General features: G+C 32.5%; 1 protein-coding gene and 1 long non-coding RNA gene across 2 annotated transcripts; both read left to right on the top strand.

Annotated features, from left to right (window-relative positions):
* Positions 1-30,733: 30,733 nt before the first annotated feature.
* Positions 30,734-33,886, top strand: LOC139866990 (uncharacterized). Its single transcript, XR_011765717.1, has 3 exons — positions 30,734-30,947; positions 31,024-31,234; positions 33,305-33,886. It is a non-coding gene; the product is annotated as an uncharacterized lncRNA (long non-coding RNA).
* An 8,256-nt stretch (positions 33,887-42,142) lies between these two features.
* Positions 42,143-68,647, top strand: LOC139868888 (protein FAR1-RELATED SEQUENCE 5-like). Its single transcript, XM_071857226.1, has 5 exons — positions 42,143-42,191; positions 66,672-67,470; positions 67,552-67,810; positions 67,971-68,072; positions 68,306-68,647. Exons 1-5 carry the CDS (start codon positions 42,143-42,145, stop codon positions 68,645-68,647), a joined length of 1,551 nt encoding a protein of 516 aa, XP_071713327.1.
* Positions 68,648-72,089: the final 3,442 nt, after the last annotated feature.

The raw sequence follows: 72,089 nt of genomic DNA, 5'->3' as shown, positions 1-72,089 counted from the left end.
TATCAAATAATGATAATCTAAATTATCCTGTTTACACACGACCATTACATAATGGTTTACAATACAAATATGTTACAACAAAATAAGTTTCTTGAATGCAGTTTTTACACAATATCATACAAGCATGGACTCCAAATCTCGTCCTTATTTAAGTATGCGACAGCGGAAGCTCTTAATAATCACCTGAGAATAAACATGCTTAAAACGTCAACAAAAATGTTGGTGAGTTATAGGTTTAACCTATATATATATCAAATCATAATAATAGACCACAAGATTTCATATTTCAATACACATCCCATACATAGAGATAAAAATCATTCATATAGTGAACACCTGGTAACCGACATTAACAAGATGCATATATATATAAGAATATCCCCATCATTCCGGGACACCCTTCGGATATGATATAAATTTCGAAGTACTAAAGCATCCGGTACTTTGGATGGGGTTTGTTAGGCCCAATAGATCTATCTTTAGGATTCGCGTCAATTAGGGTGTCTGTTCCCTAATTCTTAGATTACCAGACTTAATAAAAAGGGCATATTCGATTTTGATAATTTAACCATAGAATGTAGTTTCACGTACTTGTGTCTATTTTGTAAATCATTTATAAAACCTGCATGTATTCTCATCCCAAAAATATTAGATTTTAAAAGTGGGACTATAACTCACTTCACAGATTTTTACTTCATCGGGAAGTAAGACTTGGCCACTGGTTGATTCACGAACCTATAACAATATATACATATATATCAAAGTATGTTCAAAATATATTTACAACACTTTTAATATATTTTGATGTTTTAAGTTTATTAAGTCAGCTGTCCTCGTTAGTAACCTACAACTAGTTGTCCACAGTTAGATGTACAGAAATAAATCGATAAATATTATCTTGATTCAATCCACGACCTAGTGTATACGTATCTCAGTATTGATCACAACTCAAACTATATATATTTTGGAATCAACCTCAACCCTGTATAGCTAACTCCAACATTCACATATAGAGTGTCTATGGTTGTTCCGAAATATATATAGATGTGTCGACATGATAGGTCGAAACATTGTATACGTGTCTATGGTATCTCAAGATTACATAATATACAATACAAGTTGATTAAGTTATGGTTGGAATAGATTTGTTACCAATTTTCACGTAGCTAAAATGAGAAAAATTATCCAATCTTGTTTTACCCATAACTTCTTCATTTTAAATCCATTTTGAGTGAATCAAATTGCTATGGTTTCATATTGAACTCTATTTTATGAATCTAAACAGAAAAAGTATAGGTTTATAGTCAGAAAAATAAGTTACAAGTCGTTTTTGTAAAGGTAATCATTTCAATCGAAAGAACGACGTCTAGATGACCATTTTAGAAAACATACTTCCACTTTGAGTTTAAACATAATTTTTGGATATAGTTTCATGTTCATAATAAAAATCATTTTCTCAGAATAACAACTTTTAAATCAAAGTTTATCATAGTTTTTAATTAATTAACCCAAAACAGCCCGCGGTGTTACTACGACGGCGTAAATCCGGTTTTACGGTGTTTTTCGTGTTTCCAGGTTTTAAATCATTAAGTTAGCATATCATATAGATATAGAACATGTGTTTAGTTGATTTTAAAAGTCAAGTTAGAAGGATTAACTTTTATTTGCGAACAAGTTTAGAATTAACTAAACTATGTTCTAGTGATTACAAGTTTAAACCTTCGAATAAGATAGCTTTATATGTATGAATCGAATGATGTTATGAACATCATTACTACCTTAAGTTCCTTGGATAAACCTACTGGAAAATAGAAAAATGGATCTAGCTTCAATGGATCCTTGGATGGCTCGAAGTTCTTGAAGCAAAATCATGACACGAAAACAAGTTCAAGTAAGATCATCACTTGAAATAAGATTGTTATAGTTATAGAAATTGAACCAAAGTTTGAATATGATTATTACCTTGTATTAGAATGATAACCTACTGTAAGAAACAAAGATTTCTTGAGGTTGGATGATCACCTTACAAGATTGGAAGTGAGCTAGCAAACTTGAAAGTATTCTTGATTTTATGAAACTAGAACTTTTGGAATTTATGAAGAACACTTAGAACTTGAAGATGGAACTTGAGAGAGATCAATTAGATGAAGAAAATTGAAGAATGAAAGTGTTTGTAGGTGTTTTTGGTCGTTGGTGTATGGATTAGATATAAAGGATATGTAATTTTGTTTTCATGTAAATAAGTCATGAATGATTACTCATATTTTTGTAATTTTATGAGATATTTCATGCTAGTTGCCAAATGATGGTTCCCACATGTGTTAGGTGAATCACATGGGCTGCTAAGAGCTGATCATTGGAGTGTATATACCAATAGTACATACATCTAAAAGCTGTGTATTGTACGAGTACGAATACGGGTGCATACGAGTAGAATTGTTGATGAAACTGAACGAGGATGTAATTGTAAGCATTTTTGTTAAGTAGAAGTATTTTGATAAGTGTCTTGAAGTCTTTCAAAAGTGTATGAATACATATTAAAACACTACATGTATATACATTTTAACTGAGTCGTTAAGTCATCGTTAGTCGTTACATGTAAATGTTGTTTTGAAACCTTTAGGTTAACGATCTTGTTGAATGTTGTTAACCCATTGTTTATTATAACAAATGAGATGTTAAATTTTTATATTTTCATGATATTATGATATATAATATATCTTAGTATGATATATATACAGTTAAATGCCGTTACAACGATAATCGTTACATATATGTCTCGTTTCGAAATCATTAAGTTAGTAGTCTTATTTTTACATATGTATTTCATTGTTAATACACTTAATAATATATTTACTTATCATTTAACATAATTAACCAGGTGTATCAATATCTTAATATGATTCATATGTACCAAGTAAGACGTTGTTATAACGATAATCGTTATATATATCGTTTTCGAGTTTCTTAAATTAATAGTCTCATTTTTATGTATATAACTCATTGTTAAAATACCTAATGAGATACATACTTATAATAAAATCATGTTAACTATATATATAACCATATATATGTCATCGTATAGTTTTTATAAGTTTTAACGTTCGTGAATCACCGGTCAACTTGGGTGGTCAATTGTCTATATGAAACCTATTTCAATTAATCAAGTCTTAACAAGTTTGATTGCTTAACATGTTGGAAAAACTTAATCATGTAAATAACAATTTCATTTAATATATATATATAAACATGGAAAAGTTCGGGTCACTACAGTACCTACCCGTTAAATAAATTTCGTCCCGAAATTTTAAGCAGTTGGAGGTGTTGACGTATCTTCTGGAAATAAATGCGGGTATTTCTTCTTCATCTGATCTTCACGCTCCCAGGTGAACTCGGGTCCTCTACAAGCATTCCATCGAACCTTAACAATTGGTATCTTGTTTTGCTTAAGTCTTTTAACCTCACGATTCATTATTTCGACGGGTTCTTCGATGAATTGAAGTTTTTCGTTGATTTGGATTTCATCTAACGGAATAGTGAGATCTTCTTTAGCAAAACATTTCTTCAAATTCGAGACGTGGAAAGTGTTATGTACAGCCGCGAGTTGTTGAGGTAACTCAAGTCGGTAAGCTACTGGTCTGACACGATCAATAATCTTGAATGGTCCAATATACCTTGGATTTAATTTCCCTCGTTTACCAAATCGAACAACGCCTTTCCAAGGTGCAACTTTAAGCATGACCATCTCTCCAATTTCAAATTCTATATCTTTTCTTTTAATGTCAGCGTAGCTCTTTTGTCGACTTTGGGCGGTTTTCAACCGTTGTTGAATTTGGATGATCTTCTCGGTAGTTTCTTGTATAATCTCCGGACCCGTAATCTGTCTATCCCCCACTTCACTCCAACAAATCGGAGACCTGCACTTTCTACCATAAAGTGCTTCAAACGGCGCCATCTCAATGCTTGAATGGTAGCTGTTGTTGTAGGAAAATTCTGCTAACGGTAGATGTCGATCCCAACTGTTTCCAAATTCAATAACACATGCTCGTAGCATGTCTTCAAGCGTTTGTATCGTCCTTTCGCTCTGCCCATCAGTTTGTGGATGATAGACAGTACTCATGTCTAGACGAGTTCCTAATGCTTGCTGTAATGTCTGCCAGAATCTTGAAATAAATCTGCCATCCCTATCAGAGATAATAGAGATTGGTATTCCATGTCTGGAGACGACTTCCTTCAAATACAGTCGTGCTAACTTCTCCATCTTGTCATCTTCTCTTATTGGCAGGAAGTGTGCTGATTTGGTGAGACGATCAACTATTACCCAAATAGTATCAAAACCACTTGCAGTCCTTGGCAATTTAGTGATAAAATCCATGGTAATGTTTTCCCATTTCCATTCCAGGATTTCGGGTTGTTGAAGTAGACCTGATGGTTTCTGATGCTCAGCTTTGACCTTAGAACACGTCAAACATTCTCCTACGTATTTAGCAACATCGGATTTCATACCTGGCCACCAAAAATGTTTCTTGAGATCCTTGTACATCTTCCCCGTTCCAGGATGTATTGAGTATCTGGTTTTATGAGCTTCTCTAAGTACCATTTCTCTCATATCTCCAAATTTTGGTACCCAAATCCTTTCAGCCCTATACCGGGTTCCGTCTTCCCGAATATTAAGATGCTTCTCCGATCCTTTGGGTATTTCATCCTTTAAATTTCCCTCTTTTAAAACTCCTTGTTGCGCCTCCTTTATTTGAGTAGTAAGGTTATTATGAATCATTATATTCATAGATTTTACTCGAATGGGTTCTCTATCCTTCCTGCTCAAGGCATCGGCTACCACATTTGCCTTCCCCGGGTGGTAACGAATCTCAAAGTCGTAATCATTCAATAATTCAATCCACCTACGCTGCCTCATATTCAGTTGTTTCTGATTAAATATGTGTTGAAGACTTTTGTGGTCGGTATATATAATACTTTTGACCCCATATAAGTAGTGCCTCCAAGTCTTTAATGCAAAAACAACCGAGGCTAATTCCAAATCATGCGTCGTATAATTTTGTTCGTAAATCTTCAATTGTCTAGACGCATAAGCAATCACCTTCGTTCGTTGCATTAACACACAACCGAGACCTTGCTTTGATGCGTCACAATAAATCACAAAATCATCATTCCCTTCAGGCAATGACAATATAGGTGTCGTAGTTAGCTTTTTCTTCAATAACTGAAACGCTTTCTCTTGTTCATCATTCCATTCAAATTTCTTCCCTTTATGCGTTAATGCAGTCAAGGGTTTTGCTATTCTGGAAAAGTCTTGGATGAACCTTCTGTAGTAACCAGCTAGTCCTAAAAACTGGCGTATGTGTTTCGGAGTTTTCGGGGTTTCCCACTTTTCAACAGTTTCTATCTTTGCCGGATCCACCTTAATACCTTCTTTGTTCACTATGTGACCGAGGAATTGAACTTCTTCCAACCAAAATGCACACTTTGAAAACTTAGCGTACAATTCTTCCTTCCTCAATACTTCTAACACCTTTCTCAAATGTTCACCGTGTTCTTGGTCATTCTTTGAGTAAATAAGTATGTCATCAATGAAAACAATGACAAACTTGTCAAGGTATGGTCCACACATTCGGTTCATAAGGTCCATGAACACAGCTGGTGCATTAGTTAAACCAAACGGCATGACCATAAACTCGTAATGACCGTAACGTGTTCTGAAAGCAGTCTTTGGAATATCATCTTCTTTCACCCGCATTTGATGATACCCGGAACGTAAGTCAATCTTTGAATAAACAGACGAGCCTTGTAGTTGATCAAATAAGTCGTCGATTCTCGGTAGTGGGTAGCGGTTCTTGATGGTAAGTTTGTTCAACTCTTGGTAGTCGATACACAACCTGAATGTACCATCTTTCTTCTTGACAAACAAAACAGGAGCTCCCCACGGTGATGTGCTTGGTCGAATGAAACCACGCTCTAAAAGTTCTTGTAATTGGCTTTGCAGTTCTTTCATCTCGCTGGGTGCGAGTCTGTAAGGAGCACGAGCTATTGGTGCAGCTCCTGGTACAAGATCTATTTGAAATTCAACGGATCGATGTGGGGTAATCCCGGTAATTCTTTCGGAAATACATCGGGAAATTCTTTTGCAATGGGAACATCATTGATGCTCTTTTCTTTAGTTTGTACTTTCTCGACGTGTGCTAGAACAGCATAGCAACCTTTTCTTATTAGTTCTTGTGCCTTCAAATTACTAATAAGATGTAGCTTCGTGTTGCCCTTTTCTCCGTACACCATTAAGGGTTTTCCTTTTTCTCGTATAATGCGAATTGCATTTTTGTAACAAACGATCTCTGCTTTCACTTCTTTCAACTAGTCCATACCGATTATCACATCAAAACTCCCTAACTCTACTGGTATCAAATCAATCTTAAATGTTTCGCTAACCAGTTTAATTTCTCGATTCCGACATATATTATCTGCTGAAATTAATTTACCATTTGCTAATTCGAGTAAAAATTTACTATCCAAAGGCGTCAATGGACAACTTAATTTAGCACAAAAATCTCTACTCATATAGCTTCTATCCGCACCCGAATCAAATAAAACGTAAGCAGATTTATTGTCAATAAGAAACGTACCCGTAACAAGCTCCGGGTCTTCCTGTGCCTCTGCCGCATTAATATTGAAAACTCTTCCGCGGCCTTGTCCATTCGTGTTCTCCTGGTTCGGGCAATTTCTAATAATGTGGCCCGGTTTTCCACATTTATAACAAACTACATTGGCATAACTTGCTCCGACATTACTTGCTCCGCCATTACTCATTCTGATACCATTTGTTCCTTTCGTTCTGTTAACCCCTGGTCCGTAGACCTCACACTTCGCCGCGCTATGACCATTTCTTTTACACTTGTTGCAAAATTTGGTGCAGAACCCCGAGTGATACTTTTCACACCTTTGGCATAGCTGCTTCTGATTGTTGTTGTTGTTGCGGTTATTATTGTTGTTAGGATGATTGTTGTAGTTGCTGCTGTTGTTGTTGTTGTTGTTGTTGTTGTTGTTGTTGTTGTTGGGCCGTTTGTTGTAGTTGCGATTGATGTTGCGATTGTTGGGATAATTGTTGCGATTATTGTTGTAATTACTGTTGTTGTTGTATTGGTGATTCTTATCACCGTTTTCCTCCCACTTTCTTTTGACTTGCTTTACATTAGCCTCTTCAGCAGTCTGTTCTTTAATTCTTTCTTCAATCTGGTTCACTAGTTTGTGAGCCATTCTACATGCCTGTTGTATGGAGGCGGGCTCGTGTGAACTTATATCTTCTTGGATTCTTTCCGGTAATCCTTTCACAAACGCGTCGATCTTCTCTTCCTTATCTTCGAATGCTCCCGGACACAATAGGCACAATTCTGTGAATCGTCTTTCGTACGTGGTAATATCAAATCCTTGGGTTCGTAACCCTCTAAGTTCTGTCTTGAGCTTATTGACCTCGGTTCTGGGACGGTACTTCTCGTTCATCAAGTGCTTGAATGCTGACCACGGTAGTGCGTACGCATCGTCTTGTCCCACTTGCTCTAGATAGGTATTCCACCATGTTAACGCAGAACCTGTGAAGGTATGCGTAGCGTACTTCACTTTGTCCTCTTCAGTACACTTACTTATGGCAAACACCGATTCGACCTTCTCGGTCCACCATTTCAATCCGATCGGTCCTTCGGTTCCATCAAATTCCAAAGGTTTGCAGGCAGTGAATTCTTTGTAGGTGCATCCTACACGATTTCCTGTACTGCTAGATCCAAGGTTATTGTTGGTATGTAGCGCAGCCTGTACTGCGGCTATGTTTGAAGCTAGAAAAGTACGGAATTCCTCTTCATTCATATTCACGGTGTGTCGAGTAGTCGGTGCCATTTCCTTCAAAATAGTCAAATGGAACAAGTTAATCATACAGAATATTAAGAGTAGTTAATAGTATTTCGTAGCATAATATGAACTCATTTATAAAAACTTTTTCTTCATATTAGCGTTTTATAAGTTTAAATTCGGGTAGTACCTACCCGTTAAGTTCATACTTAGTAGCTAATATACAATTTAACTACTACAATTTTATATGAAAAACTGATTATAATAATATTTCGCGTTCAAACTTTTACACAATATTTTACAAACTTACAATACCGCTTATTTTACATATAGCATGAAATATAGCACACAATAAATTTGATACAAGATGGTTGTGAAGATAATTCTAGCTAGTACACAAGTCGTTCAGCAAAGGCAATAAAGACACGTAATTCATACGTCCAGAAACAAGTCATGCATTCTGGTTTTACTAGGATTACTTCCCATCCTTGGTCTTGTGGAACATAACCGTTATGGCCGTTGATAAGACAGCGTGTTGTAACGTCGTCAAAGGGACGAGGGTTACGTAATGTCCAACAGTCCCGTAACAATCTAAAAACCTCATTTCTTACCCCAATTACCAACTCCGTCACTTGTGGGAACGTTTTGTTTAATAGTTGTAGCCCGATGTTCTTGTTCTCACTTTCGCGAGAAGCGAACATTACTAATCCGTAAGCATAACATGCTTCTTTATGTTGCATGTTAGCTGCTTTTTCTAAATCACGAAGTCCAATATTCGGATATATTGAGTCAAAATAATTTCTTAACCCATTGCGTAAAATAGCATTTGGGTTCCCCGCAATATATGCGTCAAAGTAAACACATCGTAACTTATGGATTTCCCAATGTGATATCCCCCATCTTTCGAACGAAAGCCTTTTATAAACCAAGGAATTCTTGGAACGTTCTTCGAATGTCTTACAAACTGATCTCGCCTTAAATAGTTGTGCCGAAGAATTCTGACCGACTCTAGACAAGATTTCATCAATCATGTCTCCGGGTAGGTCTCTTAAAATTTTGGGTTGTCTATCCATTTTGTGTTTTTATACTGTAAAATAGACAAGAGTTAGATTCATAAAAAAAAAATACTTATTAATACAAGCAATTTTTACATATATCATAAAGCATAAGCACACTATATTACATATATTACACCACACGAATACAACTATCTTATTCCGACTCGCTTGTTTCTTCTTCTTCAGTTTTGGATCGTTTTGCCAAGTTTCTAGGGATATATGATGTTCCCCTAATACGAGCCGTCGTTTTCCACATTGGTTTAGAAAAACCTGGTGGTTTAGAGGTTCCCGGGTCATTGTTACAACTTAAGGACTTCGGGGGTTGACGATACATATAAAGTTCATCGGGGTTGGAATTAGATTTCTCTATTTTTATACCCTTTCCCTTATTATTTTCTTTTGCCTTTTTAAATTCAGTTGGGGTAATTTCTATAACATCATCGGAATTCTCGTCGGAATCCGATTCATCGGAGAATTGGTAATCCTCCCAATATTTTGCTTCCTTGGCGGAAACAAGATTGACCATAATTAACCTTGGTCGGTTGGTTGAGGATTTTCTTTTACTTAACCGTTTTATTATTTCCCCCACCGGTTCTATTTCTTCATCCGGTTCCGATTCTTCTTCCGGTTTCGATTCTTCTTCCGGTTCCGACTCTTCTTCCAGTTCTTCTTCGGGAACTTGTGAATCAGTCCACGAATCATTCCAATTTACATTTGACTCTTCATTATTATTAGGTGAGTCAATGGGACTTGTTCTAGAGGTAGACATCTATCACATAATATCAAACGCGTTAAGAGATTAATATATCACCTAATATTCACATGTTAAAAATATATAGTTTCCAAAAAAATTTGTTAAGCAATCATTTTTCAAGTAAACACGGTCGAAGTCCAGACTCACTAATGCATCCTAACAAACTCGATAAGACACATTAATGCAAAATTCTGGTTCTCTAAGACCAACGCTCGGATACCAACTGAAATGTCCCGTTCTTATTGATTAAAAACGTTCCATATTAATTGATTTCGTTGCGAGGTTTTGACCTCTATATGAGACGTTTTTCAAAGACTGCATTCATTTTTAAAACAAACCATAACCTTTATTTTTTAAATAAAGGTTTAAAAAGCTTTACGTAGATTATCAAATAATGATAATCTAAAATATCATGTTTACACACGACCATTACATAATGGTTTACAATACAAATATGTTACATCGAAATCAGTTTCTTGAATGCAGTTTTTACACAATATCATACAAACATGGACTCCAAATCTTGTCCTTATTTTAGTATGCAACAGCGGAAGCTCTTAGTATTCACCTGAGAATAAACATGCTTTAAACGTCAACAAAAATGTTGGTGAGTTATAGGTTTAACCTATATATATCAAATCATAATAATAGACCACAAGATTTCATATTTCAATACACATCCCATACATAGAGATAAAAATCATTCATATGGTGAACACCTGGTAACCGACATTAACAAGATGCATATATAAGAATATCCCCATCATTCCGGGACACCCTTCGGATATGATATAAATTTCGGAGTACTAAAGCATCCGGTACTTTGGATGAGGTTTGTTAGGCCCAATAGATCTATCTTTAGGATTCGCGTCAATTAGGGTGTCTGTTCCCTAATTCTTAGATTACCAGACTTAATAAAAAGGGGCATATTCGATTTCGATAATTCAACCATAGAATGTAGTTTCACGTACTTGTGTCTATTTTGTAAATCATTTATAAAACCTGCATGTATTCTCATCCCAAAAGTATTAGATTTTAAAAGTGGGACTATAACTCACTTTCACAGATTTTTACTTCGTCGAGAAGTAAGACTTGGCCACTGGTTGATTCACAAACCTATAACAATATATACATATATATCAAAGTATGTTCAAAATATATTTACAAAATTTTTAATACATTTTGATGTTTTAAGTTTATTAAGTCAGCTGTCCTCGTTAGTAACCTACAACTAGTTGTCCACAGTTAGATGTATAGAAATAAATCGATAAATATTATCTTTAATCAATCCACGACCCAGTGTATATGTATCTCAGTATTGATCACAACTCAAACTATATATATTTTGGAATCAACCTCAACCCTGTATAGCTAACTCCAACATTCACATATAGAGTGTCTATGGTTGTTCCGAAATATATATAGATGTGTCGACATGATAGGTCGAAACATTGTATACGTGTCTATGGTATCTCAAGATTACATAATATACAATATAAGTTGATTAAGTTATGGTTGGAATAGATTTGTTACCAATTTTCACGTAGCTAAAATGAGAAAAATTATCCAATCTTGTTTTACCCATAACTTCTTCATTTTAAATCCGTTTTGAGTGAATAAAATTGCTATGGTTTCATATTGAACTCTATTTTATGAATCTAAACATAAAAAGTATAGGTTTATAGTCAGAAAAATAAGTTACAAGTCGTTTTTGTAAAGGTAGTCATTTCAGTCGAAAGAACGACGTCTATATGACCATTTTAGAAAACATACTTCCACTTTGAGTTTAACCATAATTTTTGGATATAGTTTCATGTTCATAATAAATATCATTTTCCCAGAATAACAACTTTTAAATCAAAGTTTATCATAGTTTTTAATTAACTAACCCAAAACAGCCCGCGGTGTTACTACGACGGCGTAAATCCGGTTTTACGGTGTTTTTTGTGTTTCCAGGTTTTAAATCATTAAGTTAGCATATCATATAGATATAGAACATGTGTTTAGTTTATTTTAAAAGTCAAGTTAGAAGGATTAACTTTTGTTTGCGAACAAGTTTAGAATTAACTAAACTATGTTCTAGGGATTACAAGTTTAAACCTTCGAATAAGATAGCTTTATATGTATGAATCGAATGATGTTATGAACATCATTACTACCTTAAGTTCCTTGGATAAACCTACTGGAAAAGAAAAAAATGGATCTAGCTTCAACGGATCCTTGGATGGCTCGAAGTTCTTGAAGCAGAATCATGACACGAAAACAAGTTCAAGTAAGATCATCACTTGAAATAAGATTGTTATAGTTATAGAAATTGAACCAAAGTTTGAATATGATTATTACCTTGTATTAGAATGATAACCTACTGTAAGAAACAAAGATTTCTTGAGTTTGGATGATCACCTTACAAGATTGAAAGTGAGCTAGCAAACTTGAAAGTATTCTTGATTTTATGTAACTAGAACTTGTAGAATATATGAAGAACACTTAGAACTTGAAGATAGAACTTGAGAGAGATTAATTAGATGAAGAAAATTGAAGAATGAAAGTGTTTGTAGGTGTTTTTGGTCGTTGGTGTATGGATTAGATACAAAGGATATGTAATTTTGTTTTCATGTAAATAAGTCATGAATGATTACTCATATTTTTGTAATTTTATGAGATATTTCATGCTAGTTGCCAAATGATGGTTCCCACATGTGTTAGGTGACTCACATGGGCTGCTAAGAGCTGATCATTGGAGTGTATATACCAATAGTACATACATCTAAAAGCTGTGTATTGTACGAGTACGAATACGGGTGCATACGAGTAGAATTGTTGATGAAACTGAACGAGGATGTAATTGTAAGCATTTTTGTTAAGTAGAAGTATTTTGATAAGTGTATTGAAGTCTTTCAAAAGTGTATAAATACATATTAAAACACTACATGTATATACATTTTAACTGAGTCGTTAAGTCATCGTTAGTCGTTACATGTAAGTGTTGTTTTGAAACCTTTAGGTTAACGATCTTGTTAAATGTTGTTAACCCAATGTTTATAATATCAAATTAGATTTTAAATTATTATATTATCATGATATTATCATGTATGAATATCTCTTAATATGATATATATACATTAAATGTCTTTACAACGATAATCGTTACATATATGTCTCGTTTAAAAATCATTAAGTTAGTAGTCTTGTTTTTACATATGTAGTTCATTGTTAATATACTTAATGATATGTTTACTTATCATAGTATCATCTTAACTATATATATATATATCCATATATATGTCATCATATAGTTTTTACAAGTTTTAACGTTCGTGAATCACCGGTCAACTTGGGTGGTCAATTGTCTATATGAAACATATTTCAATTAATCAAGTCTTAACAAGTTTGATTGCTTAACATGTTGGAAACATTTAATCATGTAAATATCAATCTCAATTAATATATATAAACATGGAAAAGTACGGGTCACTACACATACTTGGGCTTTATGATTGAACATGGGCTTATAAGCCCACCCTACACCCTTAAGTGGACTAGTTAGCCCATCACCACATGTAAGTATCACTTTTATATGGAACTAGATGAGTTAACTTTGCTAAGAATCTTGTTACTTGTTCTTCCCATGTAAACACCTCCATTAACCAACTTTGTAAGACTTTACCATGCATGGACTAGTGAGTAAACTCCTCCTCCCTCCCCCACATGAAACCGTCAGCTCTCACTAGTATTGAGGGTGTTTTTGTTTCAATTTTTCTTATTACTTCACTAGCATCTTACCCTCATTCTCTCATTCCAAAACACACACACATACTTGCTTTCATTTTTCTCTCTAACTCTTGTAAGTAACTTGAAGCTTTTTCTCCTCTTCTCCTCTTGTAAAAACCGTGGCCATGAACACCCCTTTAATCATCATCAATTGCTTGTTGTTACTTGTTCATTGTTAATGTTACTTACTTGTTGTTGTTGTTGTTGTTGTTGTTGTTTACTTACTATTTTCTAAGAAGCAAACTTGTTAGTTTGATTCTTCATTTATCTTGTTCTTACAAGACATACAAGAACAAAACTCTTTAGTTTATGTTCTACATATAATGCTTTAAAAAGATTTAAGTTCATGAGTTGTGAAATCATTACTTGTAAGTCATGTTTGTAAACTTAAAGTTTACATTCTTAAAGATCAAACTTTGGTTTGAATCTTTAAAGTATGAACAACCTATGAACTAGTTACTTATTTACTTAGCTTGTTTCTTTATATTATGCACTTTAATTTCATGTTTGTTGGTTTTAATGGTCAAGTGTTACAAGTTAACTTTGATCTCATACTTTCTTGAACTAAAATTAACTTTAAAAGTTTAAGAACATGTAAGTAAGCTTTCTTTAATTATAACTTGGTACACTTATGTTAGATCTAGACTTTTGGGTCTAGGATCTTCAAGATATAACTAAGAACTATATTCTACAACTTAAGATCTTGATTAGTTAGTTTACTTTCAAATTTGTAGTTCAATATTACTTTTACATTTCATGTATGTGTTGAATCTAAGACTTTGATGTAACTTTGGTTCATCAAAACACTTGCAACACTTAAGTGAGTTGTGTTTCATGTCTTAGACTTACACTTGGGTTATTATGGTCAAACCTTGGTGAAAAAGATGCAAACACATCAACGAGTTGTACACTTGAAGCTATATGCATCAAGGATGAGAACCATGATAAGCATCGAGCACCAAGAACCACCGGAACCTACTGACCCTACTGTTTTACTGTTTCTGTGTCTGATAAGTACAACCTGGGCTACTGTAATTATGAATTTCAGATATCTCTGTTCGATTAGATAACTTTTCATATAGGACTCGTCTTAATCCGAGTTACGGTTTAGGATTTATGGCCCTCCGATCGTCACTATGTCCTTTTAACGTTGTGCTGAAAATTCTGACCTACTCGCACTTAGACCGTCGCCACGGTCAAACGAAGACGATTTTGCTTCTGGGATTTTTACCACAACTAAAGGACTCATATATGGAGCTATGGCCACTGGCCTCACCTTATTTCAGTAGGTATAGAGGCCGTGGTGACTGACCGAAGTCATATTTTGTTTTAAACTCTTTTCATGAACGAAACTTACTTTGCACCTTTCGTTTGATGATGAATGATGATGACCTTTAAGACCTAATTTACATACTTTTAAATCTTTTGGGATGATTTACTGACTTAGTACTATTTGAATTAGGTTGAGGACTTCCCGGACCTACACACTTGCTTATTTCCCGCGTCATACTTTACCGCTACTTGATCATTGTGAGTTATAGCTTCCCTTTTTACTTTAACTATTTTGGGAACTGAGAATACATGCGCATTTTACGTTTTACATACTAGGCACGAGTACTTAAACTTATATATGTGTGGGTTATACAACGGCATAAACATTCCCTTTAGCTCGGTAACGTTTAGTCATTGGTTTTTGAACCGGTGAACGCGAATCTTAGATATGGATCCATAGGGTTTGACATCCCCACTCGGGCTAGTTGCGCTAGCATTTAACGAGTGTTTAATACTTCGTAAACATACGCACTTGCTAAGTGTACTTTCAGGGGGTATAAACGTTAAGTTAGTTACCAAGTGCCCACGGTTAAACATATACTTTATCATGCTATTTTGAAACGCTCTTTGTAGCACTGAAATCTCGTGGCCTACCTTACATACTGTTATACTTAAACTATAGCTCACCAACCTTTGTGTTGACGTTTTTAAGCATGTTTTTATCAGGTGCTTAAGGTTATTGGCTTTCGCTGTGTACTAGTCTTGCCGTAGACACCCGATGCTCTAGTGTTATCACCGCATGAACTACTTTATCTTGCATTCAAACTTAATTACATTTGGAACTATGTTTTGTAATGACCTAAGGGTCGCATAAATTTATTCATGCTTGCTATTCGTAGAAGCATACTGTTGGTGTAAAACATTTGATGTCGATTATGACATCATCTTTCCATCGTGAATGCAACTTCTTTTATTACAGCATTTAGTACTTAACCTTGTAATGATCCTGTTGTTGATGATTCGTACACGATGGTTTTGTACGGGGCATCACACATAATCATAATCATAATCATAATCATAATCATAATCATAATCATACTCATGATCACGTCCAACTATCTAACATCATCACCACTTTCGTTATACTATCCGAATTAGAATAGAATCAGAAACAGAACACCCGCAATCACACAAGTTGGTGGTATTGGGCCACTTAATGGGTCGGTTATAAAAGAATTGAAGATGGGCTTAAGAAAGTTTATCGGGCTGTAAATAAAATATGATGAAAGTTGCATTAGCGATATTTATTTTCCTTTTCTTTTCTTAACCGATGGCAACAAGAACTTCCATGTTGCAGTTAAGGTGTTGGAGGTTTTTGATTAAATAAGAAACAAAAACGTATACTATGGCTGTGCAGGTGGTGGCGATGGATATTGGGTTAGAAACAGAAACCATAACATCATCATCTTTATTCGACCGTATACCAGGAAGCATCCTATTTGACTTCATAACATAGATCATCATCTTCGAAATCATTGTATCAACACACACGACAGGAAAGAAAAAGCATTCGAAGTTCATGGTGGTGATATTTGTCGAGAAACAAAAATACGTAAATGGGTGGTGGTGGTTTCAAAGATGGTGGGTTGAGGTGGTTATGTAGATAGAAAGGATGGTGATCAAAGTGGGTTCGAATAGAGGTGGTCGGGTTGTTCGTGGGTTTCACATGGTGGTTCATGAAGGAGAGAACAAGAAACAACCTTGGGTTTTGGTTTGGTGGTTGCCTGAAACGATCGAAGGTTACAAGGTGGTGAATGGTGGTGTCGTGGTGATTGGTTAGAAGAGGAGACAAGGTGGTGTAGAGTGGTGGATTAGTGTCTGATGGAGTTGTGGTGTTCGACAAAAAGAAATATAAACCAGACGCGTACCTTAGTATCAACATGGGTGGTGTACTACTTAAGAAGTAAAGCGGTGTTCATGGTGGCAATATGGACACGTTTGATCTAATACCGACCTTGGGTCGAACAAGAAACAAGGGACATAAGAAACCTTAATCAAACCATAGGTGTGATATGGTTGGGTGAGTCTCGAGCATTAGCAGGTTTGTAGAACAAAAGAGGAATAGTAAAACATAAGTAGTTTAAAGGGTGCTCGATGGAAACAAATATGATGATGGTGATCGAGTGGTAAGTTGTAGTATGGTGAGGTGGTTGTATGATGGTGGTTGGGTTAGAGTGTCGCCGGATGTACAAGAGAGTGTGAGGGAGGTAAATGGAGATGGTTGATATATAACTCCTCTGTTACTACACAGTTTCATAAATCAATTCACGGATCAAATAGGTATCCAAGTTGTCTATGCAATTCCAAAAGTGAAGAAGCATTATAGAAAAGTTTAATATAATATATAATATGCCTATATAAATTTTAAAACGTGATTAAACAATAGTAATATGAAAATATCTACCGACAGTTTATTAGGGATATTATTTCGTGTCCATTGCTAAAGAGTTAAAATATAAAATTGTTCCTAAAAATCCTAAAATTTTAAATTAAGACCATTTATTTATTCTGGTCATTAACTGTTTGAAACCTGATCAAAAAGGTGCATCTAATATTTATTCTCTGTTCAAAATAATATGTACGGATTACTAAAATTTAAACTAAAAAGGTAAAAATATTTATATCAAACCTAAAATCTTTGTAATCAATTTACAGTATAACTTTTATCTTAATCCTTCATATATATGTAATAGATCTATATGAACACTAACGAAATGCTAACCGAATATTACAATTTGTTACTATATAAGCTCGAAATCATTTATTTTCCATATACTATATGTATATATAAATACATTTTAATATAAGGTTTTATTATATAACTAAATATATATTAATATTTCTCATTACATCGTATATTATTTTATTTTACATATTTATTTCCAACAATTTAATCATATATTAATTCAAATAATATATATATATATATATATATATATATATATATATATATATATATATATATATATATATATATATATATCTATTTACAATTGTTCGTGAATCATCGATAGCAGTCGAAGGTCAATTGAATATATGAAACAGTTCAAAAATTTTGAGACTCAGGATAACAGACTTTGCTTATCGTGCCAAAAATATTAAATCGTATCGAGAGTTTGATTTAAAATTAGTCAAAATTTTCTGGGTCAATTGAATAATTATAATTATTAATTTTATTTATATTCAAATATGGATTCTCTTTATGAAATTATTTACGTTGCATATGTATGCAAAAATACATGTCTCTATATATTTGAAAAAACAACGACAAGTTTTTTAGTCGAACGGGTCATTAAAATAAATGACTTTAGCATTTACATTCACTTAATAACTAAAAGATGGGTCATTAAATTGTTTTGTTTAAACAAACCCGTGATTCCACAGGTCATTTCACTAGTACATATATATACAAGAAAGTATAGGGCTTAGGTGGCAGCTTCTTATCGATCCATGATAACGTGTCAATTTTACAATTAATCTAATTATGATTATATATATATATATATATATATATATATATATATATATATATATATATATATAGTGAAAGGATCCTGGAAGAACTCTGCATAGCAGAGAACCAAACGAACCCTCACCTGCCGATTCTACCAATTTTATCAGACATCAAAATCAACAAAATTGAAAGTTAAAATAGATGAAACAAGATCTTAAGGCTGCAATTATCAACTTCCTTTAAGGATTATACTCCAAATCATCATCGAATTCCTCAATTTCATGATGAACAGTGAACGAATGGATGAAGATGAACTGCAACTTTGATTTTTATAATTCAGTTGTTTTCAGACCTTGAATCCTTCACAAAATCTTCTAGTCGCTGCTAATGAAACAAGGTAACATCAATTTCAAACATTAATTCGATTGCTTTAAGAATCTGCACATTCGATTGACTAGGTGAATTTTGTAGATGAACTCACGAATTCGAGCTCAAATCTAGGTGTTAGAATCTGAAACTTTGCACATAGATTCACGAGATGAAACCTAATAAATCTACGTTTTTAATTTTTGCTATAGGTTTGATTTTGAGAGATTCAATTTCTTACGAAGAACAGAGTGTGCCTGCACCCAAAAATAAGCTCAATCTGCACGCAGATTGACTCCATCTGCACGCAGATTGACTCCATCTGCACCCAGATTGACTCCATCTGCACCCAGATTGACTCGATCTGCACGCAGATTGACTCAATCTGCACGCAGATTGAAGGTCGAGCTGTTGGTTCTCTCGGTTCTCTACCACCTATGGTTCTCTCTGGATACTCACCCTATATATATATATATATATATATATATATATATATATATATATATATATATATATATATATATATATATATATATGTATGTATGTTATAATTCAGTAGGCTTATAACTACCTTTAGTGGTTTGATGTTATAATTCAGTAGGCTTATAACTACCTTTAGTGATTTGATTCTTGATTAAGAATACTAATAAAATTATAAGAGGAGCAAAGAGAGTATATGAGAAGAGTATATATTATAAAGTCATCATACTGCAACATTACATGGTTCATATTTATAGTACAACATTTACTGTTCAATTATCATGCTATATGCATCAAGTTGGATTGGATTTGTTGAAATTGTCGGCCACCATTTTTGGCATTATCATAACACTCCTCCTTGGATGACAATTTACTTTAAATAGATATCAACTAGTACTGCCTCATTAAAAACCTTGCCAAAGAAAAACTCAGTGGGATAAAAACTTTAGCCAAGGGAAAAAGAGTGCAGCATAGAGTTGACTCCCCCTCAAGTAGACATCGCTGAACTGTTACATCTTTTGAACATGCCTCATGCCAATATTGTGAACGTATGTTCTGAAAATAGCAGTTGAGAGTGCTTTGGTGAAAAGATCAGCAGAGTTTTTGCTAGATTGAACATATTTCATTTCAATCTGGTTGTCCTTAATGAGATCTTGAGTGTATGAGAAGAATCTAGGAGGTATGTGTTTTGTTCGGTCACTTTTGATATACCTTTCTTTCATATGTGCTATGCAAGCTACATTGTCTTCATAGATAGTTGTTGGACTTTTATCGCGTTCTAGTCCACAAGAATCAGTAATGAGTTATGTCATTGATCTCAACCAAAAATAATCCCGAGTAGCTTCATGTAATGCAATCACTTCGGCATGATTTGATGATGTTGCAACAAGTGTTTATTTTTTAGAACGCCATGATATTTCGGTACCTCCATTTAGGAAAACATATCTAGTTTGAGATTTAGCTTTATGTATATCAGATAAATAACCTGCATATGTATAACCAACCAAATCTTGTTTTGAATCATTAGAGTAAAATAATCATAAATTAGTAGTTCCTCAAGGGTATGAAACATGTGTTTGATCCTATTCCAGTGTCTTTTTGGAAGGAATTGAGATGAACCTTGTTAACAAATTAACTGCAAAAGAAATGTCAGTTCTTGTATAATTTGTAAGATACATAAGAGCCCCAATTCACTAAGATATGAAACTTCTGATCCAATAAGATCTTCATGATCTTCACATGGACGAAATGGATCAGCTTCAACATTGAGTGATCTAACAACCATAGGAGTACTTAATGGTTTTGCCTTGTTCATATTGAAACGTTTCAAAATCTTTTCAGTATATGTTGTTTGATGTACAAGTAAACCATTAGGCATATGCTCAATTTGTAAACCAAGGCAATACTTGATTTTTTCGAGATCTTTCATTTCAAATTCTTTCTTTAGAAGTTGAATGGCTTCATGGATCTCTTTATTTGTACATATGATGTTAAGATCATCGATATAAACAGCTATGATCACATATCCAGATGTTATTTTTTTTTAATGAATACACATGGGCAAATAAGATTATTTGTATACCCTTTGCTTATCAAGTAATCACTTAATCATTTATACCATTGTATAACCCATATAAAATTCTTTGTGATTTAATGGAATATATTTCCTTGTGTTTTGCATTAGATGCTTCTGATACCTTAAACCCTTCAAGTATCTTCATATATATCACTATCAAATGATCCATATAGATAAGCAGTAACAACATCCATTAGAAGTATTTTTAAATTTTTAGAAACTGCCAGGCTCATTAAGTATCTAAAAGTAATTGCATCTATAACAGGAGAATAAGTTTTCCTCATAATCCATTCATGGTCTTTGAGAGAAATCTTGAGTTACAAGTCTAGCTTTATCTTGTAACTTCATTTTTTCTCATTTCTTTTTCGTATAAAAATTCATTTTTTATCTCATACGTTTCACATCTTTAAAAGTGATAACGATTGATCCGAAAACTTTTCTTTTATTTAGCGATTCTAATTCAGCTCGTATTGCTCCTATCCATTGAGTCCAATCATGTCTATTTTGACATGTAATGACAGATTTTGGTTCCAGATCATCATCTTTATTCATAATGTCATTGTAAGATTATATGAAAAATTAATATTTGTTATTTTGTTTCGGTTCCATAATATTGCATAATTTATTGCAATTTATGTATTTATATCGTCAACATCCTCTGCAGAAGGAATATTGATTTGTGGTTCTTCTTGAACACCTTTTTACCTCATTATCAGCTGATTTTCTTTTTCGAGGATTTTTATCTTTGGAACCAATTGGTCTTCCACGTTTCTGGTGTGGCAAAGACTCAAGAGTGACATTATTGCCAGCTTTTAGAATTTCAATTCGAGCTGGAAAATTTGCTGCTGGTGTATATGATTTAGTCACTCTTTTTGTATATGTAAATGCATCGGGCAATTTATTCGCAAGTTCTTGCATATGCATTATTTTTGAACTTTCGTTTCGCATTCTTTTGTGCGAGTATCAAGATACCTTAATTGATGTTCACATCATGAAACATCATTTTATTTATTTTTTCATTTCTCCCCCTAATCTAGGGAACAATTTTTTATTAGAATGACAATCAGCAAAAAAGTGATGTAAAAACATCACCCGTCATGGATTCAATATATCTTATGATTGAAAATATTTCATATCCAACATATTTCAATCCTTCTTTGAGGAACCATTTGTTGTGGTGGTGCAATTAAAAATACACTGCACAACCAAATGTTCTAAGATGGAAAATATTTGGCTCTCGACCAAAATTAAGTTGGTAATGGAGAATATTTATGACTTGTACTTGGTTTAATGTGAATTAATGTCGCATCATGTAAATTTACATGTCCCCATATAAATATTGAGAGTTTTGTACTCATTACCAATTGTCTAGTTATTAGCTGCAAGCGTTTATCTATTGATTCAGCTAAACCAATTTTGTGTATGCACATGAACAACTCGATGTTCAACAACAATCCATGTAGACATATAATAATCATTAAATGCTTGAGATGTTAACTCACCAGCATTATCAAGTCTCATCCTTTTAATGGTGTAATTAGAATAATGTGTTTTCAATTTAATAATTTGTTCAAGAAACTTTGCAAATGCCATATTACGGCTTGATAACACACAAACATGAGACCATCTGCTAGATGCATCTATTAGAACCATGAAATATCAAAATGGTCCACATGATGGATGAATTGGTCCATATATATATCCCCTTGAATTCTTTCAAGAAACATTGGTGATTCGTTCTTAATGTGCTTTTCATTAATCACCATATGTGCTTTTCATTAATCACCATATGTGCTTTTCATTAATCACCATATGTGCTTTTCATTAATCACCATATGTGCTTTTTCATTAATCTCCATATGCGCTTTTCATCATATATCCTTTTCACCATATGCGCTTTTCATCATATGCGCTGCGATTTTTATCATATGCACTTTTCATCATATGCACTTTTAATCATATGCGATGCGCTTTTAATCATATGCGCTGCGCTTTTCATCATATGCGCTTTTCGGTGCTACATAGGTATTTCTCATTTCCGGTTATCATTGACTGATAATCATATCCATTATGATATATATCAGAGAAACTTAACAAATTTCTCTTTGATTTGGGAGAAAACAAAGCATTGTTTATCAGAAAATCCGTACTATTTGGTAATATGAATTTTTGTCTTTTCCATTCCTTATATCAAGTTTGAAAGACCTGATATAGTATTTATAATTCCTTCATTTGATTTAAATCAATGAAATATTTCTTAGATTTGATCATAGTGTGTATGTTACCACTATCTACAATACATAGGTCTTTACCATTTAATTGATGATGTATTTCAGCAAGATTCATACTAAAACTTCAAATAAGATAAGCAAATAATGAGTAATATTTCAGCCAGATAATCAAATTATATTACCTACAAACAAGTTACAATCTGAAGTACATAAAAAAAATAACGCCTAATAAACATATATATATATTATGGTCTAAAATCATTTACTTAGGAGTGATACATAACAAGCTAGGCATCTTAGAAAATTCAGGTCATTTAAGTCTGAAGGTAGCTCAGGGATTACTTAATTAAGATTTTTCAATAGATTCACTCTCGTTTTCTTTTCTTTTGGGACTTATTTGTAGAGCTAAACAAGATGTTCATGTATTCAAGAAATACTAGACTGATGATCCATGTTACCAGATCACTAATAAGAATCTCTGAGATTCTTATATGAGCGTCTACTAACATCTTCAATTTTATTTGTTCATAGATCACGATTGTTTCTGAATAATTAATATCATATCTATCTTTGAGTGCTTTCCATAATACACTTGGATCTTTAATAACACAATATACAGAATCTAAGACTCGTCAATATGTTTGCTAAGAAAAATACTTGCTATTTCTTTCTCTTGTTCGGAACAATTGTTATTTTCATTCAGGGTTTCATAAATACTGATTGATGCGAGATGTTTTTCTACATTCATAACTCATGTTAAGTAGTTGTTCTCACTTGATTCTAAAAGAGCAAATTTAAGCCTTTTCAAATTCGACATTTTCTATTATCAAAAATATGAACAACATAAATCATAATCATAATCAACTTCTATTCATAGACAAATAATAAAATGAAATTAGAATCATTTTAAATTCATAAGTAGCAAACAACAAAATAATGGCATGATTACAAATGATAAAACCACAAGAGCAGGATAGAATATAGGTTCACCCGGTGGTACATTAGCAACAATGATGATAGTTAGTATGACCAATACAATAGGAAAAATCATCCTTGTGTGAATCATCTTTACAAAAAAACTTTTTGAGAGTGGTAATCTGAGAAAATGAAGATTTATTTGTGAAAATGTGAAAACGGAGATGTTTATTTTATATTTGAAAAATATTATCGTTGTAACGTCGTCAGTTGACGTTAACAACCGTTATGTATATATGACCGTTGTAACGTTGTTAGTTCACGTTAACGACTGTTATGTACTCGTTGTATTAATAATAATTTTAATAAAAGAATTTTATTAGTACAAATACGATTACTATAAATACATTTAGTATAAATATGAGGATTAAGAGAATAAACATATTATGCATAAATAATAAATTTTAAGAATAAACATTAGTATGCATGAAATAAATAATGATTAATTGCATAAGTAATCATAAATGTTAGTTAACATAAATATAAATGTTAGTGAAGTTAATAAGAGTTAGATTACAGAAATATAATTCAAGCGGTATAACCGACCATATATAACATAAATATAAATGTTAATGAAGTTAATAAAAGTTAGATTACATAAATATAATTCATGCGGTATAACCGACCATATATAACATAAATATAAATGTTAGTGAAGTTAATAAAAGTTAGATTACATAAATATAATTTTACTTATGATGATAATAATATTTACCTTATTAATAAATAATAGAAGATATCGTTAAAGAATTTCTTACCTTGATTAATGACTTGTGCTTTCTCAGATAAACCTTGATTATACGGAGCACTTCGTGCTGATAACATGTTATAATTCAGTAGGCTTATAACTACCTTTAGTAGTTTGATGTTATAATTCAGTAGGCTTATAACTACCTTTAGTGATTTAATTCTTGATTAAGAATACTAATAAAATTATAAGAGGAGCAAAGAGAGTATATGAGAAGAGTATATATTATAAAGTCATCATACTGCAACATTACATGGTTCATATTTATAGTGCAACATTTACTGTTCAATTATCATGCTATATGCATCAAGTTGGATTGGATTTGTTGAAATTGTCGGCCACCATTTTTGGCATTATCATAACTATATATATATATATATATATATATATATATATATATATATATATATATATATATATATATATATATATATATATATATATATATATATATATATATCTTCTCTACTTTTTACAAAGCGTAAAGCTTACATCTGACATGTCAGTCTGAGAATGTCCCTACCTACCATTTTCCATGTGTAATTTTAAGAATACCTACTGAAAATACCTCTTAATTCCCATACTAAGACATGTGTCCCTTTCAACTTATTTGTTTACCATTTATTATGAAAAAAAAAAAAATTTAAAAAAAACAATCAAACTTTACAGCATCTCTCCTCAAAAACTTCTCACACCCAATTCCTTCCCATCGTCGATTATGCCTTAATTCCGGCGTATTAAGAGATGTCACTAACACCAATCAAACCGTAACGTTTTTCTCTACATAACCATACAAATTTTGTATATTATCGTCTGTTTCTTCGAACTCGCCGGAAAAAATATATGCCGGCTGGAATACACATTCACTATCCGGCGACTGGAAAAATTAGGGTTCCACCAAAAATCACCACTCATTCAATCGATAGTTTTCTGTTTGCTTCTCACTATTAGTTATCGGTGTACCATGGTCACACAAATCGTAATTATTGTTGTTCATCGTCGGTTTAAATTTACGATTTGCCAAAATCAATTTCAGATTTGGTGAGTCAGTGACCCGATTTATGTAACACGTATTTATTTTCTCGCTGATTTACTTAAATACCGTTCAACAATCAAGATTTACAGGCGACTGCTTATGTTTTTTATATCAAATTTATGGATTTCGAAATAGGGGTTACCAATCTGGTAATTCTTTATGGTTAAATGATGTTGCCATTTGGATTGCGGATCATAAACGTGTAGATGAGAACTGATATGAAGGTATTCCGATTTCTTACCTTGTGCTTCTAATTTTTATACATTTTTTTTAACAATCGAAATATCTATGATTGGTATTTTAATTCGATTTGAAACTTTTATGAAACTGATATGATGGTCTGTTGATTTTTAATTCAATTTGAAAACTTTTACTCTAGCTTTTGATGGTGGTGCTTTTACTGCCTCGGTGGTAGTGGTGGTTTTATGCCGGATAATTAACTTAATCATCTTTGGTCGCAAAGAGGTAAACACCATTGGTTAGTTTCTTGTGTTTGTTTTTTTATATTCAGTGTCCTCTTCAATTTTTTTTTGAATTTCAACTTATTGTAATTTTATTTGAATGCAAGAAAAATGTTAGAGTGGTTGATCTGCAACTTGTGGTCATCATCAATAATAGAGTGGTATTTGTGTACTTTAAGGTCAATTTGGATTTCTTGAAATCATGTTACTTATTTGATGTATTTTGTTGAACAATTTTTAGTTCTATACTGATATTATGGATATTATGTGATTCTTGGTTTATGTTACAATTCATGTTACCACCATCACGATCATCATTTGTGATATGAGTACACATAGTGTATCAGGATTTAAAAGATTGCTTATTTATCCATGTGTTAATATTACTTTATAAATGTGAGAGTTTAATCACTAAAATGTCCTGACTAATAAAGGAAGATATGGATAATTTTTATGATGTCGAATGGTTTGATAGATGCTAACAAATGACAATTGTGATGCCCCGTACTAAGTCAACATGTACGGACAATCAACAACAGGATCATTACAAGGTCAAACACTATATGCGTTTTCAAACCAAGTTTGCATTCATGATAATTGGTGACGTCATAACCAACGTCAAATGTTTTACAACCAAAAGTAGGCTTCTATGAATAGAAGCAAAGGTAATAGTACGTGACCCTTAGGTCGTTACAAATCATTGTTCAAAAGTAATCAAGTTTGAATGCAAGATAATATGTTTCATGCGGTGACAACTCTAGTAAGCACAGCGGAAGTCTACAAGGCATGTCTAGTACAACAGCGGAAGCAAGCAACCTTAAGCACCTGAGAAAAACATGCTTTAAAACGTCAACACAAAGGTTGGTGAGCTATAGTTTAAGTATAACAGTAATGTAAGATAGGCCACGAGATTTCAGTGCTTCAACAAGCGTTTAAATCAGTAATCCAAATCAGTATGATAAAGTATATGTTCAACCGTGGGCACTCGGTAACTAACTTAACGTTTAATAATATATCACCCCTGAAAGTACACTTGGCAAGTGCGTATGTTTATGAAGTATTAAACACTCGTTAAATGCTAGCGCGACTAGCCCGAGTGAGGATGTCAAACCCTATGGATCCATATCTAAGATTTGCGTTCACCAGTTCAAAAACCAATGACTAAACGTTACCGAGCTAAAGGGAATGTTTATGTCGTTGTATAACCCACACATATATAAGTTTAAGTACTCGTGCCTAGTATGTAAAACGTAAAATACGCATGTATTCTCAGTTCCCAAAATAGTTAAAGTAAAAAAAGGGAATGCTATAACTCACAGTGGTAAAGTAGTGGTAAAGTTGAGTCGGAAAGTAAGCAAGTATGTAGGTCCGGAAAGTCCTCAACCTAAGTCAAATATTACTAAGTCAGTAAATCGTCTCAATAGGTTTATAAGTATGTAATTTAGGTCTTAAAGGTCATCATCATTCATCATCAAATAAAAGGTGTAAAGTAAGTTTCGTTCATGAAAGAAGTTTAAAATAAAGGTTGATTTGGATCAGTCACCACGGCCTCTATACCTACTGAAATAAAGTGAGACCAGTGGCCATGGCTCCGTATATGAGTCCTTTAGTTGTGGTAAAAATTTCAGAAGCAAACTCGTCTTCGTTTGACCGTGGCGACGGTCTAAGTGCGAGTAGGTCAGAATTTTCAGAACAACGTTAAAAGGACATAGTGACGATCGGAGGGCCATAAATCCTAAACCGTAACTCGGATTAAGACGAGTCCTAAATGAAAAGTTATATACTCAAAAATAACAGAATATCATATTTACAGTAGCCCAGGTCGTACTGATCAGACCCAGAAACAGTAAAACAGTAGGTCCCGGTGGGTTCTTGGTGCTTGATGTTCATCACGGTTCTCATCCTTGATGCATTTAGCTTCAAGTGTACAACTCGTTGATAGGTTTACATCATTTTTACCAAGTTTTGACCATCGTAACACAAGTGTAAGTCTAAGATATGTAGCACAACTCACTTAAGTGTTGCAAGTGTTTTGATGAACCAAAGTTACATCAAAGTCTTAGATTTACCACATACTTGAAATATAAAAGTAATATTGAACTCTAAACTTGAAAGTAACTAACTACTCAAGATCTTAAGTTGTAGAACATAGTTCTTAGTTTGATCTTGAATATCCAAGACTCAAAAGTCTAGATCTAAAGTTATTAAGTTAAACCTTAAGTAATAACACTTGAATCTTTACTTTAATGAAACCATAAGCTACAAAACTTAGATTTTCATCTTGTAAAGTATATGTAAGCTCATAAGCTCTTGATTATGACAAAGTTAGAAGACCATAAGCTATATAAACTTAGATCTTACATAAGTACTTGAAGTTATAACTAAAGAGTTACACTTCCATGTTCTTGAACTCTTAAAGTTAACTTTAGTTCAAGATTAATGAGATCAAAGTTAACTAGTAACACTTGACCAATAATAACCAAAATCACGAAATTAAAGTGCAAGTAAATGAAGTAATAAACTAAATAAATAAGTTAATAAGTCATGGTTGTTCATACTTTTAAAGATTCAACCAAAGCTTTGATCTTTAAGGAAGTAGACTTTAAGTTTACTTCATGAACATAAGTATGATTTTAACAACACATGAACTTACAATCTTTAAGACATTAAATGTAGAACATAAACTAGAAAGTTTAGTTCTTGTGTGTTCTTGTAAATACAAGATAAAAAAAAAAAAAAACAAACTAAAGAGTTTGTTTCTTAAATACTAGTAAGTAATAACTACAATAACAAGTAAGTAAGCTACAACCAAGAACAAGTAACAAATTAACAACAAAAGAATGATGATGAGAGGTGTTCTAGGCCACGGTTTTGTTGGAAGAAAAAGAGAGAAACAAAGCCTTATTACTTACAAGTTTTTGAGAGAAGAATGAGAGAAAGTTTGAGAGAAAAAGGTGTATGTGTGTGTGAAGAAATGGGAGAATGCAAGAGTAATACTAGTAATATGTAACAAAAAAAATATTTTGAACCCCCCATGCATTCAAAGTCGACGGTTTACAAAGGGAAAGGGGGGAGGGAAGTGTCCAATAGATCCTTCATGTAATTAGCTTAAAAAGATGGTTATAAGAGGTGTTTTCATGGGGATAAGGTGCAAGTATCATGCAACTAGATTCCTTATGTATTAAACTAACTAGTTAATCTTTAATGTGATACTTACATAAAAATAAATGGGCAAACTAGTCCATTAAAGAAGTAGGGTGGGCTTCTTAAGTCCATTAATACTAATAAAAGCCCAAGTTCAAGTGATTAACAATTCAATCCAACAAAGCCCAAGTAATTAACTAATAATCATAGTTAATTAAAAATGATTAATAAAAATTAATCATGAATGTAAATAATATTCAAAAATATTATTCGTTTAATGTACGTGTCACAAAGACGAATCGGGGCATTCAAAGTTAATCGCGGTAACAAGTAAATGTAATAACATACATTCATTAAATCACAAGTATTAATAATAACAATTATTAATTAAGAGTTGAAATTTCCAGGGTCGTTACATTACCCTCCTGTTAAAGAAAATTTCGTCTCGAAATTTTAAGGAGTGGCCTATAGTGTAATATAGTTGTTATTTTGAATGATTCTAGACTCTAGGAATATAAGAAGATACTCTTCTGCCAACCATGTTTTTAAACATGGAAAGTTACTATCCAACAAGCCTTTGAGCAAGATGAGCTTAACGTATGTATAATGATAAATTTTTATATAATTATGTTTTTTATTTTCTTGATAATGTTATATTAATATAATCATGTTTGACAAAAAATTGAGAAGCTGCTCACCACATATAATGTAAAGCAGACTCAATATAAAAAATAGATTCCTGTGAATCAACCCATGGTAAGGTTACAATCCAAATATATTAGTTGTTTACAATCTAAATATAGGTATATCATATATGTCTATTTATATTTATATTTGTTTATATATAATCCAAGTATAACTATGAAATAGACATATATAATATATGATTGTAAACAACTAATATATTTGGTAACCTTACTGTGGGTTGATTCATAGGGATCTGTTTTTTATATCGAGTCTGCTTTACATTATATGTGGTAAGCAGCTTCTCAATTTTTTGTAAAACAAGATTATATTAATATAACGTTATTAACAAAATAAAAAACATAATTATATAAACATTTATCATTATACATACTTTAAGCTCATCTTCCTCCAGGCTTGTCGGATAGTAAACTTTCCATGGTTAAAAACATGGTTGGCAGAAGAGTATCTTCTTATATTCCTAGAGTTCTGAATCATTCAAAATAACAACTATATTACCAATCTAATAGAAGCAAAAAAGAAAGAAAAAAAAAAGAAAAAAAAAAAAAACAGCCTAATCATACATAACAAGCAATACTTGACATACATCAGCCAAGTTTTTTGGGCTGAACAACAGTCCATGATCAAAAATAGGATTGGCAGCAGAGTATCTTCTGATATTCACAGAGTTCTGAATCATAATAACTATATTACAAATCCAATGAAAAGTAAATAAAACAAACAGCCCGATCATACAGATCCAAAAATTCATCACATACATCATTAGAAAATGAGGTGTAGCACTTTGAGGTGAGCAAAAGTCAATGATCAAAAACTGGGTTAGCAGAGGTGAGCAACAGTCCATGATCAAAAACATTGTTGGCAAAAGAGTATCTTCTTACTGAATCAAAATAACAAATATATTACAAAACCAATAGGGAGCAAACAAAACTCCGAATTGGGGGTGTTGTTTCTTGCTCAACTCCAAACAAACAAATATTTTTTGCCACCACATCAGTATTTTTGGTAAGCATGTTTATGTATTATTACTGCAATTAATTTATGCATAGTGTTCCACATTTATTTTTTTTCAATCATGCAGGATTAAAAAAATAAGTGGGTTTTTGATAACAAACCAAAAAAGTCACTGATGGTGGCTCATCTAATGGTAACCTGCAATACTTTCCAAAGAGACGGGGTAGCTACACAACTAGCTAAGCACGCCATCAGAATTGCTAAAAAAAGAAGAAACAAAGGCGCATGTTCACTGTTGTAGCATTCCCTAAAAGGTTTTCGAGAAAGCTCGATATGAGGTATTTTTCCTGGTCTTCAAATGAAAGAATCAATAGATAAATAAATATATACATTTGTTCCATATGTAATACATATTTGACCACAAGAGTCAAACTGCTCAAATATGTTATTGAACCTGATGTTGCTAGTACTTTAGCAACTGTACTAAATTGTATACAATTGCAGTTTATATTTGACCTCAATAGTCATTGGAGCAATAAATGCCAAATTGTATACCTTTGGCTATACCTCAAATTGGTCAATTAAGCAACTGATAATATTGGCCAAATAGTCGATTACACCAAAAGCAACTGATAAGCAACTGATAAGAAACTTCACATTAAAGGGAAGCTTTTTTAGTCATCTGGATCACTTGTACATGTTCTTTAGTAGTTTAGTATGTCATTTGGTCATCACACTTCTGAATCGACTTTTTAGTGTAATTAACTATTTGGCCAATATTATCAGTTGCTTAATTGACCAATTTGAGGTATAGCCAAAAGTATACAATTTGACGTTTACTGCTCTAAATGCAAAGTTTGACTGTTGAGGTCAAATATAATGTGCAAATGTATACATTTTAGTACAATTGCTTAAGTACTAGCAGCATCCGGTTCAATAACATATTTGAGCAGTTTGACTCTTGTGGTCATATATGTATTAGATATGGAACAATATGCATAAATTAGTTGCAGTAATAACACGAACTCATTTTCCCCAATCGGTTATATCTTCGTCCTCTTCCCCCTTTATTTTTTCTGGTCGCCGCTTTTTCTAGGTCTCTAACGTTCCATTGGAGGTGCCTGGATACTTTTATTGACCTTAGCTTTACTTCCAGGTCTTAAGACATTGTAGTGGGTTTCCACCTTCAAGTTTTTCCGACGGCTAGTTGGGTTTCGGGTTGTATATGAATATATAGTCACCATCAAGTTTTTCCGATTTATGGCATGTTTTTTTGGTATAAAATTACCAATGATACATTATTTTAGATGTCCTTAAAGAGAACAACACTACTACTTAATTGAACCTCTGATTAAGCCTGTGTTTAGAATATACAAATTAAACTTTTCCAAGAATTTTACATAAACAATTTTGTAGTGACTATATATTCATATACAACACGATACATGTACAGTGTTTCAATAAGCGAGAACTACCTTAATCTTCAGTGGCATTAATAGTGGGTTTTCAACTAGACTTTTGGGTTGTTTTGAATGCATGTGTAATCCGCGAGTCCACAGCTTGAGCAGAGCTCTTGTAATTCACGTTCAAATAGGTAAAGGTGACTCCATGATATCTGACCGATATTCTATAGTTACAAAATCAAGGATACACTCATTAATAATTAACATCTCAAGTTCAAATTGCAATGGATTATAGGGTTATGAGTCATAAAATTGCATACCTGGCGTATGGGCCGTAAAAAGGGGATAAATGAAAAGGTGCTGTCTATTATGTAGTTGGTGGCAAAAAAAAACTCCTCCGGGTCGAAGAATCTGACTTATTTCAGCTACCTGTTTTAGGCTGTTACCCACCGCATTATTAATAGAACAAAGATGGAAGAATATTGAACAACTTTTCTGTAAGGCACAAAACAATTTTTCGAAAAGCTGTATTTAATTCTTGCTTTCGAAAAACAAAAGTATCATTATTAGGTAATACTTTTTCTTTCCAGAAAGCAAAATTTTTATTTTCCCGTTTCACGTAAATCAACAAAATAAAAACCAAATTTGACTCATTTACATATAGATGAATTCAGTAGTACTGTATCAACAGATGGCATGTCAAATCGTTTAACGGATAAAAAGGCGTGTTTACATGAATACTTACACCAGCAAACGTTGAGGGCCAACAATGAAGAGCCACCCCAGCATGCACAACATCTGTAGAACTTGAAGGAAACAAAAGTTGTGCAATATCGGCTCTAACCAATATTTAGTTCCTAAATACATATTCTGCATTAGAAATTCATTTCAAATGATAAAGAAAAAAATTTGAAATTGATTGGCATTATAAATGATCATTGTGAAATTTGAAGAGGTATATGGAATATGTACTCTTTAAATATATTTTCCTCTTGATTGATGTAGTGATAGCACTGTTTTAACATGGAGACTGAGAAATCAACCCCTACAACAAGAGAAAGTAGCCCGCTCTTTGCAAAAAGCCGAGTGAACACTACCACAACTTACATCGATAGTGCTTCCTCTAATGACTGGTTTAAGATAATCTCTCATCAATTCGAACTATACAGAAATAAATAACAAATATTTGATTATGGTTTATATTTACAACCTCGTAACAAAATCTGGCAGTTGATTTAAGTTAGATCTTTCTTTTCGTATATATTAGGGGTTGCAAAAAGAGCGGTTTTGTGACGGGTCAATTGGGTTCGAGTCAAAATGGGAAATCTTGTGTATGGATCAGGTAGTGTTGACCAAAGTCTATTTTTTTTTCTCCTCTTTCTAATACTCTTTTTTTTTTTTATATATATATAATTGATGTGCAAAACATGATTACAAAATCAAATTATATATATTGGTGCAACACATTAAATCCGTTACTTTTTAAGATAACTTTATTGAATTCAGCCATTTGAATTGTTAGGGACAAAACATAACCCAAGTTAATGTGTCAAAATTGAACTGTAATCACTAATCACCCATAGAATATGTTACACATAATCACCAAATAACTGTAATATTATTAAAAACAGTACATATATACATTACATATTACTATTAAGTAGCTTAACTAAACAAAAATCTGCACAGTTTCAAAATTATTCTCATTAACTTGGAGAGTTGGAGTATCTTTAGCAAATCTAATTAGAGTTGTAACTAAGCTTTGGGATTAATCAAAACAAAAACGAACAAAAAATTTAATTAGTAATGAATTTAATCTAAAAGCACGAAACATGGCAGTAGTACAATCAATCCTACTAATAACCCTCTCGTACCTCAAAAACTGGGCATATTCGTGTGGTGAACTTTGAAGAAACGACTTCTGGTTAGGATCGAGCTCAACAAAAGAGATTGACTTGGATTCAACACTTTGTCCAATGTGCAATGATGGGACTGAAATGGAAGAGCATTCAATAATCTTGTGTAAAATTGTTTATGATATTTGGATCATGTGTACAAATGTTGGAGAATGGATAACGTAACAAATCTCAGCTTAAATGAAACAAAGACTGTTCTACTCACTATACAATGCCTGCTTTGCTCACTAATTCACTATACATGAGATAAATTTACAAAGATAATAATAATAACATACTGATTTGCTTTTCAAAAAGAAAAAAAGAAAAAGAAAAAAAAAACCACAGTGAAACAAGGGGTTTAGAGCATGGGGAGTGGCAGTCCGTCGCCCACCCCCGACGCCGTCCCCCACTCCCGGATCCCGTCGCCTACACGTGTTTCAATTTGGTCGCCTGTGCAACGGAAAAAGCAATGGTTTTTAAAAACAAATAATAAAAATAAAAATAAAAAAGTAAACAACGGCTCTTTTGACCGTTTGTTTTTAAATTTTTTTTTTTTTAACTTTAAAATCCCTATATAGCCCATTCACATCTTATTCACCACATACAATTTACATTCAACCACAAACAAAAACTTCAATCATACTTTTCGATTTCACGATGTCGAACATCCAGTATTATCGCAATTCACAATGGAGTTCACTCTCACCATACTCACCCGGATCGACTCAAGGTTCGACTAGTGGTGAGGCGAATCTCGGGTTTACTCAATTTGCGCATCAATCAAATCATTTCCACAAATGACTCCCGAGCAAGTTCAAAGCTTTTTGATGTGGCAACAACCACTAGTTCCGCAAACACAACAAACACAAGTTTCACCTAAACGCGAGTCGAGAACAAAGGTTAAAGGAAAAGATGTGGTTACCGAGTCGTCTCAACCGAGAAGATGGACTGGATACCTTTGGGAACCCGAATATGAGCTACGTTTAGCTCAATCGTGGATCGCGGCTTCGGAAGATCCAAATCAAGGCAATGATCAAACGCAGTTTAGTTTTGGAACATGGTTATGAAGGAGTGCAATTCGAGAGGTCCACCTTACAAACGAACTAAGGACATGTCCTGCAAATGGAAAAAAATGAATGAAGCTTGTAGAAAGTATGGTGGAATCGCGAGTCGCTTAAAACGAATTCCACGTAGTGGTGAGAATGATGTCGATTTCAAGGAACGTTGTGATGCAAGATACAAGCAGGAGACGTTTAAATGGTTCAACAGTTACGTTGCTTGGAATTTCCTAAAAGACAAGCAAAAGTGGAACAACCCAAGTCCTCTTAAAACAAAAAAGCGTCGTGATTATGTTGGTGTGGTCGTGTGGATGACTTGGATTTTGACGAGGAACCGGAGGCGCAAGAGAACAAAAATGCGAATATGTTTGGGGATGATTGATTTTTTGTGCATATTAACTTTTTTTTTGTGCAGATTGATATTTTTTTTTTTGGTGAAAATTGATTTTTTTTTAGATTAACTTTTTTTTTGTGTGGTTTGACTTTTTTTGTGCAGATTGCCTTTTTGTGCGGATTAAAAATTTCTTTACCGAATTTATTTATTTATTTATTTTTTTTTTTTTTGCAAATTGAAGCGCAATCTGCCCACAGATTGAAGTTCAATTTGTAAGTTCTATGAGTTCTCTCGTATCCTTAGTTTTCTCTGGATCCCTTTACTATACATATATTTATATATATAGTGGTAGGATCAATGGGAAAGTAACCAATTGGTGGAAAGCGGGGGAAAGCAACTTTTTTATTCCGTTTTTTGAAAAAACTTTGTTCATTAACATTATAGATTGGATGAAAATATGAACATTTAAAAAAGACACTTTGTGATAAATGTTTTTATTTTGGCGGAAAAACGCTCAAAGAAATAATGTATAACAATTATCATGTTTGTCGAACGTATTTTGAGGGTGAGATATTAAGGTTTAGAAATTTAGGGTGTAGGGTTTAGATTTAGGATTTTGATTGAGTTTTTAACACGAACGGTTTAGAGTTTAGGGTTTTGGGTTTTAGGTTTAGGGACTAAACCCAAAACACAAAACCCTAAGCCCTAACCTTTAAATCGGGCTAAATTTTAACAAAAAGTACTTCATAAAACATGGAAAAAAAAATGTTCGAAACATTCTCCACGATCAATATTATCTTGAATGTTATTTTTATCGATCGTTTTACCGCTTAAATAATAATATTCATCACGGAGTGTCTTTTTTAAATGTTCATATTTTCGTCTGATCTTGTTGCCTTCCCCCACTTCCCCAATTGGTTACTTCCCCGTTCATCCTAGTTCCTACCCATATACATATATATATAAGTGTGTGCTAGAATCATGATGATGTCATTAATATTAATTAATTAAATTTTAAAAAATTAACAATAAAAAAACACAATTCTCTTAAGGGGATGATTCTCACACACACTTTTTTGATCCTCACACACCTGTTTTAACCTTTTACCCTCCTACTAGCACCAAAAAAGTATGTGCTACACTTCTCTTAAACCTAACCCCAATTTAAAACATATCTTTCTCTTGCACGATAAATTCCGTATTTTCTTCACAATCCAGTTTTCATTCTTCCCTCAAATCACTCATTCCCCATTCGAATTATTCAGAAATCAACTTGAAGCTACACGATTAAAAGGTAATTGCAATAGTCTTAGTATGTAGATTTCGCTTGATTTGTAGTTCTCTTAGTGTAACTGTAAGATTGTTGATTCTGCTCATCATATATCTGTAAGATTGTTGTTTGTTTCTTATTTTTACCCTAATTTCTAATATTTTTTATTGTATTTTATTTTACTACTATATGATCCCATCTGATTTTTAATTTTTGTTGTTGTTTGTTGCTTCTTCTTTCAGGGTTATTTGATACATGTCCGTATGCTTGGTGCAAAGTCTTTGTTTTGTGCATATAGGTGACGTATCTGCTCTAATGTTCTTTTTCTTTTTTCGTATCGTTCTTCTTAACTGATTGTGGTATGTTAATTGTAATGTTTTTTCAAGTATGATATGTTTCTTACATAGGCTTTTATTCGAATTTTGTTTCATATTTGTGTTCTTGGTATTGATGTTCCGAATTTACCCATTTAATTTGCAGATTAACATTTTTAATATTCAATATCATAAAACATTCATGAATGCATTTTGCATATATAAGCTGTTAATGTGTATCATATAGTGTGACAAGATCTCTGTTGAAGCAAGTGTTATATCAAGATTTTGAGAAGGATTTTTAAGAAGGTACTATTCAATCACTATCCGTTGTATATATCAGTCATTTGTTACAAGGAAATGAATTCAAGAAGTATGAAATCAAAGGTTAGACCAGTTGTATCTTGTTTTATGCATTGTTTGTATTGTTTATCCCTGTTTTTGAGCTAATATGTTTCTTGAGATAATTTTTGTAATGTTTTCGCCTGCCACTATGAGCTTTATCACCTAAAGCTCTTCCAGCTAATCTGTTTTTCATCTACTGTGTCCCTAATTGTATTTCATGTATTCAGAATTCTTCCCTAATTCTTATCAATCTACTGATAATATGACTTTTAGTTGTGATAGTCAGTGTTAGCCTATTTATTATTAGCCTATGTCTTACATTAGTTGGGCTCAGCCCATTTAATATTGTTAAGGTTCTTGCCTATATAAGGCCTCTATGTATTATGTTCAAGAAGCAAGCAATAATAGCTCTCTATTCAATTGTGTAACATGGTATCGAGCCTAAAACCTTGAGGTTATTTTTTTTCTTTTCTCCTCTTGTTCTGCCGTCTTCATAATCGACAGCCGATATACATAAAACATTTGATGACTCTCAAATATAAAATCATTATATCCATCCTTGGCTTTTATCTCTAGATCTCTACACTCAATTAATAAATTATCATTATCAATCTTGCTACACGTGTTCATTGTTGGTGATCTACACCTAATTGATGATCCAAATTGTCTTCCAGCATATTACGTTTAACTTTTGTTCTCTATCCTCGTTTTTTTTTTTCAAAGGCTGCTTACATCGATTCTTAATAATTTATTTTCATAATAATTGGTTCGGGTACTTGTATTGCAATCGCTAAATAAATTAGTTTTATCATTGATCTCTACCACCACGACACATGATCTCTACCTTTTATCATTGATCACTTTTCGAAAGATTTAATTAGTTTCCTGTGAATCATCTCGCATCTTGTTTCTAGATCGTCACAAATAAATCTTATTTTGCATCATCAGTTTTGTCGTGCTTCTAGATCACCGCACATCCAAGTTTGTTCTCTCGATCCTTTCATCTTCCGCAACCTGCCAACTCCTCCACGGAGACACAGCCTCCTCCACATGAGGCTACCGCTGTCACTCCTCCTCCTAATCACTCTCCGGAGACACAGCCTCCTCCTAATGAGGCTACCGCTGCCCCTCTTCCTCCTAATCCATCTCTAGAGACACAGCCTCCTCCTAATGAGGCTACCACCCACATTCCTCTACCTAATACCCTACTGGAGACACAGCCTCCTCCTACCGAGGCTACCACATCTTACTCTTCTCACCCCATGATCACCCGCAGTCGTCTCGGCACCACAAAACCTGTCCAGCGTCTTAATCTACACACCACTGTCATATCTCCCATTCCACGCACTTACCCTGAAGCCCTTAACGACCATAACTGGAAACAGGCTATGACTGATGAATATAATGCTTTAATTAACAACTGTACTTGGACACTTGTGCCTCGCCCATCAGACACGAACATAGTTCGCTCGATGTGGCTCTTTAAGCACAAGTTTAATGCAGAAGGTAATCTGAGCAGGTATAAGGCTCGACTCGTTGCTAATGGTCGTAGCCAACAGGTGGGAATTGATTGTGATGAGACTTTTAGCCCGGTTGTTAAACCAGCATCGATACGCACTGTCCTCAGTTTGGCGGTATCTAGACATTGGCCTATTCATCAGCTAGATGTCAAGAACGCCTTTCTTCACGGACAACTTTCTGAGACAGTTTACATGCATCAGCCCCCCGGCTTTCGGGACCCGCGCTATCCAGATCATGTCTGCTTATTACAGAAATCCCTATACGGTCTTAAACAGGCCCCTCGTGCTTGGTTTCAGCGTTTTGCAGGATTTGCTCAGCGGATTGGGTTTCTCCAGAGCCGTTGTGACACCTCTTTATTCATTTGCCGCCAGGGAACTGATACTGCCTATCTGCTTTTGTATGTTGATGATATCGTGTTGACTGCTTCTTCTACAGGTCTTCTACAGCGGATCATTGCTTCCTTACATAAGGAATTCGCTATGACAGATTTGGGTCCTTTGAACTATTTTCTTGGCATCAATGCCACTCGCACCACATCTGGCTTGTTCCTATCTCAGCGACAGTATGCCATCGAGATCATTGAGCGGGCAGATATGACCTCTTGTCACCCATGTCGGACTCCTGTAGAACCGGGTGCTAAACTTACCGCTCACGGTCCTCCTGTCAAGGATCCGACTCTCTACCGCAGTCTTGCAGGAGCATTACAGTACCTCACTTTTACTCGCCCGGATATCTCATATGCCGTACAACAGATTTGTCTCTTCATGCATGACCCTCGAGAGCAACATTTTCACGCTCTCAAACGGATCATTCGCTATGTTCAAGGGACTACTGAACTTGGCCTACGACTCTACGCGTCATCCCCCACCACCTTGGTAGCTTATTCTGATGCAGATTGGGCAGGTTGCCCCACCACCAGACGCTCCACCTCTGGTTATTGTGTTTTTCTCGGCAACAATCTCCTCACCTGGTCTTCCAAGCTGCAACTCACGCCCTCCCGCTCCAGTGCCGAAGCGGAATATCGTGGTGTTGCCAACGCCGTTGCCGAGACATGCTGGATACGTAATCTACTGCGTGAGCTTCACTGTCCGCTCACCTCTGCTACATTGGTGTACTGTGATAATGTCAGCTCGGTTTATCTCTCCACCAATCCGGTTCAACACCAGCGAACCAAACACATAGAGATTGATATACATTTTGTTCGCGACTTAGTTGCTCAGGGACAGGTTCGGGTCTTGCATGTTCCGTCCAGATATCAGTTTGCGGATATTTTTACCAAGGGTCTACCATATGCTTTGTTCGACGAATTTCGATCCAGTTTGAGTGTCCGAAACACTCCCGCTCAAACTGCGGGGGGATGTTAGCCTAGTTATTATTAGCCTATGTCTTACATTAGTTGGGCTCAGCCCATTTAATATTGTTAAGGTTCTTGCCTATATAAGGCCTCTATGTATTATGTTCAAGAAGCAAGCAATAATAGCTCTCTATTCAATTGTGTAACAGTCAGAACTAGAACCAAATTAAATTTGATTAAATTGTTATGCTATGGATTTTTATAAGTCTAGGGTTTTATTAGCCTTATCTGATTATGATATGATTGACGGATGAATGATGTAATTTTTGATACTTTGAGTGATATTTTGTATGTATATATAGATAGATTAGACGGTGAAAGATTGTTTATCCCAACCCGATTCTGCTGGGTAGATATAGATGGTGATATTTTGCTAAATTCTTTTGATCTTTTCAGATGAGTTGGAACTTTGAATGACTTATTTTAAATTCTTCATTGAAGCTTTTTAGGTCAATGAATATTGTACTATTACACTTCATTTTTTCCGACGTGCAGTGGGTATGCTTTTATATGGATTTAATTCCACCAATCATATCTTAATGAGCATTCATTATTGTAATATTGTATTTCACCATTTTCAACTTATAGTAAGGATATTGAAGAAAGTTATATTCGATTTAGAAAATTTTGTGTGGAAGGTTAAAATATTTGATTATCTTCAAGGAATTTTCATTGGTAATATACTGTAAATTTTCTTTTAGTGAGGACTTGATTTTGATTATGGATCTATAATAGTTATTTTGAAAATGGGATAATAATGGGCTAGATGGGTGTCAAAATAGGTTTTTATATCTAAAACAATAGCATGCTACGATGATAAAACGACCATATAAGGTTGTTGCTGATATGAGTTTCTTGAGTTGTTGTGAGGTGGTATGTAAACAATTAAGCGAGATTGGTAAGTATGTTATGCCAATTAATAGAGATAGAGATTTGGAATTAGAAGATTTATGATAATATCTAAACCTCTGTCTTCATGTGACTCAACTGTTAGATATGTAAGATCTCATTATAACTTTTAGTCACTCCCTATCTTACTTAAATTATTCATCCTCTTAATCTTCCATATCAGCGCCACATCAACACCAATATCCTATAACTAACTCATAAATAAACATAAATACTCCCTATCATGGCTAAAACAATACTCCTCTTAATATACAACGTACAAGCAATAAAGCATCAAGTCCAACAATAAAAAGTCACTGGGACTCACAATACATATAACTAACCTAAACACTTCCATTAAATCCATGGTGAATGCGGGTAACTAACGCGGGTAACTAATCCGTGCCTATAGTTTATTACGGGTAACTACGGGTAATGAGCGGGTAATGACGGGTAATGGAACCATAGGGAGTGGTCTTAGTGACAACAAATTTGGACCACACATCTCTATTTGCTGAATTTAATTTTATTTCAATTTTAAATAATTGTATAAGGGTGTAACAGTAACTTTCATTTGCAATTAGAGGACAAAACAGTAATTGAACTATAAATTTCTGTTTCATCCATTACCTATTATTTAGCGAAGTGGACTTCATTTTTCCAAATTTCCCACGCACGCACACTACACTATACCAAACATCCCTATTTTTTAGTATACACATCTCAATTCTAATTGATTTCTACTAATTACATCGGTTTTTTTTTTTTAATATCAAAAACATTTCTTCATCATCTAAACTAGTATCTAAATATCAGTATCTTAACATTTCTTCTCAATTCCAATTAGATATCAATCATAATATGTCAGATTATAACGAAGTTGAAGACATTGAAGGCGTTGAGGACGAAGGTACTTAGTTAATTTATTTTCTTTGTGCATCCATATTCTGATTACTTTTTTTTTTTTTGATAAAAAAACGATAACATTAATAACGGATCCGAAGATCAACTCGTACAACCGATGCAATAGAGTCCAAAACGAGCTATAGCTAATACTGAACAGACCTAATCAAACGGCTCACCAATTTGGTGAGAAATCGCGTTTTACAAGGATTCAAAACCAACTAAAGCTAAAACAACAGGAATCTAAAATACCAGTTATACTACACATAGACAATTTAAAATAAGAACACAAACCAACAGTGACGATCGGGAGAACGCCGAACGCCGCCACAACCCACAAAGAACCCAGTAAACAGCGACGCCCCACTGTCTAAAGAAGAGTCTAAACCACAAAAAGCCGCTTCCACCCCCGGATCTTAACCAGATCTCTAATAGGGAGATCGTCGCCTGGACCAAAACCGGAAGTGTCCCCGAGCAGGAAAAAACTCTCACGCGAACTCACGGTTAACACCACCCAATAGCACGACAGAGCCCAAAACCACCAGCACCACACCTAAAGCGGCCGACGGACACCACCAACTGGGTGGTCGCCGGCCAACCGCCATCGGAGAGGAAATCAGCCAGAGCATCAACGCCGACGAAGAACAGAAAAAAGGAGGCTAAAAGGGACCAAGCAACCATAGCCACAACTACCACGAGAACTGTGGTAGAAAGTGGCTATAGTCGCTGGAAACCATCACCAGCCACCACAAAGGGACGCCGCCCACCGGAGTGTCATACCCCGTCCTAATCCATCTGGACGAAGTCACCAACATCTGGTCCCATTGCGATGATCGACTCTAAGTAATGTCTTTAAAATGAGCAAATGCACAGCGGAAGATTTCTTTCATACCTGAGAATAAACATGCTTTCAAGTGTCAACCAAAAGGTTGGTGAGTTCATTAGTTTATCATAATCATTCATTTTCATCATTTTAATAGACCACGAGATTTCAGATATTCAATTGTACACGTAACCCGAGTACATAATAACACGCGTAACCCGCGAATTAAAAATCATCCATATGGTGAACACTTGATAACCGACTTAACTTTAATGCATAGAATATCCCCAAAACAGAACCTCTCGTCTGTATAATAATAATAATAATCTCGAAGTACTAAAGCATCCGTACCCCGGATGGGACTTGTCGAGGTCCATAGATCTATCTTTAGGATTCGCGTCGATTAGGGGCCATACTCGTTTCCTAATCATTAGGTTACCAAGCTAAAAAGGGGTGATATTCAATATTCATAATCCAGCCATAGAATGTAGTTTTTGATCACTTGTGTCTATTTCGTAAAACATTAATAAAATCGGCGCATGTATTCTCAGTCCCAAAAATATATATAAAAAGGGAGTAATGAAAATCACTATAGTGTATTTTGTAGTAAAAATACATATGACGTCATTGAACAAGTGTAGGGTTGACCTCGGATTCACGAACCTATATCATTTGTGTATATATTAAAACGTATAATCGTAATCGAACAATATATATATATATATATATATATATATATATATATATATATATATATATATATATATATATATATATATATATATATATATATATATATATATATATATATATATATATATATATATATATATATATATATATATATTTATTAGTGATATAATTTTTATATTAGTAACTTTTATATTTCATTATTAATATATATTAATTTTATATATATATATTTTTAAAAATATAAGTTTTGTTATGTCATATGTATTAAATATTTTATATATACATATTTCATTTGTTTGATAAAATAGTGATTATAACAATACTAGAATAACATTATTAGTGATTAAAATAATAATAATGAAAATACAAGTATTAATAATGACAAAAATATTAATGATTCTCATAGTAATAATATTAATGATAGTTTTATTAATAAATCTTAGTAATGATAATAACAGTTTTTTAATGAAAAGTTTAGTAATATTAACAATATTAGTTATAAATAGATTAATAGTACTAATGTTTAAAAATGATATTAATACTAATAATAATAATTTTTACAATAATGATAATAGTGTTAATAATATTGTTACTAATTATAATACACATAATAATATAATAATACCTATAATAATAATAATAATAGTAATAATAATAATGATACTAACAATTGTAAATATAATAATACTAATATTTAATGATAATAATAATAAATCGTAGTATGTTAGTAATAATAATAATTAACTTAGCAATAATAATATTATTCAAATTTGTAATAATAATAATAATAATAATAATAATAATAATAATAATAATAATAATAATAATAATTAATTCTTGTATTTGTAATAATAATAATATTAATAATTTGTAATACTAATAATGATAACAACATTACTAATAATCATCATCATAATAATAATTAATATTAACAACAAAAAATAATAATAATAATAATAATAATAATAATAATAATAATAATAATAATAATAATAATAATAATAATAATAATAATTATTATTATTATTATTATTATTATTATTATAAAAAATGAGTGTATACCCTTTAAAATCGTGCTAAAAAAATTGCCCAAGACGGGGCTCGAACCCGCGACCTCACGCTCACCCGACACTCCTCTTAACCAATACTCGGCCTTCTCATTTCTGTTTTAATACGCCCAGCTAAACATATATCTTATATCTGTCTATCTGTTTCTTCTTCATAGTTCAAATCAATTGGAACCAGAAATCTAATCCTACAGCGAATTAATCAATTTAATTAGGACTTTCAATTGAAGCATAAGTGACTAGTAGTGATGGTTATTGTTTGTATTTATAGAAAACGAAATCATAGATAAAAGAAAAAAAATATATAGAAGCAGACCTGCTGCTTATCGAAGAAAAAAAAAAACCCCAAAAGTTGATTTCGATTTTAAGATAATTTTAGCTCATGACTTCTATACGAAATACGTTTGAAAACCTTCCTAGAATCTTTCTCAATACCTAATTTCACTTAAAACATAACTGTGACGACCTGGAAATTTTCGACTAAATTTAAACTTTATCTTTATATTATTCTGACACGATAAGCAATGTTTGTTAAGTTAAATCTCAAGGATTTTAAACTATGTTTATACATTCATTTAAACCTCGACCAAATTCCAATGATTCACGAACCATTAAATGAACATATATGAATATGTATGTATATGTGTATATGTTATAAATTGAAAATGTCAACAAAGTATTTAAAAGTATAATGCTTTATATGAACGTATTTGTTTCAATATGATTATCGATGAAATTAAAAAATATATATATTAAATGATTGAATTATCAGAAACATTGAATTATGATTACAAGTCTCTGTTGAGAGGTCCACTATGATTTGAGAAATCTATTCCTCTTAACGATATTCGGAATAATTTGTAAAGCTATTTATAAATAAAAATAAAAAGTGTCATTTACGAAAGTTAGACAAAAGCTAGTGGAGAATTGGTTTCCATAATATTCTATTAATCTATTTTCAAACGTACAAAAACGTTTTCAGTTTGAAAAGAACTTTATTATTAAAACGTATATAACTTTTATAAATATCTAGAATCACTTTTGACAACTCATTACTTAACCAGTATAATAAATATAACGATATTTATATTTTATTTCATTAAATATATATAACAATTTAAATTAATATTATATATATTTATACGCGTATTATACATACATAGTTTTTATACTTTTACTATACTTTAACTTTACTATACTTTACTTTTACTTTACTTTAACTTTAATAATTCACTTTAATAATTCATACTTTAATAATTCACTTTAATAATTCATACTTTAATAATTCACTTTAATAATTCATACTTTAATAATTCACTTTAATAATTCATACTTTAATAATTCACTTTAATAATTCATACTTTAATAATTCACTTTAATAATTCATACTTTAATAATTCACTTTAATAATTCATACTTTAATAATTCACTTTAATAATTCATACTTTAATAATTCACTTTAATAATTCAAAAATCTATTATAAATAGAATTCAATAGGTTTCATTATTTCATAGAAACTTGAAAATATATTTCTCTAAACTCTCTCAATCGATTTACATATATATATATATATATATATATTTGCTCTGTATTATTTCAAGATATTATTAGTATACATAAAATATTATGACGGAGTGATGTCCGAGTGATTTCAAAATAGTTTTTTGAATGAGTCGAAGCTAAGGAAATTATGGGTTATAGCTATGGAGGTGATGGGTATGGTTCATGGTTATGCTCGTGAGGTCAATCTAGTGTTTATCATCTCCGTTGCGTCTACGTACTTTCCTGCAATATTGAATCTCAATATTGATACGTGAGCACTCATAACTTAACTTTTATATATCAATAGTGTATCCCTGACTAGTGCTCGAGTATATAGAATTATGCATGCTTGTACATTCGATATTGTCCTTAGATAGGTTTGTTGAATCCTGAATTAGATACATATGCTACTGAGATAGGGTATATGATATGCATGTCATTGGAAAGCTAGCGAAAAATTAAAAACTTTTCATTTAGATATCGAATGGTTTCGATGAACGGATTTGAAGTTATAGTCAACTGAATTTTAGTATTATTGTTAAAATGATTATTATTATTACTATCGTCGTTATTATTTTAATAGAAATATCATTGTTATTATAAAATATCATTATTACTATTATGTTAGTATTATCATTTTATCATAATAACATTTTTGGTAAATATAAATATTGTTATTTTTTTATAGAATAATAATAATTATTATTACAAAATAATACAACTTTTACTTATTATTATTATGATTAATATTATTTTATCAAATAAATAGGGGATACAAATATATTTTTCACCACGCGTAATATAATTACATTAATAATACTTACCACTATAGTTTTAAGATATTAAGTGAACTTTATAAAGTTTACTACTTAAGATATATAAAAGTATATTTTATCATATACAAACGTTAATATAAATTTTTATTAATAAATGACTTTTATTATTATAAAATCTAATAAATATATTTAAATATAAAAAACGACTATAGTTAAGTTATGTAATAAACACGTATAAATTTTAGAAGTCATTTTGGGTCAAGTTGACTTTTGTTGACTTTTGCGTATTAGTCTCGAGCATTAGGATTGTGGTACACTATGACTTGACCAAAAATTGTTAGACAAATATTGACCAACATATAAATATATATAATTAATATAGGTTCGTGAATCCGAGGCCAACCTTGCACTTGTTAAATGACGTTATATGTATTTTTACTACGAAATACAGTATGGTGAGTTTCATTTGCTCCCTTTTTAATTGCTTTTGCAATATGTATTTTTGGCCTGAGAATACATGCGCTGTTTTATAAATGTTTTACGAAATAGACACAAGTACTAAAACTAATTCTACGTGGGTTTAAACCAGAAATATACCCTTAGCTTGGTAACATTAAACTACTTGTCTATGTACGGTAGGCGCGAATCCTAAAGATAGATCTATTGGGCCTGACAAACCCCATCCTGACTATGGGATGCTTTAGTACTTCGAGGTTATATTAAACACACCTGATCTGGTGTACTTCAGAGGGTAAAACATGAACGTTAAGGCTTGTTACCGGGTGCCAACAACTTATAGAATACTTTTATACACTTGTGAGTGTACATATATTTATAAACGGAAATCTTGTGGTCTATTAATATATTGAAATGATTGATATGATAAACCTATGAACTCACCAACCTTTTGGTTGACACTTTTAAGCATGTTTATTCTCAGATATTAAAGAAATCTTCCGCTGTGCATTAGCTCATTTTAAGGATATTACCTGGAGTCATTCATGACATACTTTGAAAGAAGTTGCATTCGAGTCGTTGAGTTCATCAAGATTAATATTAAGTCAATTATAGTTGGATGTAATATGAAATGGTATGCATGCCGTCAATTTTAGATGTAAAGAAAGTTTTTCTTTTAAAAACGAATGCAATGTTTGTAAAACGTATCATATAGAGGTCAAATACCTCGCGATGTAATCAACTATTGTGAATCGTTTATAATGTATATGAACGGATCCTTTCAGTTGGTATCAGAGCGGTGGTCTTAGCGAACCAGGTCTTGCATTAGTGTGTCTAACTGATAGTTGTTAAGATGCATTAGTGAGTCTGGACTTCGACCGTGTCTGCATGTCAAAAGTTTTGCTTATCATTTTTAGTCGGAAATCATCTACTTACCATCCTTAGGAAATTACCTGCTTATCATTCTTAAGTCTAGACGCATTTTCCTACATTTATTGCATAATAGTGTATAGACGAATTCTTATCTTAGCATATCTGTTACTGTGAACTTTAACTGACATCTTTCAAAGATTCCTCCGTAATTTATGGGATTTTGGTATTATATATACATATGTAAATTATATATTGAAGAATACCAAATCTAAATTCTACAATCTATTTCATACCAAAAAAATTCTTTCCCTGATCATACAAGATGGATCCCTCAACCAGTTCGAGTTCCTCGAATTCCGACAGCTATGCCGATATGGATTTCCACATGAGCTCCGAAAGCAGCGTGATCGGAATGGATCAACCAATTAGCCATCATCTATTCTGGATGAATTGGGGATGGGTTCGTAATCTACTTAACCATTGGAGACAAGAAGAAGGCGATCCCTTTCATCCACCACATTGCCCTCTTGGCAATGAACCTGAAGCACTTACCGGCGAACCTGTCCGAAACACCATTTTCTCTCTCATTTCCAGAGTATCTCGTCATGATTATATACTACACCAAATTCTAGATCTTATTTATCCGCTCGTCCGAACCGACAATCACCCCGGTGTAATAGAAGAAGTCAACGAGCTTCGCGCCCGGGTAGTGGCTTTGGAGAATATGGTGCAAAGGTTACAAACACCAGCAGTAGCACCAGCAGCATAACCAGTACCACCATTAAAAACATCAACAGGACTATTACCACCACCAATAACAACCGCATCGCAAACCTCAACTTCACGATCTGTCCCACGAGCATCGACGTCATACGCCATGTAGATACCAAGGAATACCACAACGATGAAGTATTGATTCATAACTTCATTGGGGAAACATTCTACGGTGATTATGTAATTTCTAAAGTTTAGAAATTATCTATCCTAGCCTTAACCATAAATCAAATGAGTTTAATTTAATATTAACTCATTAAATCAATATTACATCTGAAGAAATATACACATATATATTTCCATAAAGACTGTAATAAAATTCTTTTGTACAAAATATTAATTGTGAATTTTTTTAACGGGTAGGTAATACCCGAGAGATATATAAATTCACAATTAATATGTTACATTTTTCGAATCTGATTAAGCAAATCATCAACTATACTCCCAAAATCTCACAACAATATACATTCTTGTATAGAAATCAAAGCAACCATTCTCACCCAAATTTGATTACGCATTCTGATTTTGACAAATCAAAATCCAAGTCATGATTTAACAGAAGAGATCACTCTTAGATTCCTACATCTTTCAAAGCTATACTTTGACTTCAAAACCGTGTTAGAACATCATATGTATATTAATGATTACAAACTGTGTTCAAACTCTCCGAAGTTTTCGAAGACACTTCAAACAATGAACAATCGAGATGATGATCCAACCACATATTACCCACATTTATGTACCTAAAAAGCTCTCGAAGCCAAAGTCATAGTTCGACGCGTATCCGTGTCAGACCCTTTGGCATTTATTAGCTAAAATGACTTTTCAATTCCTTTTCAAAGTAGACAGTTTTGTCACAGCTTCAGCAAGTCAACTTCGACTTTTCAGTCGGACTAGTCTTATTATAACCTCGATAGATACATTGCCCTTTCGTCATCGTTACTGGGGACCTTTCATATCTCGCCACCTTAGTAATAAACTTACCAACAACTTCAATTATCTTTGACTTTTCGAAAAATCATTATATTTATTGAAATCACATCATTTACTCATTCGCATCTTGTAACGAGAATTGTCATATGAATCATCGAAAAACAGTAACCAGTATTTTGAAATCTCGCAGCATGTCTACGCCAACAGTTATATGTGTACGTAAAACGTTTATCTCCTAGACTTACATACTTCGAATGTGAATTTTCTGAAAAACATCCCAAACTATGAACTAGTTCTCCGAAATTGGAAAAATGCTAACGAAGCATCAAAAACTGTAAACGATCTTAACAGTAAAAAGTTTGATGACAAAGAATAGTAAGGTGGAAAAGCTGAGAAAAAGAGAAGGTTTGGAACTGGAAAACGGATTGAACAGACTATGAAGGAGGCTGTGGACAAATCACAAAGACTAAATCTGCCTTCAAAGAATCCAAATGATTCAGTGCCTGCTAAAGTCATTAACGAATACCTTACTCTTTATTCTAAACCTTTACAGACAAATCTTCATCATCATCCATCAATATTAGAAATTCTAAGATATTATCATATCTTTCATTATAAATATCCGCGATATTTCTGAAGATATTTTCACAACTAATCTTATCTGAAGTCATTTATCTCTTTGCGCTATCAGTGTTACATCATATAAGAAACTATTAGTTTCTATATTCTATAAACTTTCGAGTTTAAATTATGAATGTTTTGAAGTAGTGTTGGGAACTGAAGCATGAGTTAGTATAATATAATGACACTTGATCAACGTGATTATATTACAGTAAGCCATGCTGAGTTTCTAATGGGACATGACGATTCACAGACCATGCCGTCATCATGTTCCATGTTACACGACTCTTGTATTCTATTTAATCTCTAAAAATATCAAGAATATATTTTCTTGATGATTCGGTCTTTTCAGGGTATTCTGGTAAATTAACAAATCAAGATCGTGCCATTACCATTTCCTTCTTAGAACATTAACTATGTTCATTCTGAAATTCATATCTGCGAATACTGGACCATTACAAACGTTGCTTAATCGCAAGAAGAAGAAACGAAAGGACAAAACTCCAAAATAGAAATTGGAGTATAAATCGCAGCAAATAGAAGGGAGCATTAACTGTGGATGTCAATGATTATAGAAGACAAAAGCAGGGGCTTTGAAATATAAGGGAAGATATAAAACCCAACAACCACCCAAAAATTTAAAAACCGTATATATCGATGCATATAGCAATATAAAGACACGGAAGAACTAAAAACACTATAAAACCGAGAGTATAGTAGAAGTAAATAGATTCTTCCGGAGGCAGATGAAAAAGAAGAACGACAGATAAGAAAGTGAGGAGTATATCGAGAATCAGTACTGGATGAAGCATATTGACAAATACTTTAAAATATGAGTTGAGGGAGAAAGAATAGAAGGTGTAAGTTGTAAGGAAACGAAGGAGGTGGATTTATAGTGAAATACCCGACAGAGAAATCAAGATGGATTATCGTATTAATTCGAAGAGAATCATAATCTCCTTAATCACCGAAGCATCAAATCCAACATAGATTACAAAGATTTTCTTTAAATTCGGAGATCAATTGTGATGACGTCAAAAGATATGACGAATCACTATAATCTTATTTCCTTCATTTACGATAACTTCCCTCATATGCTTTGAGTAATCGAATTATTTTATCCATACTTCTTAGACATGATAAAACTTCATAATCGTCATAATAACATTCTCATTGTTAGCCATAACGACCTCTATCAAATTTCGGGGACGAAATTTCTTTAACAGGTAGGTACTGTGACGACCCGGAAATTTCTGACTAAATTTAAACTTTATCTTTATATTATTCTGACACGATAAGCAATGTTTGTTAAGTTAAATCTCAAGGATTTTAAACTATGTTTATACATTCATTTAAACCTCGACCAAATTCCAATGATTCACGAACCATTAAATGAACATATATGAATATGTATGTATATGTGTATATGTTATAAATTGAAAATGTCAACAAAGTATTTAAAAGTATAATGCTTTATATGAACGTATTTGTTTCAATATGATTATCGATGAAATTAAAAAATATATATATATTAAATGATTGAATTATCAGAAACATTGAATTATGATTACAAGTCTCTGTTGAGAGGTCCACTATGATTTGAGAAATCTATTCCTCTTAACGATATTCGGAATAATTTGTAAAGCTATTTATAAATAAAAATAAAAAGTGTCATTTACGAAAGTTAGACAAAAGCTAGTGGAGAATTGGTTTCCATAATATTCTATTAATCTATTTTCAAACGTACAAAAACGTTTTCAGTTTGAAAAGAACTTTATTATTAAAACGTATATAACTTTTATAAATATCTAGAATCACTTTTGACAACTCATTACTTAACCAGTATAATAAATATAACGATATTTATATTTTATTTCATTAAATATATATAACAATTTAAATTAATATTATATATATTTATACGCGTATTATACATACATAGTTTTTATACTTTTAATATACTTTAACTTTACTATACTTTACTTTTACTTTACTTTAACTTTAATAATTCACTTTAATAATTCATACTTTAATAATTCACTTTAATAATTCATACTTTAATAATTCACTTTAATAATTCATACTTTAATAATTCACTTTAATAATTCATACTTTAATAATTCACTTTAATAATTCATACTTTAATAATTCACTTTAATAATTCATACTTTAATAATTCACTTTAATAATTCATACTTTAATAATTCACTTTAATAATTCAAAAATCTATTATAAATAGAATTCAATAGGTTTCATTATTTCATAAAAACTTGAAAATATATTTCTCTAAACTCTCTCAATCGATTTACATATATATATATATATATTTGCTCTGTATTATTTCAAGATATTATTAGTATACATAAAATATTATGACGGAGTGATGTCCGAGTGATTTCAAAATAGTTTTTTGAATGAGTCGAAGCTAAGGAAATTATGGGTTATAGCTATGGAGGTGATGGGTATGGTTCATGGGTATGCTCGTGAGGTCAATCTAGTGTTTATCATCTCCGTTGCGTCTACGTACTTTCCTGCAATATTGAATCTCAATATTGATACGTGAGCACTCATAACTTAACTTTTATATATCAATAGTGTATCCCTGACCAGTGCTCGAGTATATAGAATTATGATTGCTTGTACATTCGATATTGTCCTTAGATAGGTTTGTTGAATCCTGAATTAGATACATATGCTACTGAGATAGGGTATATGATATGCATGTCATTGGAAAGCTAGCGAAAAATTAAAAACTTTTCATTTAGATATCGAATGGTTTCGATGAACGGATTTGAAGTTATAGTCAACTGAATTTTAGTATTATTGTTAAAATGATTATTATTATTACTATCGTCGTTATTATTTTAATAGAAATATCATTGTTATTATAAAATATGATTATTACTATTATGTTAGTATTATCATTTTATCATAATAACATTTTTGGTAAATATAAATATTGTTATTTTTTTATAGAATAATAATAATTATTATTACAAAATAATACAACTTTTACTTATTATTATTATGATCAATATTATTTTATCAAATAAATAGGGGATACAAATATATTTTTCACCACGCGTAATATAATTACATTAATAATACTTACCACTATAGTTTTAAGATATTAAGTGAACTTTATAAATTTTACTACTTAAGATATATAAAAGTATATTTTATCATATATAAACGTTAATATAAATTTTTATTAATAAATGACTTTTATTATTATAAAATCTAATAAATATATTTAAATATATAAAACGACTATAGTTAAGTTATGTAATAAACACGTATAAATTTTAGAAGTCATTTTGGGTCAAGTTGACTTTTGTTGACTTTTGCGTATTAGTCTCGAGCATTAGGATTGTGGTACACTATGACTTGACCAAAAATTGTTAGACAAATATTGACCAACATATAAATATATATAATTAATATAGGTTCGTGAATCCGAGGCCAACCTTGCACTTGTTAAATGACGTTATATGTATTTTTACTACGAAATACAGTATGGTGAGTTTCATTTGCTCCCTTTTTAATTGCTTTTGCAATATATATTTTTGGCCTGAGAATACATGCGCTATTTTATAAATGTTTTACGAAATAGACACAAGTACTAAAACTAATTCTACGTGGGTTTAAACCAGAAATATACCCTTAGCTTGGTAACATTAAACTACTTGTCTATGTACGGTAGGCGCGAATCCTAAAGATAGATCTATTGGGCCTGACAAACCCCATCCTGACTATGGGATGCTTTAGTACTTCGAGGTTATATTAAACACACCTGATCTGGTGTACTTCAGAGGGTAAAACATGAACGTTAAGGCTTGTTACCGGGTGCCTACAACTTATAGAATACTTTTATACACTTGCGAGTGTACATATATTTATAAACGGAAATCTTGTGGTCTATTAATATATTGAAATGATTGATATGATAAACCTATGAACTCACCAACCTTTTGGTTGACACTTTTAAGCATGTTTATTCTCAGGTATTAAAGAAATCTTCCGCTGTGCATTAGCTCATTTTAAGGATATTACCTGGAGTCATTCATGACATACTTTGAAAGACATTGCATTCGAGTCGTTGAGTTCATCAAGATTAATATTAAGTCAATTATAGTTGGATGTAATATGAAATGGTATGCATGCCGTCAATTTTTGATGTAAAGAAAGTTTGTCTTTTAAAAACGGATGCAATGTTTGTAAAACGTATCATATAGAGGTCAAATACCTCGCGATGTAATCAACTATTGTGAATCGTTTATAATGTATATGAACGGATCCTTTCAATAACAAAGATTTCGAATTTTTATCAAGAACATACTGTTTGACTTTTTGAAATTGAACTTTGACTCAGAAATTAGAACTCGATAGATAAAATTGGACCTTGAATTTTTATAGAAAGTTTGAATGGACGCTTCCTAACACAACTGTATCGTTACATTTTGAAAGTTTATTCGAAATCAAGCTTTTTGAAAATATTTACACGAGCAGAGCACTTAACTGTGTTCAACTTTTTGGTTTCAATTTGATTAAATAAAAGCGGTTAAGGGAGTTTGTGGTTGATGATTGATAATGTAACTCGTTTTTGGTCTAATACCGTGGGAAATTTATGGTTTTATCACAAAGGAACTCGACAGACTCGTCAATCAGACACAGCAAAAGAAAGAAGAAAACAAAATAAAAAAATAAAATAGTTGAAAGTAAAAATCCAACTGCTTTTGTATCTATTATTAATCGAATTTTGTTGTGTTGTTAAGATTAGAGACAGAAATATATGGATCGATTGTGATGTAAAACAGATCGTCCGAATAATTCAATTTTATGGATTATATTCCATTAATATAAATAATTACATAAGATATTAATATTAATTTTTAATAATGTTTATAATTAATAATAATAATAAAAATACGGATATTAATATTTATTAATAATATTGTTCTTAGTGATGTTTTAAAAAATAATACTAATTTTGATAATAAAAATATTAATACTAACAATAATAGGATTAATAATAATAATAATATTGAAATAATACTTAGTGTTAATATTTAATGATACAATAGTAATACTAATTATACTAATAATCATATTTTAATGTTAGTTATAAAAATAACAATAATTTTTATTAATCAATTTGATACTAATGATAATAATAATCATAGTTATACTAATAATAATATTGATGATGTTATAAAGATACTAATAATAATAGTATTTATAATAATATCAAAATAATACTTAATAATAATAAGTATTATGATAAGAGTAATAATAATATGCCATAATAATAATAATTTTAGTGAAATTGACCATAATAGGATTATTAATGATATTTATAATAATAATACTAGTTATTGATAATAATATTAGTAATAATAATATATGTATATATATATATCAAATTTCATTATATATATATATATATATATATATATATATATATATATATATTAAATTAGACATAATAATATTAATAATACAATTATTAGTGTTACTATTAGTATGAATAATGAAAGTAATGATCATAATATAACATTTATACCTTAACTTATGATTACATTTTATTATTTCCAATTATTATATATATACATTACATTTATATATAGATATATGTATTTGTTATAAATTAATGGTTCGTGAATCGTCGAAACAGTCAAAGGGTAATTGCATAAATGAAAACACTTCAAAATATTTGAGATTGAACATTACAGGCTTTGCTTATTGTGTCGAAATCATATATAGGTTAAGTTTAAATTCGGTCGGAAATTTCCGGGTTGTCACACGGAGAAAAAAGGCATGAAGGAGCAGGCAAAAAAGCCCCACCCAACCGCGAAAACGGCTGCCAAAATGGACGGCATCGACCAGACCCACATACCGGAAGAAAAACGAGAGAAAAGAGAAGAAAAAGCCGAGCCACCGTCGAGATGACGGTGGCCGAAAAACACCTCAACACCGGAGATGCAAAACGGCATCAATCGTGATGAAGAAATCAAGGATGAAGATTGTGGTTTAAATTTGCAGAAAAAAGAGTTTTTTCTAGATCTGTAGGATGAAAAAGTGTAGACTCTTTGTTATTAGTAGAAACAACCAATCAAGAAGATGGAGTAAAATAAAGTGGTTGTTGTCACAAAAGGAAAAAGTTGATTGGAAATTTGAAATGAGAAGAGAGGCTCGGAAACCAAGTCAGAGAGAAAAAGTGTGAAAGTGAAATTGGTTTTTTGAAATGAATATTTATTTGATTTGCTATTTTTTCAATTAGACATAACTAGTTGTGGAGCCTTCGCTTCGGGTCGGAGGGCTCCGTTTTGAATGCGAGTTAAAAAAAAGTCTTGATCTATTTTGTAAAAAAGAATTTTTTTCGACATATTACATTGAAGGGTTGTTCCTTTTGTGAAAGTTGCTTCTTTTAGCGTTCGTTTTTTTTTTTAAAGTTAGTTGATCTATTTTGTAAAAAAGAATGTTTTTTGACATCTTTTGGTAGCATTGAAGGGTTGTTCCTTTTATGAAAGTTGCCTCTTTTATCGTTGAAGAAGAAAAGAAAAGAAAAAAAAAGTTAGTTGATTTTTTTGTAAAAAGAATTTTTTTCGACATCTTTTGGTAACATTGAAGGTTGGTTCTTTTACGAAAGTTGCTTCTTTTATCGTTGGAGACCAAAAAAAAATATATTTTACTGTAGCACAGTAGTGGCCCCTATGGGTCTAACTGTTTGAGCGCAACGTACAAGTCGGTAAAGCGTGGTGGGTGTTATTATTCAGTATTTTTGGTTTTAGTAATGAGATAAATAATAATTTAGAATTTAGAATATAGGTATAAAGTGGGGGGTTTGATTTGTGTTTTAATGGAAGTTAGGGGGTTAGTTTTGTGAAAAGCGAAAATGTAAATAGTAGTATTCATCGCATATAAGACAAATTTTGTCTAATAAATAGTATGTTAATGTTAATATCAAATTGAAGTTCATAATATATATTATTGTTCAGAATCTATATCATTGTTCATAATCTACCCAGATTTATGTTTGAATACAGTTAGAATGATAGATCACAGCTAGAATGAAAAATGTATGTACATGATCAAAAGTCACAATTCACAAATTAAGCTTAGTATAGGCCTTACATAATGGGATTAAGAATATGATGGATTAGCGGTAGTGTGCTACTTTTGTATGATTACTGTCACTATTAAAACTTTAGTTTGGCAATATTTGCATCTGCTGTAGGACAGGTGTTGAACTATCCATTATTTTGCATAGTTAACATTTATTTACAAGTCGTACTCATACCGTCAACCGTATACACTCGCATCTAATATCGTTTGTTCTTTAAATATTTTCAGAGTTTGGCTTTGTTCCTAAGCAATATGTTAGAAATATGTTCTCGGGTTGGCTACGGTTCGATCGTGGTTTGACCGTGGTACATATATTCCGAAGATATGCCCATGACATTAAATAATAAAAGTCTATTTATCCTATTCGGTCACACACAAAGGCCAATCGTAAATTGTTTGATATACCTTCTAATCGAAAATTAATTTATTAATCAGTAGTTAATGGTTTAATAAATTAAGTAAGTTTTTTTTATGTGTGTACATATACTTACAAATCTAAATATATAAGATTTGATTTGATATAAATAAGATTTGATTTGATTTATAAATCTTATTTTATATAAAGATTTGTACTATAATCATATTTTATATAATATATAAGATTTGATTTGATATAAATAAGATTTGATTTGATTTGTAAATCTTATTTTATATAAAGATTTGATTTTGCAAATCTTTTAAAATCTTTTAAAATCTTTATATTTGTATTATATGTATCAATTTTATTCTATATAATACCAAGTCTTGGTATTGAAAATATATATGTAACTTGAGATACAAAAACACACATACAAAATGCTATTTCTCTTTCTCATTTTCAAGTAACCAAAATACTTTATAATTGGGTTCGGGTTTTGGTGGAAATAAGGAAAAGAAAAGATCCGTTAAGTAGAAGGTATAGATCGAAGCAAGGTTGGAACTTTGGGTGTCTACCGTTTAGAGGAACTCTTCTTTGGGTTTTCAAATTCGATCTTCAAAAGGGCTACAAAGGTTGTATTCTAATCTTCTCTTGTTCAGTTTCGTTAATTTGTTTTGTTTACTAAAGTTTTGTACAATGATCCGTGGAAGAGTATGATTTTGTAAAGTTTTAAAAATGCTTCCGCTCGCTTTGAATTTGTATCATACTCCAACAGTGGTATCCGAGCCATCTTGTACAAGTTTTAGCAAACTTTTCTTATGATATTTAGTTTTGATGGATGCGTTGTGCATGATTCTTGGAGATGATCATGCATAACAAACATGCAAAACAAATATCATGATTTATGTTTTATGTTTCCTAAATACTAATTTGAATCTTGGATTTTGGCAAAATGTAAAATGGGTTAAATTCATTTTTTTTCATTTAAGAAATTTTTTTCAGCCTGGACAGTCCATATTTGATGGACTGTTTCGGGGCTTTAAACTCAATATTATTGTATGAGACCAATTGCATTTGAAAGCTAACTGAAAGAACTTAAATTTGAAAAAAAATTCATCGAAAACGGATTAGAAATGAGTAAGATATGACCATTTAAAGTTACATGTATGAATCTGCCAAAATCCGAAAATTTTAATGGTAACTTGCATGTTGACTATTAAAGATTCAATGTTTAGGTAAATAAAGTACATGAATTCTTTTCATGTTTTACATGAAATGAGAAAATTAAAATTATTAATTTTAGACTTTATACTTTGGTAAAGTGAATAAATCTCCAACATGTTTTGATTCACTTGATATGTTTATTTGGATGGTTTTGGCATGAAAACCATACTTACAAAATATGAAGTGAGTTTACATACATATGTTATGTAAACAAGGATTGAATATTATAAGTGCCATTAAGTGTTGTTTAAATCAATCCTTATCGAAACATGTTATATAAAAATGGACGGTTGGCACTCCATTTGTTATGTATGTGATTGTTGTATGAAATCGGTAGTATTTGCCTCAATAAGACTCTTGTGTGGATGTTTGGTTGTATGATTTAATTTATTATTTATTCGGGATGAATGTAATAATTTATTAAACGACTTGCATATCGTCTTTCTATTTATATTGTATTTGTAATAGTATAGAAAATAGAATAGTTATTTTGTAAGATAATGCAACCAAGATTGAAATCAAGAAGACGATGTTCACAAGGCGGCCCATCCGAGCATATAATGGAGATGGCGGTTTTAGTGGGAGCCAATTCTCACACAAGGTTATGTCCCTAGTTGACCATGTTTTTCCGTGTGTTGGCTCACCGGAAAAACGCATAGGACTCGAGGCATACTACCGATAATTGCGTGTCATGATTATTATTGTTTTATTATTTGTCTATGCCATGCTAGCTAGAAAATGTTTAAAAAAAACAAAAGGGACAATAATCATATAAAACGGTTTGGTTAAAATTAGTTTAACAAACGCAACACGCAATACATAATTAGCAAATGTTTTAAAATGGTGTAAACTACTTTTGCTAAAAGAAAAAAAAACCCGTTTTAAATGTAAACTTTACGCTATCCATGAGTAGTACACACATCCGAACCTTCTACCTGTTAGAGTTCGCGATACCCGAGAGTCTTGGGCCGGACTTTAATTGGGTGTTGGGAAGGGTGAGGTGAATTTCGCGATACCCGAGAGTCTTGGGCCGGATTTCACGTGTATCTATCACGGACGGTTTACAGTCTGAAATCGTGGTTTGCGGCAAACCCGCCACGAGGAAGGATTAGCGTAGAAGGGATTAAACATGCCAAGCGAAATAATTGATTATCACTAAATCCCGCAGAACCTAAGAATTTCATAATGGATGAAATTGGTAATATAGTTACCTACCTAAATAGCTTATGGTTGGCGATCCGTGGCGAACCCGTCGTTAACATAAGTGAAATATGGATCTTAGCCTTGTTAATTATAATTGTTTGAATATTAAACACACTTGGGTAATTATCTTAACAAGGTTTAAACATATCAAACTAACTAATACAACTTACTTTAAAAATAAAATATGACAGATGTCTGCAACAAACACAAATCCTACTCCGTCATCAATCACTAATTTATGCCTTAAAGGGCTCCTCGAAAAGGACAAGCTTACGGGCTTGAACTACATGGACTGGCTTCGCAACCTAAGAATTTCTCTTAGGATGGAAGGAAAGATCAGGGAAATTGAGGAACCCTTACCGGCAGAACCCGGATCGAGAGCTACTCAAGCGGCTAGGTACGAGTTTGAAAAACGGCGTTCCGAGTCTAATGAGGTAGCATGCTTGATGTTGGCAACCATGTCTCCAGAGCTCCAAAAGGGCATGGAGAGCTTAGGGTCGTATGACATGCTTAACCAACTCAAGGACATGTTCCAACAACAAGCAAAGCAAGAAAGGTTTGACACCGTGAAAGCTCTCGTATCTTGCAAAATGGCAACGGGAAGTAGTGTTAGTGTCCATGTACTACAAATGAAAGGGTACATAGACCGGTTGGAGCGCCTTGGTTTTTCCATAAGTCAGGAGCTTGCAACGGATTTTATCCTGAACTCGCTGACTAGTGCATATGAAGGATTCATTATGAATTATAATATGAACAATATGGAGAAAACAATCATGGAGCTCCCTGGCATGTTGAAAACCGTCGAGGCTAACATGGCCAAAGCTAAACCCGCAACTACCGTTCTAGCCATTCGTGAAGGTGGGATTAAGAAGAAGAAAAACAAAGCAAAGGGCAAGAACAAGGGCAAGGGTAAGGTTGGCACGTCCAACTTCAAACCTAAACCTAAGGGCATTGCTAACTCTTATACTTCAAAGATCCCGCAAACCAAGTCTCCTGAAGAAGCAATATGCTTTCATTGTGGGGATAAAGGACATTGGAGGCGCAATTGTACTAAGTACTTGAAGGAACTTAATGAACTACGGGCTAAGGAAGTCGCCGTACCTTCAGGTTTGTTCATGATTGAACTAAACAATACTACTATTTCTAATTCCTGGGTATTGGACACGGGATGTGGTACTCACATTTGTACAAATGTGCAGGGACTCACAAGAAGTAGGAAGCTGAAGACCGGGGAGCTTAATCTAATCATGGGGAATAAGAATGTTGCCTCTGTTGACATGATTGGAGAATACAAGCTTTCTTTTGATTCTGGTTTATGTATTGTTTTATCTAATGTTTGCTACAGTGCCGAAATGGCAAGAAACATTATATCTTTTGATGCTTTATTTAATGATGGTTTTAATTTTAGTTTTGATAATGGATCAATACTTGTTCACAAAAATGGGATGTTTTATTTCAAGGCTAGTCCTTGTAAAGGCATCTTAGAAACCACAGCAAAGCTAAATGATAGTTTAATCTACAATGTTGATTCATCCAAAGATGTTTTGGATAAAACGTATCTATGGCATTGTCGTTTAGGCCACATAAACAAGAAACGCATAGCCAAACTCCAGTCAGATGGAATTCTAGAATCATTTGATATAATATCGTATGATGAATGCGAATCTTGCTTATCAGGAAAAATGACAAAGGAACCTTTCACAGGAAGCTGTGAACGGGCAAAGGATCTGTTGGGGTTGGTACACACTGATGTGTGCGGTCCGTTCAGATCGCCTACTAGACACAAGGAACGATACTTCCTTACATTTACTGATGACTTCAGTAGATATGGCTATGTTTACTTAATTAAACAAAAGTCTGAAACTTTTGGAGTGTTCAAGGCATACCAAAACGAAGTATAAAATCAACTGAACAAAAGAATTAAGATTCTCCGATCTGATAGAGGTGGTGAATATCTTAATGATGAATTTCGTGATCATCTACGGGGTTGTGGGATAATCTCACAATTAGCTCCTCCTAGAACACCACAACATAATGGTGTGGCTGAAAGGAGGAATCGAACATTACTTGATATGGTTCGATCCATGATGAGTCGCACAATGCTTCCAATCAGTTTTTGGGGTTACGCCCTACAAACTGCCGCAAGGATCCTTAACCTCATCCCAACCAAGAAAGTTTCCAAAACACCTTATGAGATATGGCATGGTAAAACTGTGTCTCTCTCATATCTAAGAATCTGGGGTTGTGAGGCTTACGTTCGTCGTGAAGCTCAAGATAAACTTGAACCCAGATCTGAAAAGTGTTTATTTGTTGGTTACCCGACTGGTTCTTTTGGATATTTGTTTTACAACCCTACTGAGAACAAAGTCTTTGTGTCTAAAAGGGGAGTCTTCCTTGAAAAGGATCTCATATCGAAAGGAACTAGTGGGAGCAAAATTGACCTTGAAGAAATTCAAGAATCAACCGACATGGAAATCGACATTGGAACCGATTCTCCTCAAGAGGTCGACGAGCCTGCAATTGAAAGAGAAACTGACCTACAATCACCACCCATACGTAGATCTGATAGAGTGCGTCGAACACCAAAGAAATATAGTTTACACATATTTGAGGGTGATGACGAAAATATAGATTCTGATGAACCTATTACCTATCAGGAAGCGATGACAGGCCCCGAGTCTGCCAAATGGAAGGAGGCTATGGACAACGAGATCCAATCCATGCATGATAATCAAGTCTGGATCTTGATTGATCATATACCAGGTATTAAAACTATTGGGTGTAAGTGGGTCTTCAAGAAGAAGACCGATATGGATGGAAATGTACACACATTCAAAGCCAGACTGGTGGCTAAGGGTTACACGCAACAATATGGTGTAGACTATGATGAAACTTTTTCACCAGTAGCTATGTTGAAATCCATTAGAATACTTCTTGCCATAGCTGCATTTTATGACTATGAGATATGGCAAATGGATGTAAAAACAGCTTTCCTTAATGGTAAACTAACAGAGGATGTGTTTATGACACAACCTGGGGTTATGTACATCCTAAGTATCCTAATAGTGTGTGCAAGCTTCAAAGGTCCATTTATGGACTTAAACAAGCTTCTCGTACCTGGAATCTTTACTTTAATGAGAAGATCAAAGAATTTGGTTTTATTAGAGGCGAAGATGAGCCATGTGTCTATGTTAGGTCTAGTGGGAGTGTTGTAGTCTTCCTTGTACTATATGTCGATGACATATTACTCATGGGAAACGATATCCCGACATTGAAAGATGTCAAAGCTTGGCTAGGGAAATGTTTCTCCATGAAAGACATAGGAGATGCATCATATATTTTCGGTATAAAGATCTATCGAGATAGGTCAAGGAGATTAATTGGGCTAAACCAAAGTGCATATATAGATAAGATACTGAAGAAATTCGGTATGCATAACTCCAAGAAAGGGTGCGTTCCTATGAACCCTGGAATGATATTGAGCAAGTCTCAATGTCCTAATTCTGACTTGGAATCGGCTACCATGAGTCGGACTCCATATGCTTCAGCTATAGGATCGATCATGTATGCGATGATATGCACTAGGCCTGATGTGTCGTATGCACTAAGCATGACTAGTCGTTATCAGGCCAATCCTGGTGAAGCTCATTGGATAGCAGTCAAGAACATTCTAAAGTATCTTAGGAGGACCAAAGAGATGTTCTTGGTCTATGGTGGGAATGACGAGCTGAGCGTCAAAGGATACGCAGACGCTAGTTTCCAATCAGATAGAGATGATTGCTCTTCACAATCAGGATTTGTATTTATGTTGAACGGTGGAGCCGTCACATGGAGAAGTGGCAAGCAAAGTACTATTGCTGATTCTACGACAGAAGCCGAGTATATAGCGGTAAATGAAGCTGCTAAAAAGGCCATGTGGATAAAGAAATTCATCGGGGATCTAGGAGTGGTTCCTACAATCCATGATCCTATTGAGATTTTCTGCGACAATGTGAGTGCGATTGTCTTGGCTCAAGAACCGAGGTCACAAAAGCGCACACGGCATATACTCAGAAAGTACCATTACATCCGTCAACTTGTAGCAGAAAATGACATATTATTAAGTAGAGTAGACACGACTAAGAACTTGGCTGATCCTTTCACCAAGCCTTTGCCACAGACTAAGCATGATGCTCATAGCATGTCTATTGGCATTCGTGTCATTGATGATAAAGTTTGATTGTATTTATTATGTTAAGTTTGAAACTTTAAACATTGGGCAATAATATATGTTGCAATTGATCTGATGATTAATATATTGAGATTATATTATACGCACGATGCGATCATTTCATTGTATATTGCCATGTTTCATTTTGCATGTTTTAACTTCCAATGAATATTATTTCATAAACTTCCACAGTCGGTCATTCTCTAAGGAAGAGAGAATTGAATTAAGGCTGCTATGAAGTGTAGTAATATAGGCTTGTATGAAACTACATTCATGAGGAACTTGATAGTTGATTCAAGGTTCTGGAATGACCACACTTAGATGCTACTTCATGATTTTAAGTCATAAGTAAGCTCTAAGATGGCAATATCATTTATCCTAGAGTGGATATGTATGAGGAATCCTGACACAAACTATATTCTACTTTGACCTGTATTTAACGTTGTGCGTAAATGCCAGTCATAAGGGTGCAGATCAGATACAATATGGGATGTGGTGGATGTCTATACAGTTGAAGCAATTTATTCCTTCTTCTCATAGCAAGTTGAAGCGATATCTCTAGGCCCCTCGTTGATTTGTGCTGCATTAAATGCATGGCCATGCTACGACTGAATTGATGCAATAGCAGTCTATTTGATCACCACAAATCTCTATCGGGAAACATAATCTTGAATGATGATGATTGACACTTAACCATGTCACACGTTCATATAGATATCTTGAACAAAAGGATGACTGATATAAATCAAAATATAGGAGTGTAACGTAGCAGACTAGTTGTTACACACGGTGTGTCTTTTAAGACAGGCCAATATTATTAATGTCAGTGCAAGTGGGAGTCTGTTAGAAATATGTTCTCGGGTTGGCTACGGTTCGATCGTGGTTTGACCGTGGTACATATATTCCGAAGATATGCCCATGACATTAAATAATAAAAGTCTATTTATCCTATTCAGTCACACACAAAGGCCAATCGTAAATTGTTTGATATACCTTCTAATCGGAAATTAATTTATTAATCATTAGTTAATGGTTTAATAAATTAAGTAAGTTTTTTTTATGTGTGTACATATACTTACAAATCTAAATATATAAGATTTGATTTGATATAAATAAGATTTGATTTGATTTATAAATCTTATTTTATATAAAGATTTGTACTATAATCATATTTTATATAATATATAAGATTTGATTTGATATAAATAAGATTTGATTTGATTTGTAAATCTTATTTTATATAAAGATTTGATTTTGCAAATCTTTTAAAATCTTTCTAAATCTTTATATTTGTATTATATGTATCAATTTTATTCTATATAATACCAAGTCTTGGTATTGAAAATATATATGTAACTTGAGATATAAAAACACACATACAAAATGCTATTTCTCTTTCTCATTTTCAAGTAACCAAAATACTTTATAATTGGGTTCGGATTTTGGTGGAAATAAGGAAAAGAAAAGATCCGTTAAGTAGAAGGTATAGATCAAAGCAAGGTTGGAACTTTGGGTGTCTACCGTTTAGAGGAACTCTTCTTTGGGTTTTCAAATTCAATCTTCAAAAGGGCTACAAAGGTTGTATTCTAATCTTCTCTTGTTCAGTTTCGTTAATTTGTTTTGTTTACTAAAATTTTGTACAATGATCTGTGGAAGAGTATGATTTTGTAAAGTTTTAAAAATGCTTCCGCTCGCTTTGAATTTGTATCATACTCCAACACAATACGCTATTGGGACCGAGATAGCGTCGGGTGATGGCATATCACATTGGCTGCCTTAAGTGTGCAGTGCAAACAAACCGATATTAGGTTCTATATTTGATAGTATTGATGCGGGATATGAATTTTATCAACGGTATGCACAAAAAGGCAGTTTTGAAATTAGAAAATCAACAACTAAATCAGTTAGTAAACGTCAAAGGGGTGTAGATGGTCCGAAGATAGTAAAGTTGAAATATTTTGTTTGTAGCAGGCAAGAGTTTAAGGAACAAAAAAGTAACATTAATGTGTTAGATGGTAATGAGAGTAACAAGGAGCAAAGCAACAGTACTAGAAATGTAGATGTTAATGTGGAAGCGAACAATAAGCAAAAGCAGAAAAGAACACGACCTTCACAACGCATCGGTTGTCTAGCAAGTTTCAAGCTTCAAATTCGTCAAGATGACAAATATGAACTTTATCGGTTTGTAGAGGAGCACAACCACTCTTTAGTGCATCCTGATTATTCTCTACATTTAAAGATGTATAGGAGGCTTGATAATTCCATGAAAACAATGTTATTTAATTTTTTAATGGTTGGAATTGATCCAACTACCCGTCATCGGATTCTTAAAAAATTATTTGGTGGTCATGATAAAGTTGGTGCAACTCTTGTTGACTTTCGTAACTGGAAGAGAGATATCATCCAATACATAGGTAAGGCAGACGCACAAATAATAATCGATATGTTAAAGAACAGAAAAGAGACTTGTCCTAACTTCTCATTCGAATACTTTACGGATGATAATAATATCCTTGGGGGTTTCTTTTGGACTGATGATCATGCCAAGCGAAATTATTCTGCTTTTGGTGACGTTATTTCATTTGATGCAACGTATTGTTCTAACAAGTAAGTTCTTTTTTATTTTTATTTGTAATCTTGTATTCATATACCGACATAAATTCATGAGATGCGTTCTATATATTGTAGATACAAAATGGTGTTTATTCCATTTACTGGCATCGATAACCACACAAAGTGTGTTACCTTTGGTGCTGGAATGTTATCAAAAGAAAATGAGTATTCATACACATGGTTGTTAAATTGCTTTAAGAAGGCGTTCCCTAAGGAACCGACAATCATGATGACTGATCAAGATCCCGCAATGAGAAAAGCAGTTGAAGAAGTTTCTAAAACTACACGACACCGTCTTTGTATGTGGCATATTACGGAGAAGCTTACATCTAAGGTTTGTCTCTTAATATAAAAAGCATTGCTGCTTGTGGATGTAGCTGTGCTAAACTAACAAATATAATAATCTGACTATTTTGTAGTAAGTTATTGCTTTTGATTTAATTTATGAATATTAACTTTGGATAACCTCTTGAATGCTTTTGCATTTTCTTTAGGTTGGTGTTAAAATTTGCAATTCTGGATTTAAGACTAGATTCTCCCAAATAGTGTGGACAAATAAGCTCCAACCGCATGATTTCAAAAAAAGATGGGGTGTGGTAATGAGAAATTCAACCTTGAATAGCATGAGTGGTTGATTGATACGTATAACATGAGATTTAAATGGATACCCGCATATTTTCTCGAATGGAAGATGTCTGGTCTGATGCGTACATCCTCACGATCCGAGAGTGAGAATCACATGTTCGGTCAACTAATGAGTGGTAGCTCAACTCTAGTTGAATTTCTAAGCTTTTTTGACACGGCTATGCATTCCCAATGATTCAACCAGTCTAAAAATGACCACGAAGAGTGCACTGAACACGATGTAGCCGATGGTGTAACACAAATTGAGAAGGATGCAGCCAAAATTTACACACAAATAGTATTTTTGAAATTGCAGGAGGAAATTCATGCTGCTACTAAGCATTGCAATTCACTCAATTTTTCAGATTCTAATGGTATAAAGAAGTACACTATTGTGGACAGGAGCGTAGAATTACATGATATTCACATTGATGAGAGCATTGATGGTGTAGAAAAACCCTATGAGGCTTTAAACCCAATATCAGTTAACCATTTTTTTTGTTCATCCGATAAAACACTTAACATACCTACGGACCTAACAGTTTAGCCGGGTTTTGTCGTGTTTTAAGTGTACCCATTTTTTTGGGGAGTGATATGTACACAACCACTTTTTACACATACACAACCAAATATGCTTTAGAGTTTTGTACTATACAATACTGTAAAATATGTTTGGTTATGTATGTGTAAAAAGTGGTTGTGTACATATCATCACCCATTTTTTTTGACCTGCTACAGTTAGCAACATCATTCAATGATTAAGGAAACCTTTCTTTTAAGTGCGGGTGTTTTATCTTCATAACTTTAATCGTTCTTTGTTGTTTTCTTCCACAAAATCAACATCCGTTATACATGTTTTTGCATACGTACCTGCACATGTAAATGAACTAATACGCTGGCACAAAATACATAAAAACAAAAAAACCAATATATAGGATGCTATAAAATAGACACTAAATCAAAGCAGCAACTTTCAAACTAATATTTAACCGAGTCAAAGCATCCTCTTTCATTGTTATGGATTACAAAAGTCAGCTGATCTTATAACGACATAAATTATATTATTACTCACGCTTTTCACGCATCCATCTTTACATTGAGAAACCGTAAAACTTATATATTATTAATCCAACTATCATATATAACAGATTCACTATGTTTATCAGTAGTTAGGATGTACTACTATATACTAGCCGAACTTAAACATTAAAACGCTTACGTTTCTTAAGAGGAATTTTGATTTTTGAGACCTCTACGTCACCTATCACTTGTTTGTGGTTGTCAACGTGATGCACCACAACTAATGGTTTAGGTTTCCTTGATTTTTCAGGCGTAACACCTGCACAATTTTGTCAATTTTAGTGTTTTAAATCATCCGGTTATGTGCTTACAAGGCCGAATAAAAAAAAGCTAATTGGATGCTGTCACACCCCCAAATAGGGCCGGGAGTATTTGTGACTAATTATATCAAATCAAGTAATCGTATAATGAGAACGACTCGGCGTTTTATTACATTTATTGTGTTTTTGCAGTGGAATATAAATAGTCATTAGCTTGTATTTAATGAACAACGCATTAAATGTCTTTAAATGATATGATATGTAATGAAGACTCCAAGCATAGCAAGCAATCATCATCAAAGCAGCAAATATACAGCAGAAGCAATATTTAAGTACCTGAGAATAAACATGCTAAAAAGTGTCAACCAAAAAGTTGGTGAGTTCATAAGTTTATCATAAATCAATAGTTCAATATAGCATTAGACCACAAGATTTCAGTTTAAAGTTGATTGATACCAAATATATCAATCGAAAGAGTTCCTGTTTGTAATATCGCGACTAAACAAAAGTTACCCCGTGACACTTTGTTATTCGTGTCGTTGAATCATTATTATGTATCCAAAGACCAACGGTCAAATGGACAGAGACGTTACTCTCAATAGCGTTATTCACAATAACTAAGTTTGCGTTATACAAAGCAATTAACGATATTATAGCAGAGATTTAGCATGACAAAGCACGTATTCAGCATAAATAATAATTGAGTACTTGTGTCTAAACGTAAAACAGTTATAAAAGTTGTGCATGTATTCTCAGCCCAAAAATATATATAAAAAGGGAGCTATGAAAACTCACGATACGATATTTCGTAGTAATTATGCATATGACGGCACTGAACAAGTGCAGAGTTGACCTCGGATTCACGAACCTATATCATTTGTATATTTATTAATATACATAATTGTAATCGAACAAGTTTATATATATTATTTCAATTGTTATATATTTCTATATATATATTTTTATATATATTCTATATATAAGTATTTATTTGATAAAATAATATTAATAATGATAATGAATAAAGAGTTGTATTATTTTGTAATAATAATATTCATAATGATAATGGTAATATTCATAAAATAATAATAATGATACTTAAAATAATGATGATATAAATAATGATAATGTTGGTAATAATGTTAATTTTAATAAAATGATACTTTTAAAATTATATAGATTTTTAATAAAAAAGATAATGATAATTTTTAATAATAATGATATTTTTAATAATAATACTAATTCTTAATAATAATGATAATTTTGATAATAACAATAATTTTAATAATAATGATAATAATACTAAAATAATGATTTTAGTCATAATGGTACTACTAATATTAACCTCAATGACAATACTAATAATAATACTAATAATAATAATACTAATAATAATAACAACTATAAAAATAATAATTTTACTGCTAATGATAATAATGATAATAAGTTTAATAATAACAATACTAATAGTTATATTAATAATAATAATGATAATATTAATAATAAAACTTATTTCATTAATAATAGTAATAATACTTATAAAGTTAGTAGTAATAATAATAATAATAATCATAATAATAATAATAATAATAATAATAATAATAATAATAATAATAATAATAATAATAATAATAATAATAATAATAATAATAATTTTAGGAAATTACCTTTGAAAGAATAGGCTTTAAAAAAAAAAATATTGCCACTGCCCGGGATCGAACCCGTGACCTCTCGCTCACCCGAACACACCCTTAACCATTGTGCTGTTTTTGTTTAGCTGAAGTATCCTAAAACAAAAATTATATAACCCGAATTTCTTTTTCTATTTTCTTCTTCATCTTTTTCTTATACAATTCAACCAGAGATCAAACTAAAATCGTATCTATGAATTTTAACTGGATTAAGACTTGACTTTTATTTATAAACGACCTGTGTTGGATTCCTTGTTCAACAAACAAAAATAAAATAAATAAAAATTTTACAGCAGTCGCTGAATGAAAAAAAAAATGAAGAACATAAAATCGATTTTTGAGATTGGGCTGTTTTGAGACCTCGATTCCTTCATGAAATATTTTCCAAATCACTCATAGAAACTGTTTGAATCATCAATTTAACTTAAACCTCAAAAACGAACTCAAATTTTGCTATGAACACTTCGGTTGACTTTTAAAAATTTAAATTTGACTTCTAAATTCGACATCAGTTTGAGGAATTGGATCGTGTAACTTTGCAGATAGTTTAGGTAGACGATTCCTAACAAAACTGCATTATTAGATTTTGAAATTCGATTCGAGTTCGAGGTTTTGGATAAATGGTTCAAGAACAGGGTACTGACAGTTTTAAAAAAAAATATAAATAATATATCTGTTAAAATTGATAATTGCTGAGAGGAAGTCGACTGATTTTTCAACAAACACGATAACCCATTGATTTATAGTGCAATAAAGATGTCGACTCAGATTGATCAAGAACAGAAAATAAATAATAAAAAAATTAAAAAGCAGATAGGAAATAAAAAAAATGGAAAGACAGGAACCAGAATTAGATCGACTGTTTTATAGTGATTATTGGGTCGACTAAATTCAAATCAAGGAAGAAATAAAAATAAAAAAAAATCAAAAAGCATATTTGTTAAATATATAACTGTTA

This window comes from Rutidosis leptorrhynchoides, chromosome 9 (assembly GCF_046630445.1).
Source record: "Rutidosis leptorrhynchoides isolate AG116_Rl617_1_P2 chromosome 9, CSIRO_AGI_Rlap_v1, whole genome shotgun sequence".
Taxonomy (NCBI): Eukaryota; Viridiplantae; Streptophyta; class Magnoliopsida; order Asterales; family Asteraceae; genus Rutidosis; species Rutidosis leptorrhynchoides.
Note: the sequence above shows the minus strand (reverse complement) of the source record. Positions and strands in the feature narration are given on the sequence as shown.

Coding starts and splice junctions, on each gene's coding strand:
- LOC139868888 (XM_071857226.1), top strand. CDS start 42,143: ATGTCAGATTATAACGAAGTTGAAGACATTGAAGGCGTTGAGGACGAA. Junction 67,471..67,551: donor GCAACGTATTGTTCTAACAA/GTAAGTTCTTTT, acceptor TATATATTGTAG/ATACAAAATGGTGTTTATTC. Junction 68,073..68,305: donor TCAAAAAAAGATGGGGTGTG/GTAATGAGAAAT, acceptor TGATTCAACCAG/TCTAAAAATGACCACGAAGA.